The 70,562-nt window shown below is 52.5% G+C and overlaps 2 long non-coding RNA genes across 4 annotated transcripts; one reads left to right on the top strand and one right to left on the bottom strand.

The window, feature by feature from the left end:
- Nucleotides 1-28,411: 28,411 nt before the first annotated feature.
- LOC122227877 lies at nucleotides 28,412-29,486 on the top strand. Its single transcript, XR_006206248.1, has 3 exons — nucleotides 28,412-28,499; nucleotides 28,873-29,073; nucleotides 29,247-29,486. It is a non-coding gene; the product is annotated as an uncharacterized LOC122227877 (long non-coding RNA).
- A 24,970-nt stretch (nucleotides 29,487-54,456) lies between these two features.
- On the bottom strand, nucleotides 54,457-61,774 carry LOC122228115. 3 transcript variants are annotated; one of them, XR_006206430.1, is made up of 3 exons: nucleotides 61,691-61,767; nucleotides 60,354-60,532; nucleotides 54,457-55,391 (listed from the first exon to the last, which is right to left on the bottom strand). It is a non-coding gene; the product is annotated as an uncharacterized LOC122228115 (long non-coding RNA). The 3 variants fall into 3 exon arrangements; XR_006206429.1 differs by lacking the exon at nucleotides 54,457-55,391 and adding an exon at nucleotides 58,230-58,972 and having other exon boundaries at nucleotides 60,354-60,529; nucleotides 61,691-61,774; XR_006206428.1 differs by lacking the exon at nucleotides 54,457-55,391 and adding an exon at nucleotides 58,230-58,972.
- Nucleotides 61,775-70,562: the final 8,788 nt, after the last annotated feature.

Raw genomic sequence — 70,562 nt, 5'->3', positions numbered from 1 at the left:
GGAACACCGGGGTGGGGGTGGGGGTGGGGGCTACAAATAATCTGTTCGTGATACAGCTTTCAGTTCTTCTGGGCATGTGCACAGTAGTGGAATTGGTGGGTCACGTGGTCATCCTATGATTACATTCTATGATTCTATGATTACTTGTTTGGGGAGCTGCCATAGTTTTCAGTAAAACCAGGGGAAACCTCCAGGGGTCAACAGGCAGCGAGCTGTGGCTCCCCTCTGCTTGCTGAACTTTATAACCCAGGCGTTCCCATGGTTGCGGGAATAAGGGTGCAGGCGGGGTCTTCCAGGGGCCACGGGCTCTCTGAAGGGTGGACTTTAACCCATCTGCCAGCAAAGGTAGGTGAGGAGGCTCGTCTGTCATCTGGATGCAAGGAGGGGGGAAAAAAAAGCTCCTCTGGAAATGGGCGTTCACAGGCTTGCCCCCATGTGAGTTTGGGGCTTGAATTTGCACCGCCTTGTGATCCAGAGAGAACCAAATGGGAAAATTGTGCTTGCCTTTGCTTTCCTCCAAAGCACGGATGGGATGGTGATCCCAGGCATTGGAGTGAGATGAGGGAAGGAGGAAGGGGGTGAAGGGGGTGCCAATGAGCTGTTAGCACTGGGGGCACAGGGGGCCAAATCCTCCTGGGACCCCAGGGAGGCTGGGTGGGACCTCAGAATGTCCCCCTGAGGGACCTGGAGGCTGGGTGTCTACCAACAACACCTCTTTCTCAGGGGCCCAAGGTTGCTCCCATGGGGCTGACTCCTGGATCCCTCAGACTGCCGGCGACTGGCCTCCGGAAGATTCAGGAAGCCACAGGGGCCTGCCTAGGTAGTGTCTGCCCTGACTTTTGGGGCTGGCCGGGGACACAGGTGGGTCCCTGACAATGTTTGATCCATTAAGCTAATAGCCCCGGGGGGCGGGGGGGGGCAGTGCTGGAAGGTCTGACGCAAGCCCCACACCTCCCACAGTGGTTTTACAGGGTTCCCATCCTTCAGCGCTCAGCTGAATGTGAGCTCAAACCCACCATTTCAAAACACAATCTGCCTCTGGCAATATTTCCAGATTCTTCTGTCACGGGACACTCCTGCATGCCTCGTGCCTTCGTACACGCTGTGCCCTCTGTCTGCACCCCTCCCCTTTCCCTGCTGGTCCATCTACCTCAAATGTCACCCCCCCCCCCCTCCATGGGGCCCTCTGCTGTTCTGCCCCAGCTTTGGCTAAGCATTCCTCCCCCCCGGGGGTCTCTGGGTACCTCTGCTGGAAGTCCCAACCCGGGAGCTTTTGTTTACATTTGTCTTTTCTGCTTTAGTTTTTACTGCATGGCCTGTGCCTCGGAAAATATATGGAAATGACCAGACAACAGAGTTGTCTGGTACCTTCTTCAGGCGAGCCTTGCTACACAGAAGCTGGCCAACTTAGTTTCGATAACCCCGTGTCCTCGAAACTCATAGCACTTAATTCTTTTTTTTTTTTTATACATTTTTGAATTTTTATTTTATTATTTTTACATTTATTTATTTTTGAGAGACAGAGCACAAGCAGGGGAGGGGCAGAGAGAGAAGGAGACACAGGATCCGAAGCGGGCTCCAGGCTCCGAGCTGTCAGCACAGAGCCCGACGCGGGGCTGGAACCCACAAACCGCAAGATCATGACCTGAGCTGAAGTCGGACGCTCAACCGACTGAGCCACCCAGGCGCCCCAGCACTTAATTCTTTAAAACAGTCTGGGGATTTTAGATCACAAAGTGTGGGTATCAATGTTTTTGTTTCTTTCTTTTTTTTTTTAACGCTTATTTATTTTGAGAGAGAGAGGTAGAGAGCAAGCAGGGGAGGGGCAGAGAGAGGGGGAGGCAATCCCAAACACGTGCCAGGCTGTCAGCACGGAGCCCAATGCAGGGCTCAAACTCACCAACCATGAGATCAAGACCTGAGCCAAGCTCAGGAGTCAATGCTTAACTGACTGAGCCACCAGGGAGCCCCTTGTTTTTGTCTTAAATGAGCTCCCCCTGCTACTCAGTGGGGTTTTAAAAACAGGCAACTCTGGGCTCAGGACTCAGGGCTCCCGGGGCCCATCCCTGGGACACTGGCTCCTCCTGGCAGTGGCCCAGGAACTCGCTGTTCTGTGACAACAGCGTGGAGAAGCTTCTTCCCCAAGGGCTTTCCCCTCGGGGAGGGCAGGGGCTCAGCTAAAACTCTAGGACAAGCCTGGGGTTGCCAGCACTCCTCGGAGCAACCTCGGGGACAAGCCAATCTTTCCACGGAGAGGCACGGCTGGCACTTCAACCCTGGTTGTTAAGGACACCGGGCAGGGACTTGGCCCCTGTCTGTGCCCTCACTCGCAGCCCTGACAGTCACAGATCACGTTGCGATCCTGAGGCCTTTAGGAGTTCCTGAATGGCAGATTCGGTCACAAAAGTCTTCAGTGAGGAGTGAACTGGGAAAGGGAGTTGGAGTGGGTGTTTTTTTCCTTTCAAATGTTTGTTTTTGAGGCCGGGGGTGGGGGCAGGGGCAGAGAGAAGGGGACAGAGGATCTGAAGCAGGGTTTGCATTGACAACATTGAGCCCGACGACGACATGGGGCTTGAACTCACGAACTGAAGTCAGACACTTAACCGAGCCACCCTGAGTGGGTGTTTTACCCCAAGTCCCCGGGTGGAGAGTGGAGGCGGGGACTCCAATCCCACAGAGACCGCCCAGCTGATCTTTATGTTTTATAGCTCAGATTTGACATCAGGAATCATATCCATCAACAAGGACTGAAACAAACAAAACCCTGATGAATTAGTTAGACTTAGGGTCATTTCATTATACATCTGGCTTGATTATTATTCTGTTTTTTAATTAGAGTGTCCTCAAACTATAGCTGCAAAACCTGCTTTTGTACCACCTGGGCTTTAAAAATGGCTTTTACATTTGTAAATGGTTGGTCGGGGGAAACACTAGAAGAATATTTCACGACAGGTGAAAAGTATAGAAATTCAAATTTCCCCATCCTTAAAAAAATTTGTTTGAGGATTTTACTTTTTTTAAATTATTTTTTAAACATTTTATTTTTATTTTTTTATTTATTTAAAAAAAATTTTTTTTTAACGTTTTATTTATTTTTGAGACAGGGAGAGACAGAGCATGAATGGGGGAGGGTCAGAGAGAGGGAGACACAGAATCCGAAACAGGCTCCAGGCTCTGAGCTGTCAGCACAGAGCCCGGCGCGGGGCTTGAACTCACGGACCGTGAGATCATGACCTGAGCTGAAGTCGGCCGCTTAACCGACTGAGCCACCCAGGCGCCCCATTTTTTAAACATTTTAATGTTTATTTATTTTTGAGAGAAAGAGACAGAGTGTGAGCAGGAGAGGGGCAGAGAGAGAGGGAGACACAGAACCCGCAGCAGGCTCCAGGCTCTGAGCTGTCGGCACAGAGCCCGACGTGGGGCTCGAACTCATGGACCGAGAGATCATGACCTGAGCCGAAGTCAGATGGTTCACCGACTGAGCCACCCAGGCACCCCGAAGGATTTTATTTTTAAGTAATCTCTACCTATGCTCAACGTGGGGCTTGAACTCACAACTCCCGACATCAAGACGGCAGATGTTCTCCTGACTAAACCGGCCAGGCGCCCATCGAATTTCCCCATCCTTAAATAAAGTTTTACGGGGACACCACCATGTCCATCCAATTACATAGTATCTGTGGCTGCTTTCCCTACAGAGGCAGAGGGCTGTGTAGTTGAGACATAGATCGGATGGCTATAAAGCTGAAAATAGATACTGATTGGTACTTTACAGAAAGTTCACTGAGGCTTGGGTTAGAATATTGGTGCTAAAAGACTTAATGCTACCCATCCGTAGCACCTGGTAAAATGCTGGGCGACCCTGAGCATTCGGTACACGTGTGGTGAAAAAGAAAGAAAGAGAGAGAGAAAGAAACAAAGAAAGCAAGGAAGGAAGGAAGGAAGGAAGGAAGGAAGGAAAGAAGGAAGGAAGGAAGGAAGGAAGGAAGGAAGGGAAGGAAGGAAGGAAGGAAAGAAGGAAGGAAGGAAGGAAGGGAAGGAAGGAAGGAAGGGAAGGAAGGAAGGAAAGAAGGAAGGAAGGAAGGAAGGAAGGGAAGGAAGGAAGGAAGGGAAGGAAAGAAGGAAGGAAGGAAGGAAGGATGAAGGGAAGGAAGGAAGGAAGGAAAGAAGGGAAGGAAGGAAGGAAGGGAAGGAAAGAAGGAAGGAAGGAAGGATGAAGGGAAGGAAGGAAGGAAGGAAAGAAGGAAGGAAGGAAGGATGAAGGGAAGGAAGGAAGGAAGGAAGGAAAGAAGGGAAGGAAGGAAGGAAGGGAAGGAAGGAAGGAAGGAAGGAAGGAAGGAAAGGAAGGAAGGAAGGAAAGAAGGAAGGAAGGAAAGAAGGAAGGAAGGAAGGAAGGAAGGAAGGAAGGGAAGGAAGGAAGGAAGGAAGGGAAGGAAGGAAGAAAGAAAGAAAAACAAGGTAACTTGGTCTCACACAGAGGTTTAAATACGGTTGTCCCCAGATCCAGGCTGCACCCATGCTGGGGCTCAATACAGGAGTGCTGGTCATGGAGGGCAGGGTTGAGCCAGTGTGCTGGGCCTCCGGGCCTCAGGAGACTGCCCTCTGGAGAGTCACCAAGTCAGCTCTGCTGGGGACCACACCTGTGCCAGTGTAAACGCCACTCCCTGACTCTCAGAGCTAGGAATGTCCGGCTACGCTGACATTTGCCCCGCCTGCCCTAACAAGTCCCGGATGCAGGTACCACCAGGTTTGGCTTTCATGGGAGGCCTCTCTGCTTGGCTTGCGGTGGCTCTCTTCTCCCTGTACGCTCCATGAGTGGACACCCCTGATGCCTCTCTCTCCTTGTGAGGACACCGGTCAGTCCTATTGGATGAGGGCACACCTCTGTGGCCGCATTCAACCTTGATCACTTCCTTACGGGTCCTGTCTGCAAATACAGTCACGTTCCGAGGTACCAGGAGTTAGGATTCAACATGAATTTGGGGGAGGGGGGGAGACACAGTCCATTACACTTAATTTTCTTTAAATCAAAGTGTAGCAGGCACTGCAGCCCCCCCCCCCCCCGCCCCTCCCCGCTGCAGACGCCCTAAGGGTGTTCTGAGGCCCAGACCCTGGGGCCAGGACCTGAGGAACTTGGGTCTTGCTGGCAGCTGCCGATCAGCGGCCCTGCCTCCCAGCCACCTTCTTCTGGGGGAAGCCGGAACCCCACGCCCACCTCCTCCAGGCAGTGGTTCCTCGACGGCCCTCGTCGGCCCTCCTCTGCTTCCCTCAGCCCCTAGCCTCAGACAGTTCAACGTTTTTTGGAAACAGAAAAAAAAACTCTGAGCTTTGTCCCAGAGCAGAGAAGCCCTGAGTTTCCAGTCTCAGAGCCTGTGTTAAGGTGGGGAGAGAGAGGAAGGGAAAAAGAATGGCAATCGTTCTTCCGAGAGTAGGAAAACAAAATGCTCATTGTTCTGCAGCTCCCTAGGTGATGCCCCGTCCTCCTCTGGGTGCTCCCCTCCGCCCCGCAGTGGCCTCTGTAAATGTCCTTTTTGCTCAAGACCCCACCAACTCTTTCTGCCTCCAGTGAACACTAGCTTGGCTTCAAAGAGAAAACAGATGTTGGGGCTGCTGGCCTCCAATTCCTGGGGCTTCCCGCCAGGGATCCACTCAGCGTCAACCCCTCTCCTTCCTTCCATGCAGTGGGAGGGGGTCCTCCCTGTCTCTGGCCGATCGCTCCCCTCAACCCCCTCCAGCTCCACCGATGATCTCTTCTGCATTTAAGCTTTTTTTTTTTTTTAATTAAAAAACATTTTTTTAATTAAAAAAAGTTTTTTTTAACATTTATTTATTTTTGAGACAGAGAGAGACAGAGCATGAACAGGGGAGGGTCAGAGAGAGAGGGAGACGCAGAATCCGATACAGGCTCCAGGCTCTGAGCTGTCAGCACAGAGCCCGACGCGGGGCTCGAACCCACAGACTGCGAGATCATGACCTGAGCCGAAGTCGGACGCTCAACCGACTGAGCCACCCAGGCGCCCCTAAAAAACATTTTTAATGTTTATTTATTTTGAGAGAGAAAGACAGGGAGTGTGTGCACGATTGTGTGTGCTCGAGTGGGGGAGGGGCAGAGAGCAATGGGGGCGGTGGAGAGAATCTCAAGCAGGCTTCGCACCGTCAGTGCAGAGCCCGACTTGGGGCTCGATCCCATGACCGTGAGGTTGTGACATGAGCCGAAATCAAGAGTTGGTCACTTAACTGACGGAGCCACCCACCCAGGCACCCCTAAGTGTTGTTTTATTTTTTTAATTCAAAAAAAATTTTTTTTAATATTTATTTATTTTTGAGACAGAGAGAGACGGAGCATGAACAGGGGAGGGTCAGAGAGAGAGGGAGACACAGAATCGGAAACAGGCTCCAGGCTCCGAGCCGTCAGCACAGAGCCCGACGCGGGGCTCGAACCCACAGGCCGCGAGATCGTGACCTGAGCCGAAGTCGGACGCTCCACCGACTGAGCCACCCAGGCGCCCCGGTGTTGTTTTTTAATAAAACCTTTAATTTTAGAATCGTTTTAAATTTACAGAGAAGCTGCAAACATAGTACATCGAGTCCCCCCCCCACCGCCGTTCCCCCACCGCCAATATCTTACATGACTATAGTCTGTTTGCTACGACTAATGAACAAGCATTGATACATTATTCATAACTTAGGTCCAACCTTTATTCACATTTCCTCAGCTTTTACCTAATATCCTCTTTCTGCTCCAGGATCCCCTCCAGGACACATGACATTCATCGTGATGTTCTCCTTAGGCTCCTCTTGGTTATGACAATCGCTCAGACTTCTGTGTCTGATGACCTTGACAGTTCTGAGGAGGACTGACTGATGAGGTGTTTTGCCGACCGTCCCTCCATCGGGGATTATCTGATGTTTGGCTCACGATCAGACTGGGCTTGTGAGTTTTTTGGGAGGAAGACCACAGAGGAGCAATGCCCTTCTCATTACATCATATCAAGGGTAACTGCTATCAGCACGACTCACCACGGTTGGTGTTGATCTTGGCCGCCCGGCCAAGGTAGTGTTTACCAGCCGTCACCACTGCGAAGTTCCTCTTTTCCCCCCTTCTGTGGTGTCCTTGTTCGCAAAGATCACTGTGCATAGCCCACACTTAAAGGGTGAGGGTTATGCTTCACCTTCTTGAGGGCTCAGTGTCCACACCCATTATTTAGAACTCCTCTGTACGTGTTTGTCTCTCCAATGTAGGTAATTATTCAGTCGCTTATTTGTACCAGTATGGACTCACTGAGCTTGGTTTTATACTTCGAGTTGTTATCAATACTACACTATTTACTTTGTTGTTCAAATTGTTCTAGAGCTAGCCACCAGGAGCCTCCAGCTGGCACCTGTCTCTTTGACCCGGCCCCACGGTTTTGCTTTTCAAGCACCTCCTTACTTTCTGAATCTACAAGACGCTTTAACTTGCTCTTACCTATTCCCCCCTGCCTCATCCTAGCACCAGCCACCTCTCCAAGGAGCCTTGGTCCCTGCCGTCGAGGAGACTGGGATCAGAAATCCAGGTCCGGGAGCGCCCGCGTGGTTCAGTTGGTTAAGTGTCCAACTTCAGCTCAGGTCATGATCTCACGGTTTGTGGGTTCGAGCCCCGGGTGGGGCTCTGTGCTGTCTGCACGGAGCCCACTTCGGATCTCCTGTCCCCCTCTCTTTCTGCCCCTCCCCTCACTCGTGCGCATACTCTTTCTCTCTGTCTCTCAAAAATAAATAAACGTTGAAAAAATGAAAAAAGAAAAGAAAAGAAAGAAACCCTGATCCGGGAGCTACGCGTGCTCGTGGCCAATGGGTGCCATTCCCTCGAGCCCTCCTCCGGGACAAAACTGAAGATGTACCCAGAAACACAGTAACCTGTGCATGTATGCGTAACTACGATTTGCGTGTTCATCCATCTGTACTTACACGAGGCTGAACTTGAGTCCCTACTGATGTCTCCAATGCCAAACCCACACCGATCGCCTGGTTTGTTCCACGTTTTCCCCGGGCTTGTCTGTCACTGCCGGTCCATCAGGGAGAACCTGGCTCCCACCGTCCACCAGGCACTGTCTTGTTCCTTGAATCCCGGCACACGCGTGTGATGCTGGAGAACAGTTGGCCCGCACACCGTGAGCAGCGACTTCAGCGACCAGAGGGCAAGGGCTTTTCCCCTGTCTTTAGTCCTGTGTTCTCTGGTGTGTTAGGTGACTCCAGGCGGGCACCGCCCTCAGCGAGCTCGCGTCACAGGTTGTAACACGGTCAGGTTCTTTCCTCACTGTCTACCTTCCATTCTGGGATCCCCCAACCTCCCCATTGAGCTTTGAAAATTTTGCCTCCATTAAGGGTGTCCCCTCGTGCCAGTGATCTTGAAATACAGTGCCACACGGAACAGGTTTGCTGCCCCCGCCCCCCCAAGTCCCCTGTGCGTCACCTACTCAGCCTTCCTTCCAACCCTGGCAACCACTGATCTGTTTTCGATCTCCCTCCTCTGTGTTTTAACTGAACTTGACTTTCCCTGTGGCTTCCTGTCCTCTGGCATTTAGTGTCTTTGAAAAACCTTCTCCCCCAGCACCTTGGGTTCCTCCCACCGTGGCACCACATGTGTCCCCCCCCCCCCGCCCTTTAAAAACATTTTTTTTAATGTTTGTTTATTTTTGAGAGAGGGAGAGACTGAGTGCGGGTGGGGGAGGGGCAGAGAGAGAGGGAGACACAGAATCCCAAGGAGGCTCCAGGCTCTGCGCAGAGCCAGAAGCGGGGCACGAACTCACGAACCACGAGGTCACGACCTGAGCCGAAGTTGGACGGTCAACCGACTGAGCCACCCAGCTGCCCCTTGTATCCCCCTTTTATAGCCAAACTCTGCATGTGGCCTCAGCCTGACTTCTCGCCGCTGAAACTGCTCCTGCCACGGTCACCAATAGCTTCCTTGTCGCTAAACCCAGAGGGCCCTCCGTCCGCCCCGTGGCCACCTCCCGGTGCAGGAAGCCAGCCCCCCCTTCTCGCGCTGCACTGTCTCTCCCTGTGACTCATTTCCTCTTGGGTAATACGCACCCACGTGCTGGGGCTCCCACGTGGACACCTCCGCCCAGACTTGTTTTCACTGAGCTCCTCCTACTCTCCTTGCAGGTGCCTGTGACACCACGGGACCCGCAACAGCCTCAGTCCCTTGTTGCCCGTCCCGATACTAGAAGTCACCACAAGGTGGGCGACAGGGAAAAATTGTGTTTAAATCCAGAATTAAAAAGTCACTTAAAAGTTAATCCGCGGGGGCCGGGGTGGGGGTGGGGGGTGGCGCCTGGGTGGCTCAGTCAGTTAAGCCTTTGACTCTTGGTTTCAGCTCAGCTCCTGATCTCCTGGTTCATGAGTTCGAGCCCCACGTTGGGCTCTGCACTGACAGGGAGGAGCCTGCTTGGGATTCTTTCTCTCTCTCTCTCTCCCTCTCTGCCCCTGCTGTGCACTCTCTCTCTCTCAAAATAAATGAATAAACTTAAAAAAAAAAAAATACAAGTGAATCAGCTGGCCAGCAGCCTGCTGCATTCTTCTCCCTGCATCTGGCTGCACGGTCTTGACCTTGCCAACCGCTGTCACCGTGTGGGGTGAACTGCTGCGAGCGGTGGAAGGATTTCTAGAAGCCTTTTCTGCCGTCATTTAACATACACAGACTTGGCTACGGACCATATAGACAAACTCCATGAAACCCAACCCGGCGACCTCCCCTCACCAGACCCTGGAATATGGCCTGCAGTCATTGTAATAAACCCTGAGAGACGGGGCGGTGTGGGGGGGGAAGGGCGTTGAGTTGGGGGGGGGGTCTCAATAGGAAGAAGCAATATTTTTTAAAAAAAAAATTTTTTTTAATGTTTATTTATTTTTGAGACAGAGAGAGACAGAGCATGAGTGGGGGAGGGTCAGAGAGAGGGAGACACAGAATCCGAAACGGGCTCCAGGCTGTCAGCACAGAGCCCAATGCGGGGCTCGAACTCACAAACCGCGAGATCATGACCTGAGCCGAAGTCGGATGCTTAACCAAATGAGCCCGCTAGGCGTCCCTGCCCATGGTTCTCTTAAGGACATTTGCACATTTTCTGCTTGTGGTCCCAAAAGAAATGCAATATTTTACAGACTTATTTACACGAATACTCACAGCAACATTATTCATTAGCCAAATAGCATAAAAACCCAAATGTCCATTATCCGATGAACAGATAAACAAAACGTGCTCTATCCACACGATGGAATATTACTCAGCATAAAAAGGAATCGAGTACCGATGCCCGCTACAATATGGATGAACCTTGAAGACATTACACCACGTGAAAGAAGCTGGACACAAAAGGCCACATATTATATGATTCCATTTGTATGAAATGCCCAGCCATGGGCAAATCCATGGAGATGGGAAGGAAGTAGATTAGTGATTGCCAGGAACTGAGGGGAGACAGGGATGCCTGGGTGGCTCAGTCGGTTGAGAGTCCGACTTCAGCTCAAGTCATGATCTCATGGTTCATGAGTTCAAACCCCGCGTCGGGCTCTGTACTGACAGCTCGGACCTTGGAGCCTGCTTGGGATTCTGTGTCTCCCTCTATCTGCCCTTCCCCCACTCATGCTCTGTCTCTCTTTCTCTAAGATAAATAAACCTTAAAAAAAAAAAAAAGAAACTGAGGGGAGACAGAATTAGGGAGCAATGCCTAAGGCTTCTCTGTGGGGTAGAGATGTTCTAGAATTGATTGTGGCTCTGGTTGCACCTATCTGTGAATATACCAAAAGCAAACGCTACGCTTTAAGTGGGTGAAACGGACGGTATGTGAATTACAGCTCCATAGAGCTGTCGCTCAAAACCAAAACAAAATAAAACGCTCACTGCTTTAAGACAGTCTTCATTTAGAGGAGTAACACTTCTACTCACAACCGGGAGGTTGTCACTGGGTAACTTCTCAGGCTGACTCAGTGACAGTCGTTTTCCTGACAACCCCCTCCTTGGGTGGAGCCGCTTTCGATCAATCTATGACCAGCGGGTGGAGGCCTATTCAAGGGTGTGTAAAACCGCCTGGCCCGGGGCGGGGGTCGGGGAGGAGGGACTGGTGGTATAAACCTGTGAGGTCCTGGAAACTGAGTGGGAATAAAAAGGGAACAGGTTGTGCACAAACCAGAAACAGTCACCCGGTTCAGCTTCCGATTGTCACGTCTCTCCCCTCTAAGGCACGAATTTGGGATTGCAGCCTGGGACAGTTTTGCAAGCTACGGAATTTTCACCCCCTCGGCAGAACCCTTGACCTGCCTTGGAGGGAGGCCACTTTCCTTTCTTCTTTAAAAAAAAAAAAAATTTTTTTTTTTTTTACATTTATTTATTTTTGAGAGACAGAGAGAGACAAGAGTGTGAGTGGGGGAGGAGCAGAGAGAGAAGAGACACAGAATCGGAAGCAGGTTCCAGGCTCTGAGCTGCCAGCACAGAGTCCGATGCGGAGCTCGAACCCAGGAACCGTGAGATCATGACCTGAGCTGAAGTCAGCTGCTTAGCCGACTGAGCCACCCAGGTGCCCCTCTTTTCTTTTAACTGAAAAAAAAATTTTTTTAATTTTAGGGAGAGAGAGAGGGAGCACAAGCAAGGGAGGGGGGCAGAGCGAGAGAGAGAGAGAGAGAGAGAGAGAATTTTAAGTAGGCTCCAAGTGTGGAGCCAGACACAGGGCTCGATCCCACAACCCTGGTATCATGACCTGAGCCGAAATCAAGAGTCGGAAGCTCAGTGGACTGAGCCACCCGGTCGCCCCGGGAGGCCACTTTCTGCCGCCAGAGCAAACACAGACATGGTCACAGCAGCTGAATTTAGGAAATAGCCACAAAGCAGCCAAAGGATTGGACTGCAGAGGCTAATCTGAGAGGGAATGTCTCTCACACACAGCGTCAGACGCATCCATTCTCATTGAGAGTGACCCATCACAGGGGGGTTGAGGAGAGAGGTCTGGGGGTGGGGGGGAGCTCTCCCTGCAGACCTTTCCGCTTCGTTTGTGACCTCTCAGCACGTTCGCGGTGAATCCGGGCACCGTGTGGATTCCTGGTGCCCCGTTCTCCACGTTCACACCCATCGGACACTGAAGAGGCTGGTTTTAGCGTCTCTTTCCCCATTAACTCACCTGGGCATTAGGCCTTGCGCTGGGTTGAATGGTGACCCCCAAAACGTGTGCATTCAGAACCTGTGAATGTGACCTTATCTGGGAAAAGGATCTTTCCAGATGCCACTAAGGATCTCTAGATGAGACCGCCCTGGATTATCTGGGTGGCCTTAAGTCCAATGACTGGTGTCTTTATTCAAGAAAACAAGACACACACAGAGGAGAAGGCCATGAGTAGGGGAGGCAGAGGTTGGGGACCGTACTGTCACAGGCAAGGATGGCTGGGAGCCACTGAAAGCCAGAGGAAGTAAGGAAGGATCTTCCCCCCGGAGCCTCTGGAGGGAGCGAGGTCCTGTGGACGCTTGATTTCTGACTTCCAGGCTCTGTGGCTGTGAGAGAGTCCATTTCTGTTGTTTGAAGCAGCTCAGTTAGTGGTGATTTGTCACAGAAGTACGGGAAATCAATACGGCCCTTCCGAGCCTCTGTACCTCATTTATAACAAATTTATCTTAACATAAAGCTGCATTCACCACATGCCAGGAACGATGTGGGTTAAGCATTAACCTACTTACGCCATCTAATCCTCGGGATAACCTGCACGGTGGATATGTTTCTCTACTCCTGCTTGGCCGTCGTGGGAGGCAGGTGCACACAGGTTGAGTGGCCTGGCCGTGGCTGGATCAGGACTCGAGGTACCATCAGCTCCCCCAGGCCTCCTGCCTTTGACTGCGTAATCCTCAAGCCCTGGGAAGCAAACACAGACACCCTCTGTCTTTGCCTGTCCCTGAGATCTGAGATGCTTTGTACCCGCTAGTGCTGCAGGGACCCGAGGGGCCAGGGTGGTTCGAGGGCTCAATCCAGGCCTTCAGTGCACGGCCTGGAGATGATCCCGGGGGGTCTCCTGCCGCCTTGCCCAGCAGCTCTTCCCGCCCCTGCCACCCCCCTGACGTGCCCTAATCAGAGGAGAAATGCTGAGTCAGGTGGGAAACGAGAGGAAGTGACCCTGGGCCCCACCCTCGCCTCGTACACGTGGGAGTCTGGCCCGGAAGGCGAGACGCTTGTTGGCCCCTTGCTGTGTTTCGCTGTGCGTGGGCAAGAGTGATGGCAAGATGTTGCAGGCTTGGCGGGCACAGACGGGGCCCGGTCACAGGGACAGGGGCCATGCACAGTGCACAGGGAGGGGGCGGGCTCATGCCACCCCTGCCTTGGGAACGGAGACTCCTTGTCCCTGCACAGAGACCCCGCTTCTAAAGGTGGATGGCTCTTAGAAGGCGTCCAGATGTATCCCTCATTGCTCATCCTTGCATCCGGGAAGAAAGCAGCATCGGCTGTTAACAAAACACTTAATAATAAAGTAAACAAGTGCGGGTCCCGGGTCCCAGGGCTCTGACGGACACCCATTCAAGGCAAGTAACTTTAGCCGCGTGACCTTTCCCACGCCGGCCAGGAGCACAAGTGCATCCACGAAAGTCATCGGAGCCTTCCCCCCCCTCCTCCCCTCGCGCTCGCAGCAGCCCATGGACGCCAAAGGGGAAAGCTGGGCCTTCGGGACAGACTGTGAGCACCAGCTTCTGCGGGGCCAGGCCCAGAGCCGGTATTTATAAACCCTGGCTGCCGCCCACGCTCCTGGATCAGACGGGTTTGTTTGAGTCTCCGGCGCCAAGTTTTTTCTCTTCTTGTTTCCTTTTCCAACGAGAATCTGAACCTGAACAGAGTCAGGTGAACCCAGAATCGAATCGCTAGATCGATACTTGCTCGCCACTCACCGCCAAGGCCTCCGAGGTTCAAAAGCATCTTTGCCTTCCATACCCTCCCCCGGGCACAAATCCCTTTATGGCGGGCAGGAAGCAGAGGGGCTGTGGGCGAAGGGCCGTGGGCTCCCAACGGCATCTGCTTAGGACCGGTCCTGGGTGGCGTCCTTCTCAGGGAGGGACATAGTAGAGCTTCGTTGTTGTTTACGAAGTAGACGGAGGTTCCCAGAGAAAGGCCCTCCGAGCAGGTGCGCGGTGGGGCTCGAGGATGGGCCAGGACTTCCAAGGTCTCTGGGCGCTTTTGCTTCCGTGGGTCTTTTGTTCTCCATAAAGAAATCATTAAAGGTTATATTTTATAACCGCATCAGTACAAAGACAGACATAATTCAGGCTGGATTTGCTATCACGTATTTATTAGTAACGTATTCACTTTTTCTGATTTCATAAAGTTACTGAAACCTCTTTGTGAGCTCCCAAAAGTAGCAGGGCCTTGTGTCTCCTGCGCTCTGCCCGGAGCTGCGGGGGCCCCTCGCCCACCGCTGTTTTATTCTTTAATGGAGGTTTCCTGTGCTCGGCCGTCTACACGCAAACTCATATTTCTTCGCCACGACAGGCCCCTGGGGTGGGTACCCTTGCTATCCCACCATCCACGGATGTGGAAGCTGAGAGGTTAGCTGACTTGTCCGAGGTCACACACAGCTAGGGCTGACCCCGTGGCTTGCACACTCCACGAACCCCGCTCGTCCTTAACCTCTATGCTGGATGCCTCTCTACCCACATTTGACTTTGAAAAGTTCACGGGCCCGCAGCTCATTGTAAAAGCCTCACGCAGGTGCCTAGAGGCCTCCGTTAATCAGTAGCCACCTGCACCTGGCCCAGCGGCCACCGCCAGGGCGGAAGGCACAGCTCGAGGAGAACCGTGGCGCCGTGTCTTCCTGCCCACCCCCTTCTCTCGTCTTTGCTGGACCCAGCGTCCTCAGTGTGGACCAAGGTGGCTTGTTCCCCCCAGCCTCGGCTACCTCAGGGCCAGGGCCATTGCCCCGAGAGAATCGGCAAACGGCAGCCCTTCCTCAAGCCCCTCGACTGTCAGGAAATCAGTGCAATAAACATACAGCACGGCCAGCCCGCGCATGCTGCGAACAACACCTTCTTTTAACGTGTGCTGTGCACATCCTGCCCATCCATACAGGGTGACCCTGCTCAGGCCTCCAAAGTGCCTCAGCGCCATTGCCTGCTTCCAGGAGTCCCGGATGTCAGTGATGATAGGCCAGTCCTGGGAGGAGGCTGGCGACTGAAGCGTTTGCTGCAGGAAGAAGGGGGAGACTGGGAAAGTGACGTGGTGGCCACATAGGGACACTGGCCAGCACTCTACTATCCCAGGGAGTTGTACTTGGCATCAGGACCGTCCAGGATAGTGTGCACTGGAGGTGGGGCTTGAAGCCTGTGCCAAGTGCTATAAAAACAAAGATGAAGAGGAAATTAATTCTGCTCGGGCAGAAGGGACAACCAAGAAAGTTTTGGTGGAAGAGGGAACATTTGAGCTGGGCTTTGCAGGATGAATAAAAGTTTGCAGTGTTAAGAATCCAGGATGAACATTTTATTTTATTTATTTTTGAGAGAGAGACTGAGAGAGAGTACAAGGTGGGGGGGCGGGCACCGAGAGAGAGGGAGACACAGAATCAGAAGCAGGCTCCAGGCTCTGAGCTGACAGAACAGAGCTGGACGCGGGGCTTGAACTCACAAACCGCGAGATCATGACCTGAACCAAAGTCAGATGCTTAACTGACTGAGCCACCCAGGCACCTCCAGAAAGAACCTTGTAAAAGGAGTGTAGAGGAGAAGGAATGGAGAAGCTGGGGACTGCAGAGCCACCCCTGTTGTGGCACTGACCCCCCCTGTGTTACTGGTTTGTTTACTCAAATCTCCCTCCCACTGCACTGTCAGCTCCCGAGGGCAGGGACTGGGTCTGTTGGCCTTGTATCTCAGAACCGGACTTAGGGTCTGGCACAAAGGGGCTCTCAGTACATATTTGCAGGGTGAATGAGCCACCTGTTAATTTGTTGTAGCCAGATTTTAAGGGGCTGGGGGTTTCAGGGAGGACGTAAGAGGAAGCAAGGCTAAAAAGGCAGCTCGAGACATCGTGTGGGTCTGGGGGCTCTACCATTGAGCCTGGGTCTCACCATGTAGGGGATGTAGAGTCAACAGAAGGGTGATCCAGACTTGCCCTTCCTCTGTCGCATGGGTTTGGGTGGTCCCCAGTTCAAGTGGGCAGACCCCGAGCATCAAGTCCGGAGATGCAGAGGAGAGAGGAGGAAAGTGGCGGGACTGTGGGCTTCTGGCCACATTTACCTGCTCTGAAATGGCAGAAAGAGTCCCATCAAGGGGAGAACGGAGTTCTCCAAATTAGAGGCCTGAGTCAGGAAAAGCATCACTTTCTCCTGGGTCAATTTCATTGGAGCAGGTGGGTGTGGCCTAAGGCGTAGGGGACCCATAACCTGTCACAGGGCTAGTGCGTGAATTATTCACTCAGCACCACAATCAAGTAGGATTTATCTCGGGTGTACAAGGCTGATTCGACATTAAAAAATCAGTTGAGGTAGCCTGTGACGTTGATAGGCCAAAGAAGAAAAATCGCATGGTCATATCACCAGATGCAGAAAAAGCATTTGACAAAATCCAACACTTATTCATGATTAAAAATTCTCAGCAAACTGGGAATAGAGGGGGACCTTTTTCAACTTGATAAAAAATGTCCACAGAAAACCTACAGCAGGTATCATATTTAATAGTGAGAAATTTGAAGCTTTCCTGCTAAGATCAGGAACAGGGCAAAAATGTCCCCTACACTATTTCTTTTCATCCTGGTACTGGAAGTCCTGGGTAATGCAATAAGACAAGAAAAGGAAATCAGGGGTATATAGGTGACATGATTGTGTAGAAAATCTGAAAGGGTAGACAAAAAACCCTTCCCGGAACAAAGAATCAATTTTAGCAAGGTTGAAGGATACAAAGTTGATATACATCAGTCAATTGCTTTCTGGTATACCCACCACAAACAAGTGGAATTTGAAATTAAACACCTATTACTATTTACATTAGCACCACCGCAAAAAGAAATACTTAGCTATCGATCAAACCCAGATCTATAGGAGAAAAACTACAAAACTCTGATGAAAGGAATCAAACAGGAACTCAATAAAAGGAGAGAGTTCCATGGCTATGGACTCAACAGCGTCACGATGTCAAGTCTTGTCAAACCCGATCCATCTATAGATTCGATGAGATCCCAGCCAAAATCCCAGCAAGCGAGTTTGTGGATATTGATAAACTGATTCTAAAGTTTACATGGAGAGAAGCAAACGATCCAGAATAGTCAACTCATCCGTGACAAAGGAGCAAAGGCAACACAATGAAGAAAAGATCGTCTCTTATACTCTTCCAAAAACGAACTCAGAATGGATGATAGACCTACATGGAAAATGCAAAGCTGTAAAACTATAAAACAGGAGAACATCTAGAGGACCTTGGGCACAGTGACGAGGTTTTAGATACGATACTGATGACGCTATCCGTAAAAGAAAGAGTTGATAAGCTGGACTTCATTAAAATTAAAAACTCTGTGAAAAATAATGTCGAGAGAATGAGAAGACAAGCCGCAAACTGGGAGAAAACATTTGCAAAAGACATTTCTGATAAAGGATTATTATCCAAAATTCACAAAGAACTTGTACAACTCGACAATAAGAAAATTAACAACTCCTGGGGCACCTGGGAGGCTCAGTCGGTTGAGTGTCTGACTTCAGCTCAGGTCATGATCTCACGGTTCACGGGTTCGAGCCCTGGGCTGACAGCTCAGAGCCCGGGGCCCGCTTCGGATTCTGTGTCCCCCTCTCTCCCTGCCCCTCCCCTGCTCACACTCTGTCTCTGTCTCTCGCTCTCAAAAATAAATAAATAAACGAAACAAAAAACCCCCCACAAAACCCTGCACAGAGATGTTCATGACAGCTCTATTCATAAGTGCCAAAACTTGGAAGCCACTGGGATGGCTTTTCCGTCCATCAGTAGATGAACGGAAAAAACGAACCGTGGAACATTCAGACAATGAGGGTTCACAAGAAATGAGCTATCACACCATGAAAAGACACGAAAGAACCTTAAAGGCATCACTAAGTGAAAGAAGCCAGTCTGAAAAGGCTCACGCAGTCTGATTCCAACTATGTGACATTCTGGAAAAAGCAGAACTATGGAGACAGTGAAAGGATCAGTGGCTGCCCCCTGGGGGTTTGGGGGAGGGAGGGATGAATAGAAGGAGCACAGGGGAATTTTAGGCAGTGAAACTACTCTGTAAGATGTCACAGGGGTAGCATGTCATTATATATTGGTCGAGACCCTCAGAATGTAGGACACCAGCAATGGGCCCCAAAGCGACAGACGGACTTTGGGTGATGGTGTCTGAATGCGGGTTCACTGACTGCAACGAAGGCACCGCTCCAGTTGGGGCTGCGGATCGCAGGGGAGGCTGTGCATGTGTGGGGGCAGGAGAACGTGGGATCTGTCTGTGCCTTCTGCTCAGTTTTGCCGTGAACCTCAAACTGCTCTAAAAACGAAAGCGCATTAAAATAAATTATTCACTCAGCCAAGAACCTCTCAGCGAGTCCCCCTTACCTCCCCCATCAGCACACCCCCCCGCCCCCCCAGCTGGGAGTGGAAGGGAGGATGGGGCTTGAGGGGGACGGTGGGGGGGGGTCGCTGATGGTGACTGTAAACCTGGGAAACTGGGCAAGTCGGCGTCTGTCTGTAAAATGGGTGCAGTTTTTAGGTCTCTCATCCGCGCGGGTGAAGGTCACCGCGGTGACACTGGACCCAGCGCCCTTGGAGGATTTGCCGCCGTTCCCCCGGGCGCCACTTCGCCCCCTGGTGGCCACGTCGGGGAGCGGCCGCTCCCGGCTGCTTGGGGCAGGATCACACTCGCCCTTGCAGCTTCCTCCGCTGAGGCTTTGCCAGAGGTGGGCACTACGATATACCGATCGAGCGTCCCCAAAGATGGCCACGTTGAGTCTCTTCCCGATTCCTCTCTCTCAAGTCTTGGGCCATCATCCTCAGGACAGGGTTGGGGGATGCTTGGGGGTCCGTATGCGGGATGGTGTTCCAGACTCCTTCATCCACGCATAACCAACCTCACCTTGGATGGAGAACTTCCTCTCTCCTACGCCTGCCCTTCCCTGTCCCCCGCCTCCCCCATGCCCCTCAGGCTGTGCCAGGACTCAGCCCCAGAGGTGGAGGGAGTCAACCCTTCTCCCCCTGGAAAGCCTGCACCAGCCCAGGCGGGCCAACCCCACCAAGCCAGTTGCTAGGGCTGGATACACAAAGATGTCCTCTCTTGGGACCCTCCATCAAGGGGTAGGAAAGTCCAGGGAAGGGCGCTGCCATTTGGTTTTTGAGTAAGGACAAGTGCCAAGACTTGGGGTGGGTGATGGGCAAGGAGCGAGAGTAGCAGGGCTTTACCCACACCCCCATCTCCAGCAGCCCCAAATAAGGATGAAAAAAACTGGCGAAGTATGTGTTTCAAATTCCCGAGTTGACGGTACTGTTTAATTCATGAAAGGAAGAAGTTAAGAGAAAGCGATAATCTACTGGTGAAATAATTGATTGGCCATGAGGGGAAAATTCTAGATTCCATTAAAAAAAACCAACCCTATTAGGTAGCCAATTTGTGAGGATAAAGTATTTACGAATAACATCTTTCTGGATTATTTCCTAGTGCTGCCTTCAGATGACTGATGACACATTTCACGTAGCTCGAGCCCGTTGAAATAGCCACCCTGGAGCCCTCCGTGCAAGGACCCCCTCCCCTGCCCCCATCCCCACCCCAACCCGGGTCTTTGATCTTAGTAAAGGTCCTGAGTGTCACTGGATTCTGGAGTAAACTGGAGAACTGACCGTAAACAAATGGAACCAACCCCCCCAGCTGGGAGAGCAGGGTGGGACCGCAGGGCAGGGAAAACTGGAAGGTACTGTGTGCCCGTGTTTGGGTTCGAGTCTAGACCCGAGCAGGTTGTGAAATCAGGGCATTTGAGCCATGTTTGTCTGAATCTCGAAGGGCACAGTTGGCCCACAGTGACACCTAGGTCAGTGACAACATGTAATGTCATCGGTGTTGTCTTAGACGTCATGATGCTACCAGCACGCGGGCCATGTGATGGCGCCATCAGGGATCAAGAATGGAGGGTCGTTCAGGAAGGACAGCAGGGCACCCGAGCTCAGGGAACAGGGGCAGCTGAGAGAGAGAGGGGTCGAGGGCTCCCAGTGTAGACTGTGGCCACACGAGGGGAGTTGAGCGAGGGCCTCACCTGCTCAAACCCAGACTCAGCCTCTTCTGATTCTTCGAACTTCACACCCCTGTGTCTTCATGGACAGAATTATTCTTCACGGGCTCAGAGATCTCAGGACTTTGACAAATTTTGGGTTCACGTCATTTGAGAGAGGTCCGTTGGGCCGTGCTTTTCAGTTTTTTTCTCTGGCAGTGTCTCAGGCGCATTTTCTGTTTTTACAGATTTGTTTTTCTATGATAAAAGACCTAGAACCATAGAGTCACGGGAGCTGGGGGACCTGGGAGAGAAAGGGCCAGTAAAACCTCGGGAGCTGCAACCGTAAAACTCAGCTGGACTGTGGCTCAGTTCCCTCTGTTCATTAACGTGGCTGCGATCCCAGGCCACTTGCAAATTTAAATCATGTGTTAAGGGGCGCCTGGGGGGCTCAGTAGGTTGAGTGACCGACTTCAGCTCAGGTCACGATCTCGCAGTTTATGAGTTCGAGCCCTGCATGGGGCTCTGTGCTGTCAGCTTGGAGCCTAGAGCCTGCTTCAGATCCTTCGTCCCCTTCTCTCTCTACCCCTCCCCTGCTCATGTGTGCTCGTGTTCTCTCTCTCTCTCTCTTTCTCCCTGTCTCTCTCTCACAAATAAATAAACATTAAAAAGGATTATGTATTCAAATAGAAAGACACTAAAAGAACAGATCTTCAGTGTTCTCAACACACACACACACACGCACACACAGAGGCAACTCTGTAAAGTGATGGGTATGTTAATCAGCCTGATTTTGGTCATCATTCCACAATGTATACACACATCAAATCTTCTTCACCTTAAATATAGACATTTTTTTTAAATTTGCTGATTATATCGCAATAAAGCTGGAAAACATAGGAAAGCAAGTTTCTTCAACAAGTTGCAGGATGAACAGAGAGGCTGTAGATAAAGAGACATTTGAATGGCACATCAACTAATCTCAGTGGATCCGGAAGCAGATTGTTTGAAAAAAAGAAAAAGAAAAAGAAAGAAAGAAACATGTTTGGCATTGACGCAACTGTTGATAACATGACACTGTAAGTGTGATAGTGTTGAAGAAAATTATTTTACGTGTGATAATAGTATTGTGGTGATGTCAGAAAGAGTCCTTATCTCTTACGCAAATATTTACGCATAAATATTTACAGATACGTAATGTGCTCTCTGGGATTTGCTTTAAAATAATACAGATGGAGGGAACTGTACTGACCTCCATCCATTCCCTTCATCTGTATTATTTGGGGTCAAGATGAAATGAGAATGAGATTGGCCACCAGGTGGTCAATCATCCAAGGGGAGGTTCATGGTGGCGGTTGGTTTATTAGACCATTTCTGTATTTAAAAAAATATTTTTGAGATTCTCCATATAAATGTCTCATAATAATAAAAGTGGGTTTACAAATTAAAAAGGGGGCATCTTTTGGTGCAAGGGGGCCCAGTCCCCCGAGGTATCCTTGCGGGCTGGGAGGGAGCCCTGGCTGGTCCCTCCAGATGCCCCTTTCTGTGGCTCAGTCCCCAGTGACCGCCAGGGGGCGGCCAAGACCATGTTAACCCACCCAGGCGCCGCCCCGTCCTTCCCGCCCTCCTTTCTGTCTTCCTTTCCCCCACCCTCTCTGAGATCTGCGGAGGTTTCCGACTCCTCCAGGGGGGGAAAGTTGAGGCACAAACCTAAGAGATGTGCATGAGGTCAAGGCCAAGGCCAAGACTGCAGGCACACACTGCAAACCTGGACTTGAAAACCGGGCTTTCCTACTGTTTTCTTAGCCCGGGGTCCCTCCGGAGAACTTTATTTCTTCGGCTTCTGCCCCAGAGTTTTTCCAGTCTCCCTTGTGTGTGGGTTTTATTTTATTTTGTTTTTTTTTGAACGATTATTTTGGGGCTATAATTCACAGGTCATACAAATCACCCATTTAAAGTGTGCGCTTCGATTGTTTTTAGTGTATGCAAATACATGAAACTATCACCTCCGTCAACGTGAGAAGTTTTTATCACCTAAAAAGGAAGCCGTGTCGCCTTTAGATCCCCCTGTCTATCCCCCTATGCCCTGCCGCCAGTCCTGCGTAACCACTGATCTACTTTGTGTCTCTAGATTTCTCTATTCTGGACATTCCCTTGTGGTTTTGATGAGCAAGCAGGCTTTTTTTTTTTTCCCACCCTGGAAATGAGAGCATTATGGGGGCTCCTGGGGCCTCCTGCCCCTTCTCTCAGTGAACTTGATCCAGATCATGGAGCTTGCAGGCGGCCATGATAATCCGTAGCCTGCTCAATGAGACTGGCTTCTCCCAAGTTCGAGTCTAAAGAGTTAGGGTTTGTTGAAGTGGATCCCCCCCAACCCCCACACACGCGTGCACGCAAAAGGGATTAGATCAGGGCAGTGAGCAGGTACAGTTCAGAAAGTCCCGACCACCCTCACACCCGGCTGGGGGATTGTAAAATGGTGCGGCCACTGTGGGAAACAGCCTGCCGGTTCCTCAAGAAGTTAAACATAGAGTCTCCATATGACCCAGCGATTGTACTTCTAGGTATACACGCAAGAAAACTGAAACCAAATGTCAGTGCTAAAGCTTGCACACAAATATTCGTAGAAGCGTTATTCGTGATAGGCAAAGAGTGGAAAAAACCCAATGTCCATCAACAAAGGAATAGATAAAATGTGGCACAACCATACAATGGACTATTTATTATTCAGTCATAAAAAGGAATGAGGTCCCGATACATGAATGAACCTTGAAAACACTACGTAATGTGAGAAAGCTAGGCACAAAAGGCCCCGTGTTGTACGATTCCACTGATATGAAATGTGCTGGTCATGCGAGTCCATGGGGACAGAGAATAGATCAGCGGCGGCAGGGGTCAGGAAAGGCCGAAGGGCCTGGTTCTTGGACCCCTTCCCCTCTGGTCACCCCCACGTGCCACCCAGCCATCAGTCCAGCCTGAACCATCCACTGACTCCAGACCCCCACGTCCACCGGTCCCGCAGCCTTGCTGGGATGCCCAGTCGGGAGCTCAACCTTAATTTCTGCAAAACCACTGTCGCCTTCCCGTCTGAGCCTGCTCCTCCCGTAGCACTTCCTGACCGCTGTCAACAGCAATGCTGTCCTTCCAGTTGGAGGCAGCTGTGGGTGGAATATAATTCCCTTGTTACCAGAAGGACCGGGCCCCTTGGGTCCTGTGACGATCAGCTGCGAGCATCGAGAAATTGCGGCTTCCGGGGAAAAGGTGAAGGTCTTGGGTTCAAATCCCAGCCCTACTTCCTGACTGTACGGCTGTGTTTGGTTACCTACACCAGCCCAAACCTTCTCTTCCCTGTGATGGTGGTCGCGAATCTTCTAGGATGGTTGTTTCAGAAGAAATAACATGGCAGAGCCCTCTGGTGGGACCTGGCGTGTGGAGGATGCTCCGTTGACTCTCGCGGGGGTCCTGGGCTGCCGGAATGACCAGTGGGGTGGTGGGGACGGGCCCAGGGCTCCAGGGGACCCCCTGAGACCCACACTTTGCTCTTCAGGTTGCCGGCGCTTGAGGCAGAAACAGAGAGATGGTGACACGAGGCAGCTTCCTCGTGGAGCTTGAGGAAAGCATCCCGGGGGCCACAGACACGTTCCCTGGGCTTGACTTTTTACAAGATCAAAGTCATAGGAAGTGGTCTGCGGGGAGCGGCCACCACCTGCCCGCCGTCCGCGAGCTCCCCCTCCCTGCCTCTCTCCCGGGTTTGTCGGGAAACGCCGAGGTGGGTTTGCAGCCTGGCTCCTGGGGCTGCGGGTGGGCTCAGAGGAGAGCTTTGGACAGCCGGGCAGTGGGTGGGGTAGGCCGAGGGAGCCAAGGGCGGATGAGGCTGCCCGATGGCGGGAGGGGGTGCTCCCTGCATACTGGGTACCAACCAGTGGGCTTCCGGCCTTTGGTCCGAGCGGAGCAGACACTTGCTGGTTCTTTTTGGGCCGGTGTCCTTGACTTCTCTGGACCCGGCCCGTGGGGTCACGAAGTCTCATCGTTTCCATGCCTGTTGCTGCCTCGGTCTACCCGGTGCCACTCGTTGGAGCAGAAACATTTCTGGATCACCTTCTCTGGTCCCCTTATTTGCTCGTGAGGAAAGTGAGGCCCTTCCGGGGCAGCCAGCGCCCTGGGACGGGGCGTGTGGGACACCAGGCCCTGGTGGGATGACCCCGTCCGTGCCTGTGACGCGTGCCGGGGCAGCGCTGCGGGGGGCCGGGATGTGCCAGGAGCCGCCGGGTACGGTGCAGACTTTAACGGGGCCTGAGACGCCACCTTTCCCACGGGCCTCGAGGTGATCCAACGTGGCAGGTCGGTGAGTGGCGAGGGGTTGGGCCCTGCGCCTTCCATTCCTGGGAAGACAGGACTGACGCAGTGTCAAAGCCAAACGGCGCCAGGCCTCCTCTGCCCCCCTCCTGGTGGCTACCTGCGCGGCCCGGCACGCAAGACTGGAAGGACCGAAACAGAGGCAACTCCTTTTATCTCCTGGATGTCCCCCCCCCCCCCCCCCAGCCGGGATGGTGGGTCTTCAGCCAGCTCTTCTGGACCCTTTCTGTGCATCCAAATCCCAGGGTGGGGTGGGAGGCAGAGATTTGCAAAAACCCAAGGATGCTCGGGCGGGCTCCACTCCCTACAGATTCTGTTTCAATTGGTCCGGGGTGGGGTCCAGGCCCCCTTGTTTTCCGAAGCTCTCCGGGGACTCGGCACAGCCAGGGCGAGAACCACGGCTCTTGGCGGTAGGGTTGATACTTAACCATTCATGCAATTGCTCGCTTGTTCCTCCCTCCCTTCATTTATACAGGTAGTGAGCATTTTCCAAGATCCAAGTCCTGGGATCTGTCCTGTTGGGAGTGACCACCCCTTCCCCAGTGTTTACTGAGCCCCCCCTTACTCCGGGCCAAGCACTGGCCTAGGCCCTGCGGACACACGGGCCCCTGAGCGGGAGGTAAGAGGACCCTTGAGAAAGAAAAAGCCGGGACCTACGCGCCAGGGTGGTTCTCTGGAAAGGTGACCTCTGAACTGAGACAGAGAAAGTGAGGGAGGGGGTGTGCACAGCCGGGAGGAGCACTCTCTAGCCGGGGGACAGTTTGCAAAGGGCCTGGGGTACAGTGTGTGTTTGATGTGTTTGAGAAGCAAGGAGGGGGGCAAAAATCCAGGAATACGCTCAGCAAAGCAAAATGTGCGTTCTAAGCTTGCTATAGCTGTGTATTTACTCGTCTATTTTGTTTTATTTATTTTATTATTTTTTAAAAATGTTTATTTAGTTTTTGAGAGAGAGAGAAAGAGAGAGAGAGAGAGACAGAGCATAAGTTGGGGAGGGACAGAGAGAGAGGGAGACACAGAATCCGAAGCGGGCTCCAGGCTCTGAGCTGTCAGCACGGAACTCGATGTGGGGCTCGAATTCACAAACTGTGAGATCATGACTTGAGCCGGAGTCGGACCCTTAACTGACTGACCAGCCGAGGTGCCCCTTATTTTATTAAAAAAAATTTTTTTAATGTTTATTTATTTATTTTGAAAGAGAGCAGGGGAGGAGCAATGAGAGAGGGAGAGAGAGAATCCTAAGCAGGCTCCGTGCTGTGAGCACAGAGCCCGACGTGGGGCTCAATCTCATGTGACATCCTGACCTGAGCAGAAACCGAGAGTCGGATGCTGGACTGACTAGGCCACCCAGGCCCCCTGCCTATTTTAAAATGAGCTCTAGAAGTCTGCCTCGGGGAGGAGTGAGTGGCTGAGGACAGGGGTTGGAGAGAGGCTTACCGTATTTCCCTTGTGTACATCTTAAATCCTGGGCCGATGCCTGCATTGCGTACTCAAAACTAAATCAAATTTAAAAGAAAGAAAGGAACAAGGAGGGGACTAGTGTGGCTGGGGCTAAGGGAGGAGCGGATACCAGGGAGGGAGGGGTGTGATCAAGAAGGCCATCTTAAGGAATGGAGTTTTATCACTGCTGTGTGACCCCGGGAAAGCTTCCTAACCTCTCTGTGCCTTTGTTTCTCGGGTCCCACCTGAGGACTGTGGTGAGGGGTAATGAGCAGCAATAGTGCCTGGCACACACTCGGAGCAGCCCCATGAGATGGGAACCACCAGAGGGTTGGAGCTTCTGTGGCAACAGGGCCCCCTGGCCACCGTGTGAAGAGAGGTGGGGGACAAGCAGGGCCCCGGAGGTAGGGGGCCATTAGAGGCCTCTGCACTTATCCAGGCGGCAGGCTGGCGGCTGGGACCAGTGGGGGCATGAAGGTGCTGTCTGTATTTGAGATAGAGCCGGCTGGGGTTTCTGATGGTCCGACCGGGGCTGTGAGGGGAAGAGAGGACTCGGGGGCAGGGGGTGGTTTCGGCCTCAGCACCCGGAGAATTGGTGCTGCCATTGACCGAGATGGGGAAGCGTAAGAGGGACAGGTGTGCGGTGTGGAATACTCAGGATGGCCACCCCACAGCCACGCAGACATGAATGGGGAGCAGGATGTCTGGGTCTGGGGTCCATGGGAAAAAGTCAGGAGTGATACACGTTTGGGACTTGTCACCGCGTAGGTGGCCCTATTGTAGGGTGAGGTCACATAAGATGAGAGGGCCAGTGGAGAAAAGGAGACTTTCTGAGCCTGAGCCCTCAGGGCCACCAACCTTAGAGGCTGGGAGAGGAGGAGGAGGGGGAAAGGGAAGGAGGAGGGGAGGGAGAGGAGGGGGGAGAAGTGGGGGGGGAGGAGAAGGAGGGGAGGAGGAGGGGAAGAAGGGAAGGGGGAGGAGGGGGAAAGGGAAGGAGGAGGGGAGGGAGGGGAGGGGAAGAAGGGAAGGGAGAAGAAGGAGGGGAAGAAGGGAGGGGGAGGAGGAGGGGGAAGGGGGACAGAGGAGGGGAAGGAGAGGAGGGGGGAGGAGGGGGAAGGGAGAGGAGGGGGAGGGAGGTCGGGGGATGGGGGATAAATCAGTCCAACAAGCATTTACTGAGCCTGGAACATTCTGTTCCATGTGTCCCAGAGGTGCCGGGACAGGGGACGAAAGGCCCAGACCCTGTGCTGGGGACCTTATAGGCTGATGACGGAGACCAAGGAACAAGCTCACTAAGGGCCTAGTTTTGAGGCCTGATCTGCAAAGAGAAGAGTACCCTAACCTGACTTGATATCAGGAGAGGGTCCCCAGAAGTGGAACCCCTGAAGTGAGACTTAACAAGTGTTGGAGGGGCACCCAGGTGGCTCGGTCGGTTAAGGGTCTGCCTCTTGCCTTTGGCTCGGGTCGTGATCTCGTGGTTCGGGAGTTCGAGACCCGCGCTGGGCTCTGTGCTGACAGCATAGAGCCAGCTTGGGATTCTCTCTCTCCCTCTGTCTCTGCCCCTCCCCGACTCATGCTTTCTCTTTCAAAATAAATAAACTTAAACAATAAAAACAACAAAGCAAAAGAACAATCAAGTTTTGGAAAGGGAGGAAGAATGTTCCAGAAGAAGCCACAAGAGCAGCGCGAATGGAGAAGTACAGACGTTAGATGGGGTCCGTGAGGGGGCCAGGGGACCCTGATCGGCGGTGTCAGGAGCCCCGTGTTTGCGTCTGATCCCAGGGGTCGTGGTCCCCAGGTCAGCCGATCGCAGCCAGTGAGGCCAGATCCCGACCGCCGTCTGTTTTGCAACACCTACAGCTTAGGTATGGTTTCCACGTTTTTAAATGGTTGGGGAAGGACAATCAACGGCGGAATAATGTTTTGTGACATCTGAAAATGACAGGAAATTCAAAGTTCAGAGTCCATAAATAAAGCCTGTTGTTCAGACACGGCCGTGGCCATTCTTTCCACAGTGAACAAGGCTGCCGTGGCTGTGCCGTGGCAGAGTGGAGCGGTGGCCACAGATGCCGCGTGGCCTGCAAACTTTACGGGGAAATTGCGGGGCTTTGTGATCTGGCGTTTCAGAGAGACATAGCAGAGAACAAGACAGAAATCAGGATTCCAGCCTGCTGGGGCTGTCCGGCTCCAGAGGTGGCCTCTGAGGGCAGGGGCCCTTTGGAAGGTGATCCTCTCCCGCTTCTAGAATTTCTCCAGTTCCTCTTCCCTGGAGCAGAGTCAGCTGTCACGAGGGAGCCAGTGACCTCCGAGACCAGGCCCTGCCCTGTGAGGCTCCCTCACAAATCCTCTGGGAGAGGTGATGCAGGCCATGGGGGGCCACTTGGAACATTCTCTCTGGTCTGGTGTTTATGACGTCACCGGGGCTCCAGGCCGGGAAGGAACCACACCTTCAGCGTGCCCTTCTCGGGAGCACATTCTCCCTCACCGGTGGAGCGAAATCTCCCTTTACCTGGAATCAGGTTTCGTTGTTTCGTTTTTCCCTTTAGGAGCAAACTGTTCACTTAAGGGCAGGTGTAAAATCTTGTTTTCTTTTCTTTCTTTTCTTTCTTTCTTTCTTTCTTTCTTTCTTTCTTTCTTTCTTTCTTTCATTCTCTTTGTTTTTAAGTTTATTTACTTATGTTGAGAGAGACAGAGAGAGTGGGGAAGGAATAGAGAGGGAGAGGGGGAGAGAGCGAGAATCCCAACCAGAGTCTGCACTGTCAGCACGGGGCCCGACGCGGGACTCCAACTCAGGAAACCGTGAGATGGTGACCTGAGCCCAAACTGAGCGTCGGATGCCTAACTGACTGAGCCACCCAGGCGCCCCTTTCTAACTTAGTGTTATGGCTCCAGGGTGGAAACGGCCTCCGTATTTGTGCCCTACACATCACCTAGCACAGAGCCTGGCTCACGGAAGGCTCTGGATGAATGCTGGCGGATAAACGAACGAATGAAACGCCACCCTTCCCCCCAAAGTCACAGACTATTCCCAAAAAAAGGAATCCCTGAGAAGCAATCTTCCACGGTAACCCTGACACCAAAAAACTTCCAGAGGTGGTCCTGGCACTCTTCTGCGGGGTGGGGGCGGCGGGGTGGGGGAGTCTGGCTGGGCACTTGCGGGGTCTCTGAGTGGTGCCAGCGGCAGCACGTGGCAGGACGGGAAGTGCAGGTGCCGGAGGCATGCAGGCAGGACGTGTCCAGAGAGACAACTTCTGCTCCCTCACAAGGAAATGGAAGGACTGGCAGAGGAAGGGGGTTGTCCCCGGAGCCATAACTCATCTCGCCTACAACTCGGGTCGAGGCATCGATGAATCTTCACCCTCTGGCTCCTGCGCTCCCTGGCTAGCCGCTTCCCAGGCAGCCCTGAGGCATCCAGCTCGGGCCCACGCCGCTGTTCACACCTTCAATGGCATCCAGGGGGGACGGTCCCTTCTGGGAGCCTCAGAAATAAAGAAGAATGAGCCGAGGAGGCTTCTGGTCCTATCTCTGCCAACGTCACCTTCTGAGCTCCTCTCTGCTCACGGAGGCCCAGACACTGAATCAAAGCTCATGGGGCCAGCTGGCAAGAGGCAGGCAGAGGCCTGACCCCACTGCCTCGGCTTCTCTGCAAATCAGAACCACCCGGTGAGGAAGGGGGGACGACGGACGGATGGCCTCCTCCGACAGTGCGTCCCAAGACATTTGGTTCATTCATTTATTCAGCAGACATGCACTGAGGCCTTGCTGTGGCCCAAGCATTGAGCTGGTCAGCAGTGAGCCGGGCACAGATGTGGCTTGAAAGGACCCCCGTTTGACCGTGTTGGGCGGAGAGGAGGCACGGACGGGTCATTAAAAACACCGCACAGGCCGATGCTGGGACTGAGCCATACACAGGGCTGCGGGGAGCCCCGGATGTGGCTTCCAGCTGGAGGAGAGGTGGGGCAATTAGTCAGGGGAGGCTTTCTGGAGGAGGTGATGCCTGAACCGTGTGATAAAGGATGAGTAAGCATTTGGGGGGGGTCAGGCTGGGGGTGATGAGAGCATTCTGGGCAAAGAAGGCAGGAAGGTGTGTGCCCAAAGGCTGGAGAAAGTATCATGGGTGTGCACGTGTGTGTGTGTGTGTGTGTGTGTGTGTGTGTGTGTGTGTGAGTTGTGTGGCTGGCATATTAAAGGAGAGCTGGGCCGTACAAAGGATAAAGGAGGGCAGCCAGGGGCTGATCAGGATGGCCTCAGGCTCCTCGCTAAGGAGTTGTGTTTATTCCATAAGGGATGGGGAGGTGCAAAGACAGGAGAGTGAAACAGAGTCACGTCTGCCACGGGGACTGTGTGGGTTCCATGTCACGGAAACCGAGTTTCAACTACCTTGAGCACAAAAGGCAGTTATCAGCTTTCAAAACTGCGGCGTCTGGGGACAGCCCCGCCTTCAGGAAGAGCTGAATCCAGGTGCTCAGCCCGTGTCGGCAAGAACTCCGCCTTTGTCTCCACCTCCCTCCGTGTGGGCTCCATTCTCAGGTGGGCACTCCCCGCAGAGCAGCAACAGTGGGCCCCGGCCATTCCTGTCACCCGGCCCGGACGCCCGCTCCAGGGTAAGTCCTGCGGCTGCTCTCATTGGCTGGGAGTGAGTCACGAGCCCGTCCCTGAGCCAATCGTGGCGCCCGATCACGTGCCAGCGGCGAGCGGTGGGTGGGGCAGCCACGCGGATTGAGGGGCGTGGGGTGGGATGCCGTCCGCAAAGTGAAATACCCGCGCTCCGATCAGGAACAGGGAATTGAGGGGCCGGCCGGTGGAAATAACAGACGTCCAGTCACATAGTGTATGGTTCCACTTATAGGAAGTGTCCGGAAGAGGTGAGTCCGTAGAGACGGAATGAAGATTGGTGGATGCCAGGGGCTGGGAAGGAGGGAGGTGGGGAGGGACGTTTAATGGTAAGGGGTTTCCTTTTGGGGGGACGAGTGGGAAGTAAGTAGAGGTGATCGTTGCACGACAGGGTGAATAAACACTCTGCGAAATGCCACTGAATTCTTCCCTTGACAATGGTTCATTTTATGTTATGTGAATCTCACCTTAATACGAAATAAAAACACAGCGGATGTCCATCCGCAGGGATCCTAGGATGCGCCGTCATTCCACAGGGCCTGCTCGCTGGTGAGACTCCTTTTCTTCCCTTTACTCCTGCTTGTTCCCTTAAAAAAATTTTTTTTAATGTGTATTTATTTTTGAGAGAGAGAGAGAGAGCGCACTAGCAGGGGAGGGGCAGAGAGCGAGGGAGACACAGAATCCCAAGCAGGCTCCAGGCTCTGAGCTGTTGGCACAGAGCCCGATGGGGGGGCTCGAACTCAGGAACTGTGAGATCACGATGTGAGCCAAAGTCATACATTTAACCGACTCAGCCACCCAGGTGCCCCCTGCTTTCTCCCTTCTTAAACCTCAGAGAGTTTGGGGCCTGCAAGCAGATTGTAAGTCAGAGGTAATTCTAGGCACGGTCGCCCGCAGGGCCCCCGCGGAAACCTGGGCCACTGGTCCAGAAGCTGAGCTCATGTATTTTCGTGGGACCTGGAAAAGGAGGCCCGGGTGAGATGCCAAGGACGTCTTGTTCACCAGCTGTACCTGTTTTGCTCGGGGCTCTGGGCCGTGGGACGGAGCTGTGCTGCATGGGGCGCGTGGCCGGGACCCCCGCTGGCAGGGAGAGCGAGCGCTGGGTCTCCACGGTCGCTTGGCACCGAGGAGGCGCAGGTGACGCCAGCACGGGAACGGGCTGGGCCTGGGGAAAAGCTCTTTGCGCTGGAATGGTAAAGGGGAAAGAGGGTTTTGGCTCCCTCTCTGGGCCTTTCCGCATCCCCCATGCTGGGGTTTGGGCAGAGCCCAGAGCTGCCTTGGGGCTCTCCCAGAACGAGCCTGCCTTGGCTCCTTCAGGAACGGGAGTTTGAATCCAAAGCTGGCCTTGGGTTGCTCAGCGCAAGCTGCCTGCCGCGGGCCGAGGGCTCCTGGTCCCCGCGGGGCCCCAGCGGGGCTCGCCTGGCGTGGACGGGGGACGAGTCTCCCCGGCTGAGCTGTGCTCTCTGCTCCTACCTTGAGCCGGAGACGGGCTGATCTCCAGTCCGGGGTCTGGTCTCAATGGATGCGTCTGGGATTCTCAGGACGCGGTGTCGGACCCCGTTGGTACCTGCCTGTGCCGAGTCACATGCGGTTTGGGGCCTTGTTTACGGTGTGGCTCTCCCCTCCCCGCCAGCCAACTGGGTCAGAACCCGCGAACGATTTTACAAGCTCCTTTCGGGGATTCGCCCGCAACTGAAGCTGGAGAACGACTGGCGGGTGGGACCGTGCTTTGCTCCCGGGAGCTGAGATTTCCCACGTGGCTCCCCTCCTGCTTGGATGTGTCCGGGCGTCAGTGGACACAGCGGGGTGGGTCGTGGCACCACGTGGAATGGGACGGACTGAAGAACAAGCACTTTGCCGGTTCCGTTTCCTCATCGGTAAAAAAGGGGATCTGCAAATTCGCCTCCACCCCTGGGACCTCACTGGGAAGTCGGGCCTTTGCAGATGTAATCGGTTAAGGATCTCCTGCTGACATCACCCTGGCCTGAGGGTGGACCCTGAATCTGCCTACTGGTGTCCTTGTAAGAAGACGAGAGGCCACACGGAGAGACGTGAGCAGAGGGGAGAAGGCCACCCGAAAGCAAAGCGGAGAGTGGAGTCATGTGGCCAAAAGCCACGGGATACCTGGAGCTTCCAGGAGCTGGAGGCGGCCAGGAAGAATTCTCCCCCGGAGCCTTTGGAGGGACCGTGGGCCTGCCGGCACCTTGACTTCCGACTTGTGGCCTCCTGAACCCGGAGAACTGATGTATGTTGTTTTCCTCGCCCGGGTTGTGGCACTTTGTCATGGGCCGTCCCGGGAGACAAACACGCCCCCTCAAGGGACAGCTGTCACCGCAAGCATTGGACACACACACAGCACATAGGAGGTGTCCCGTGAACGACCGCGAGCATCACTGTGCTGCCTGTGGCCCTGCAGGGGCCCAGCGGGTCAAAAGGAGCATCGCCAGCGTCCGCGGGGACACCCGGCCCCCGTGGTGCCCTGTGTCACCCCACGCCCTCCTGGCTGCCTGCGGCTGGAGCCTTAGGAGGACCGAGCCGGAGGGAGAGAAAACAAAGAGGCAGCTGGGAAGGGCAGCCGTGGGCTGAGGGTTGAGGTCTGCGGGAGGAATGTTCACCGCCATGAATCACGGCTTCCAGGCCCCTCTCAGCCTGCTGACACATCACGCCCCAGGGGGAGGGCGGCGATGACCTCATGCCGGTGGTCACACACGCCGTACCGCCCAGGGCTCAGCGTTTGCCCAGAGGGAGCTGTCCCCACCCCACCCCTGCCCAAGTCTGTGTGCTCTCTCCTCCCTCGCACACACAGCAGGACGAGCTGACCTTCGGAGCCAAGACTTCGGTGGAGGTTTATTATCTGGATGCTTTTGGAACGGGCCAGGCGAGCGCGCTGAACATCTGCGTGGGGAGGGCCTGCTGGGAGGAGCTTCGAAGGGACTCGTTCCCAGGGCCGGAGTCCCACTCTCTCGATGGCTTACAGACGGGGACACCGAGGCCCGGAGGAGTCAAGGGCTTGCCATCCGCCTCCAAATCCGAGGTCTTTTTGGTTGCAAAGAGCGAGGATTGGAATTCAGAATTTATCTTGGGCAAGACTCTGTTCTGCCTCCTGGACCAGCGGCCTCATCTGCTCGGCCGCCGCCGTGCATCTCACTTCCCCGGCTCCCGGTCCCTGGACGTACCCTCTAGAAACGACTCAATTTCCTTTGCCCTGGCCTTCCGAAAAGCAAGCAGGGCTGCTGATAGCAGTGATCTTAGCTCTACGAGCTGCCCCTGTGCGCGCCCCGCCTTCAGAGACGGAGAAAGTTTTTCCCCAGGCCCCCGATTCGGGTTCCTGGCCACTAGATCGCCAGACCACCGTGAGCAAGAATCTTAGGAGAGTCTATTGAGACAGGACATCTAGCGTGGAGAATGGGTCCCTGAGCATCTGGGGCACGTGCAGCCCCTAACCTATCTTCTGTCCTAGCTGGAGAGACCTAGAGACTTCGGTGAGCTGAGCCACCGCGGTGCATGGGCTTTGACCAGGGATCTGGGACAACAGGCTGGGCCGCTTTGAGCTCCCCAAGGCTCCTGCTTATTTATTTTACCATTATAACTCCAAGCCAATATTTAAGCATTACCAAAGCAACAGCCCAAATTCTCCAGCCCTTGGCCCCCGTCCAGCCCCACACGGTGGGGACGGAGCAGGAGGGAGGAGCAAGGAGAATGAGTCAACCATGCCCCCCACCTCCCAACCACCTGGGAAAACAGTGACCCAAAAAGCAGATCTCAGCTTCTCTTGCGGGGCGGTTGTTCTTTTCCGTGGTCCTACGACTCCGCGCTTTGCACCCAAGCAGAACCAAGTCAAGCGAGACCTCGGTCTCCCGGGGTTTTATTTTACTTTTGTTGTACGGTTGGAGCCAGTAGGTTTTTCAAACTTCATATTGGCATTTCACGTGACGAAGAACGTGGACAAGCCATAAGGGTTCAATTTTCTTGTCACCGGCTGGATGCATCTTTCACCAGGACCCAGACTAAGCAACGGCACACGGGCGGCACCCTCTCCCCAGGCCCCCTGGTCCCCGCTCCTCGTTGGGGGTAACCGTTGTGCTCGCCACTCACGGCCTCGCTTAGTTTTGCCTGGTTTTGGACTTTGTATACATGGAATCGTAGCCTATGTTCTCTCCTGGACTGGAGCCAATGGCATTTTCGGTTCTCGAGAGACCTGAGTGGCCCTTCTCGCCAGCAGCTCTGGGGAGGAGCGAACACAGAGAAGGCACCTTCCCTGTCCCACAAGCCAGTAGGTGTCAAGACAGGAACTGGAAAGCATATATAGAAGGGGGGGGGGGCAGGCAGTGATCTTGATTTAAAAAGAAAGGCACACCGTCCTTTTGTGCCCTGTGTAACTGGCGTTTCTATCTGGTGTTCGGGGAAGGAGACAGGAGGGGAAGAGTAGAGTCATAATGAGCCCGATGGCTGGGGTCTCCGGAACCTGGCCCCCCCCCCGCCCCCCCCACATCCTCAGTTTTTCTGGCGGATGCCGGGCTGGCTCCAATAGCCCCTGGGTTTATGCCTGGGCGGCTCAGGGCACAGATTTACCAGCTGCGGCCCCCGTGTGTCCCTGTGGTGGCTCCCCGTGTCGTCCCGTGAGGCTCCTGGGCTCCTGGCCGCCTGATCAGTGGCCCCGTGCGCCCCCCCCAGGGCTGCCTTGGATTTCAGTGTTTTTTGGTCCCAGTACTGGGGAGTGGGGGAGGGGTAGTCCTTGGTGCTTCATAGCGCGGGGGCCACAGGGAGTCTCAAACTATCTGCAGAGAAGGCCCAGCTTAAGAAATGTCCCGTGCGTCACAGACGGCTGCCTTTGTGAAATATGATAACCGTGGCATGCTCAGGAAAATGAAAGGGAAGAAATAAAGGCCATACAGGCCCCCCCATTTCTTTTTTGTTACTGGAGTCAATGGTCACAAAATTGGTCTCACAAGATAGAATGGGACCAACCTAAAAAGGGGAAAAGGGCATTTGGGGATTCTCAGCTTTTACTTTTTTTTTTTTTTTAAGTTTATTTATTTATTTTGAGAGAGAAAGAGCAAGCAGGGGAGGGGCAGAGAGAGAGACAGAGAGAGAGAGAGAGAGAGAGAGAGAGAATCCCAAGCAGGCTCCAGGCTCCCAGCTGTCTGCACAGAGCCTGACATGGGGCTCGAACCCACGATCCATGAGATCATGACCTGAGCTGAAGTCAGACACTTAACCGACTCAGCCACCCAGGCGCCCTTCTTGGTATTTATTCTTGATCGCTACCCCTGTTTTGATGTCCTTGTGACAAGCTGTTAGCTGACCAACACAGGCCAGTGGGTCACCTTTGTAACAGCACCACCCTGAACACCCTCTGCCCTGCCCTCAGCTGACCTTGTCGGGTCTCCATGGTTTGTATCTGTCTGTGACCCCTCCTCGTCTCCTCGGCGGCCCCATCTTCTTCCTATTTCTTTATATGTTGCTTTAGCGGAAGTGAAAGAGATGTGAGCCTCTGCCCACCCGTTTTGGGATCCTTGTATAAGACCCTAAGCACACAGGCCACGCTCTCTTCGGTTTCTAGCAGATTCTAAGGAGTTACGCTTCACTTCTTTCTGCCTTTTGTGGCTTCTCTCTCTCAGATGTGGGACAAGGTCCCTCCAGAGCTGGGTTGGAGGATTATACGGTTGACAAGAAGACGGTGCCACACTCCGATCCTCTCTCCTCCCTTTGTGCCCACCCACGTGCTATACTGAATCCTGGCCCCCCAGTGTGACACAGGCACCCCTAGAGCGGGAGGAGGGATCATTTACCCCCACAGTCCAGTCCTGAGCCCACACGTCCTGGGCTTTTCCTCTCTGGAAGGCTCTAGGACCCCAGTGGGCTGGCAGCTTTATTCCAGCCGAGGTGACCACCAAGCCCCCTGTCCCCAGTGCGCCCTCTGCCTTCGCAGGATATCGGTGATCTCAGCGCCTCTCACTGCAGGGAGCTGTCTGAGGTCGCTCAGCCCCTTCCTCCTTACCGTCTGGTCATCTCTCCCACGGCCATCTACTGTGCGACCAGCCTCCCCCAAGGATTCTGCCTCATCTGACCCCAATGTCAGGAGTACGTGTGGGACAACACACGGGAAGGGGGATGGCGAGGAGGGCGGAGTGCGTTTTCTCCAAGAGATTGGTCTAACCGGGGCTTCTTTCGGGCTCGGTGAGGACGGCGTCGCCCCGGCCAGAGACCCAGGCAGAAACAGGCGGCGCTGGGATTTACGAGCTGTCACCGTCCCTGCGTGTACAAGCCGGCTTGCTTTCCCTTTCCTCTCCTCATTATTCAGCTTTGGTTCTGTTTAATAACCCTGGCCGCATACTTCTCTAAACCAAACCAGCTGCTTACTAGCTTTTTATAAGCAGCAATAAAGACGGCGAAGACCCAAGGGCCCTTTGGTCTCCAGGAGGCCGAGGAAGAGGTTGAGGGCCCCGGAGGGGGCCTGCAGGGGACGCGTGGGCGGGGCTCTGTCCTTCTGCCGGCGGCTGCCTGTTCAGAGCCCGGTGTCCCTGCAGAGGATCTGTGGCCGGCGCTCCACTGCTCCCCTTCCTGCGGCCACATCAGAGGACTTGGGGATCACCTGCCTCCTGCGGGATAAGGAGCTGGTGCAGAGGCGCTGGGAGATGATCCGGGCTTGCGAGGTGCCAGGAGGTCACTCTGAGGGAATGTTCTGAGCCGTGAGCGAGCCCAGGAAAAACAATTCGACAACAATGCCGAGTGCCTAGGTGACAGAGAAAAAAAGAGGAGCCTGTTTGGGAACAGATTTCGGTCTCCGCTTCCAATTTACTTGGGAAACTATGAAAAGTCTCTAACAATGTTCTTCTCGAAGCTTTCATCATGGGTTTGCTGGGTTCCGAGTGCAGCCAGCACCCTAATCACAAACAGAGGTGCTCGCCGCCATCTGGCAGAAAGGGATCAGCGCGCTGCGTCCGCGGGGAACCGAGGCCCTCCGCGTGCCAGGTTCCTCCACGCGGGCCCCAGGAGGCCCAGGACGACGGGTCCCACCCAGCCACTGCCCCAGGGACTGCGCACCGCTTGGAGAAAGAGCAGGGGCAGGGCTGCTGACGATGACGGTGTCTGGCCCAGTGCTTTAAACATTTTTCAACTTATTTTATTTTTCGGTGGGGGAAAAGGGCGGGAAGCAAGAGGGAGGTGGCCAAAGATCCCGGTTTGCCTGGAACTGAGAGGGTTTCTGGGCTAAAGAACTTTATGTTCTACAACCAGAGAATTCCCAAGCAAACCGGAATGAGCTGGTCACCCTGGTGGGAGGGGATGTCCACGGGGTAGGAAAAAGCACAGAACTTCGATCAGCATGTACGGTTCCCCCCTGACTCGAGGTTTGTCCCCTCTGGGAAGTCAGGTCACCTGCCAGCGCTTGCCTGTAAAAGAGGTCAGACCAGTGTGAGGAGATGCGAATTCACAGGTCTACAGTCAGGGCAGGTAACCCGTGAAGGGTGCCCTGTTGGGGGGTGGGGGGGCGGGTCCTTGGAGACCTGGGAGGAGGGCAAGGGGGAAGCTCCGCCCCTCGCCCAGCCACGCCCCCACCCCAGCGAAATGCGGGCCCTGGTCTACCAGACGTCTGTGTTTTTAAAGAATTTTTTTTGCGAGCGCTCCCAAATTCGGAAATGTTGGCTCACATATTAATGACATCCTGTATCGGCCACACAAACACGTCCGATCGCCAAGTTGGCTTCTGGGCAACTGGTTTGCAACCTCTTGACTACGCATTTTCTGTTTCCTGTCAGTTCGAAAGTTCAGTGATTTTATAAACTCCGGCCAGCCATCCCCTCAGTTAACTGGAAATGAGTCACGTGGTTTACTTTGAGAAAGAATAAACACATATATATGTTTCAAAAGCTGATTTCAGGGATTTAATCCTAGAAAATGCTGTCCGCGGTGTCCCAGCCTGGCATTTCTCTCCATTTAGGTAGGGGTGCTGTGGGCTCGGTGTTGTTAAGACGTGCCACAACCTGGGTGAACCTTGAAAACATGGCTGGGAACAGAAGAAGCCAGACACAAAAGGTCACGTGTTGTCGGATTCCATTTACATGAACTGTCCAGAACAGGCAACTTCATTGAGACAGAAAATACATGAGTGGCTGCCAGTGGCTGAGGGCTATGGGGGTTGAAATAACTGTTCATGGGGATGGAGTTTCTTTCTGGGTTGACGAAAATGTGCTGGAATTTGATGGTGGCGATGGTTATACGACCTTGTGAATATACTAGAAACCACTGAACAGTGCACGTTAAAATGGTGAATGTATGGGCTGCCTGGGCGCCTCGGTTGGTTGAAAGCGGCGTCTGACCCTTGGTTTTGGCTCAGGTCATGATCCCAGGGTTGTGGGATCGAGCCCCACCTTGGGTTCCACGCCGAGCTGGGAGCCTGCCTGGGATTCTCCCTTTCTCCCTCTGTCCCTCCCCCGACTTGCACACGCGCGCGCTCTCTCTCTGAAATAAAGATTAAAAATAATAAAATGGTGAAGGCTGTGGCATGTGCATTATATCCCAGTTAAAGAATATATTGTTCAAGTGTTGATTCTCCTCACACTGATCTGTAGGTTCTGCGCAATCCCAGTCAAACTCTCAGCGGGCTTTTTGGGCAGAAATTTGGCAAACCGATCCCAAAATTCAAATGGAAATGGGATGGACGTAGAATCGCCCAAACAACTTTGCAAAGGAAGAGTGAAAGAGGAGGTCTCATAGCATCTGGTTTCAAGGCTTATAAAGCAACAGTAATCCAGGTAATGTGGAACGTAATTGTTTGTAACGACAAACAAATAGATCGATGGCACAGAACGGAGAGCCCAGAAATAGACCCACACAAATACGGACAACGGATTTTCAATGCAAGTTCAAAGGCAATTCCGTGGAAAAGGGGTATTCATTTTTTTTTAAGTTTATTTATTTATTTTGAGAGAGAAAGAATCCCAAGCAGACTCCGTGCTGCCAGCATGAGCCTGACTCGGGGCTCGCGCTCACGACCCTGGGATCAGGACCTGAGCCGAAATCAAGTTGGATGCTCAACCGACTGAACCGCCCAGGTGCCCCGGAAAAGAGGTACTCGTTTCAATAAATGTTCCGAAATAACTGAATATCCCTATGCAAAAAAAAAAAAAAAGAACATCAATCCATACTTTGTGTCATATAAACATATGAATCCAAAACAGATTTAAATGTAAAACTTAAAACAACTTCTAGATGACAAGACAGAAGAAAATCTTGTCACCTTGGGTTAGGCAAGGATTTCTGAGGTACGGCACCAAAAGCATATCCATAAAAGAACAAGTTGATAAATCGGACTTAATCCAAATTGAAAAAAAAAACAACAACCAACTTCTGTTATTTTGAAAGATACTTTTACAAGACTGAAGAAGAAAAGCCACAGGCCAGTAGAAAACATTTACAAATCATGCATCTGATAAAGGACTTGTATTCAAATACTGTATATAAAGAACTCTGAAAAGTTATTAGGACAACAACCCACTTAAAAATGGGTAAAATATTTGCACCAAAAAATGCCTATTTTGTTTAATAAACATGTTTTTCCTTATTGGATGGCCAATAAACACATGAGCCACAATGCTAAACTCACTAGTCACTAGGGGAATGCAAATGAAAACCACAATGTGATATTACTATACATCTGTTTGAGTGGCTAAAATTAAAAAGAGACCGACCATGCCAGGTGCTGGTAAAGATGTGGAACTCAAACACTGCTGGCCGGAATGTTAAAATAGTACAACCACTTTGGGAAAACAGTTTGGTACTTTTTTTTTTTTTTTTTTTTTAGTTTATTTATTTATTTTGAGAGAGACAGAGACAGCCAACACGGGGCTTGAACTCACGAAACCATGAGATCATGCCCGGAGCCAAAACCAAGAGTCAGACGCTTAACCGACTGAACCACCCAGGCGCCCCAATAGTTTGGCACTTTTAAAAAAAGTTCCACACAGGGGGCGCCTGGGTGGCTCAGTCGGTTAAGTGTCTGATTCTTGATTTTGTCTTTGGTCATGATCTCGCGGTTCGTGGGTTCGAGCCCCGCATTGGGCTCTGTGCTGACGGCACGGAGCCTGCTTGGGATTCTGTCTCCTCTCTCTGCCCCTCCCGTGCTTGCTCTCTCTCTCTCTCTCTCTCTCTCTCTGTTTCTAAATAAATATTTTTTAAAAAAGTTCCACATACAACTGCTATATGGCCCAGCCATTCTATGCCTGAATATTTACCCAGAAGAAAAGGAAACATACGTCACACAAACATTTGTAAACCAATGTCCGTAGCAGCATTATTTATAAAGAGCAGAAAACTGAAGATACCCTGAATGCGCCTAGCAGATGAATGGCTAAATACGTTGTGGTATATCCATATAATGGGATATTATTCAACACTAAAAATAAACAAGCATATGCAAAAGCATAGATGAATTTCAAAAGAAATATGTTGGACAAAAGAAGACATAAAAAAGGACGTACTAGTCCGCTGGACATGCCATAACCAAGGACCCCACACCTGGTGGCTTCAACCAAAGAAATTTATTCTCTCCCAGTTCTGGAGGCTGGGAAGCTGAGCTCGAGTCATTGGCAGATCTTGTCTCTTGTGAGGTTTCCATCCTTGGCTTGTGGATGGGTCTTCTGGTGTCTTCACCTGGTCCTCCCTCTGTGTGTGTCCTAATTTCCTCTTCTAAATTTTTTTTTTCTAATGTTTATTTACTTCAGAGAGAGACAGAGACAGAGTGTGAGCAGGGGAGGGGCAGAGGGAGAGATACACACAGAATCGGAAGCAGGCTCCGGGCTCCGGGCTGTCAGCACCGAGCCCAGTGTGGGGCTTGAACTCACGACCCGCGAGATCATGACCTGAGCCGAAATCTGACGCTTCACCGAATGAGCCATCCAGGCGCCCCGTAACCTCCTCTTCTTTTTTTTTTTTTTCCAACGTTTTTTTTTTTTTTTTTTTTTTTTTTTTTTTATTTTTGGGACAGAGAGAGACAGAGCATGAACGGGGGAGGGGCAGAGAGAGAGGGAGACACAGAATCGGAAACAGGCTCCAGGCTCCGAGCCATCAGCCCAGAGCCTGACGCGGGGCTCGAACTCACGGACCGCGAGATCGTGACCTGGCTGAAGTCGGACGCTTAACCGACTGCGCCACCCAGGCGCCCCTAACCTCCTCTTCTTGTAAGGACACCAGTCCTGTTGGATGAGGGCCCAACCTAATGACCTCATGTTAACTCAGTCACCTCTTTTAGGGCCCAACCTAATGACCTCATGTTAACTCAGTCACCTCTTCAAAGGTCACATCTCCAAATATAGTCCCCTTCTGGGGTGCTGCGGGGAGGGGGTCAGGGCTTCCGAATAGGAATTTTGGGGCGGGGGACACAATTCATCTCATAACAGAACTGCGTGCTTGCATTTGTATAAAAGTCGAGAAAATGCAAGCTAATCTTGAGGGACAGGAAGCAGAGCAGTGGCTGCTGGGGGCTGGGGGAGCTGCAGGGGTGAGGGGACGAGGTGACAAAGCGGCCTGAGGAACCTTTTGGGACGGATGTATCTGTTCATTATCTTGGTCGTGGACACGTTTTCACGGGTGTCCAAAGTTACCGAATTACACACTTTAGACACGTGCTGTTTATTGAATGTGAATTGTACGTCACACCCGGAGGTATTAGAAGTAACAGCAGGGGCGCCTGGGTGGCTCGGTCGGTTAAGTGTCCGACTTCAGCTCAGGTCGTGATCTCACGGTCCGTGAGTTCGAGCCCTGCGTCGGGCTCTGAGCTGACAGCTCAGAGCCTGGAGACTGTTTCCGATTCTGTGTCTCCCTCTCTCTCTGCCCCTCCCCTGTTCATGCTCTGTCTCCCTCTGTCTCAAAAATAAATAAACGTTAAAAAAAAAAATTGAAAAGTAACAGCAAGGGTTTAATTCTAAAAGGCAGCCTCCAAGTGTCTTGGGCCCGGTGCCACGTCCGGCAACATCCCGTTCGCCTCTGTTTACGAGGACCGGATGGTTGAGAGGGTGCCCCCCACCCACTTACCTCCTCCCCTCGGGCCATACTCCGCACCGCCTGCTTTCTTGAAGCCCAGCTGACCTTGCGGTGCCTCCCGAAGACCCAGGGAGGACGCCGTCTCCTCCGTCTGGGACCCTCCCGCCCCTTCCTCACGTTTGAGATCTCAGTGTCCTCTTTGTGGTTGGCCGCAGTCTCGAACACCCCTCCCTCAGCCCCGGAACCTGTGACTCCAGGGGTCATATTCAACTGTGGGACACAGCTCACCTTAAGATGGGAAGACACGCGCCCTCAAAGGCAGAGCACTTCTCTGGCTGCTGGCGGGAGGAGAAGTCCCGAGACGCAAGCACGGGCAGGACCGGATGGGCCTCGGCTGCTCTGGAGAGGGAGGGGCTGCATGGACAGGAACGTGGGTGTCCCCCAGTTGCTGAGGGCGACCCTCAGCTGACAGCCAGCGAGGAGACAGGGACCTTGGTCCTGGCTGTACACGCAGTGTCCATATGCTGACAAAACCTCATCCCACTGTGATTAGGAGGTAGGGCCTTGTGGGGGGGTGATTGGGTCAGAAGGGTGGGGCCCTCATGAGTGGGGTTCGTGCCTTCATAAGAGACCCCAGAGAGCAATCCTGCTCCCTCCTGCCATGTGAGGACACACGGCGAGGCTGGCGGTGAACCAGGGAGCGGGCTCTCACCAGGCACTGAATCTGCTGGCACCTTGATCTTGGACTTCCCAGCTTCCAGAACGGCGGGAGAGAACTCTTGAAGCCCTTAGTTGTTCCGTTGTAGCAGCTGGAAGAGACGAAGACGGGCCTATGTGGGCAAGAAACCAGACCCTGAACAATGGACTCCGGCCTGGAAGTAGATTCTTTCTGAGAGCTTCCAGATGAGAGCCCAGCCCTGCCGACGCCTTGGTTTTGGTCACGTAAGACCCTGAGCGCGGAGCCCCCTTGAGCCCACCCAGACTTCTGATCTGTGATAAATGGGTGCTGTTTTAGATGGCTGAGTTGTGGTAGCTTGTTAGGTAAATGAAGTCAGAGAGGAGTTTCCTGACCGTCCTGTCCCAAGCAGCCCCGCCCTTAACACCTTCGTTATTTTCTCTCAGGTCCTCTGGTACCTGCAGAGTAGTAATGTCAGTTTCATGGGACCCTCTCTCATGCCAGAACTTAGCCCATAAGGGCAGAGCCAGTGTCTGTCTTGTTCATCTGTGGATCCCGAGTACCCAGGACTAGCCTGACTTGCAATTGGTTCTTTTTTTCCTTTTTTCTTTTTACAGTTGATTTATTTATTTCAAGAGCGCGCGCCCGTGCGAGAGAGAGAGAGCAAGGGAAAGCGAGTGGGGGAGGGACAGAGAGAGAGGGAGAGAGAGAATCCCAAGCAGGCTCCGCACTGTCCTCGCAGAGCCCGATTCGGGGCTCGATCCCACGAACGGTGAGATCACGATCTGAGCAGAAACCAAGAGTTGGACGTTTCACCGCCTGAGCCCCCCCAGGCTCCCTGCAACCGGTTCTTGATCAGTGTTCATGAAAGGATGCATGATCCCTAAAGATCGTGCACGCTGATCAAGGGGTCTTCGTCTTCCCTGCTCTCTTCTTTCTAAAGGGCACAACTCGAAGTGCTAATTTGCATTGGAAGGCTTCTCATCAGATGTTGAAACAAAACGGGCTTTTAAAATTCCTGGTATTAATTTCGTCTAACCAAGGCGGTAGGCTGGCCAACTTTTCTCAGCTAACATTGAAATGTAGCCCCAGGACTTTTGAAAGACTCTCTCCGGAAAGATCCAGTGATACTGTTGTTTTGTAAAACATGACTGACCAATTCTTGGGACTCCTGAAAAGTGAAGAGGGGTGGAAAATGGCCTGGCGGTTCCTGGAAAGGTTGGATGTGGAGTTTCCACATAATCTGGCATTTCCACTTCTTGGTATCTACCCAAGCGAAATGAAAACATGTATAAACAAAATCGTGTTCATGAGTGTTCACAGCAGCATTATTCATCATCGCCCCAAAGTGGAAACCCAACTGGCCATAAATTGGTGAATGGATTAATAAAATGTGGTATATCCGTGCAGTGAGACGTTATTCGGGCGCGAAAAGAAATCTGGAACCGATGTGTGCTATGCATGGGTGAACCTTGGAGACGTTACGCGAGGTGAAGGAAGCCAGACACAATTTGTGTGTCCATTTATGTGAGATTCCATTTATGTGAGATGCCCAGAACAGGCAAATTCCTAGAGAAAGTAGATTAGTGATTGTGCGGGGCGGGAGGCAATAGGGATGTTGACTAGAGCGTGGGTTTTTTTTTGGGGGGGGGGATGAAAATGTTCTGAAATGGACTGTGGTGATGGATGGACAGCTCTGCGAAAATTCTGAAAATATTCTCAACGTATAACTCGCCTACAATGGCATGTGAATTAGCTCTCAATGAAAAAAATTACACCTCGTCCAGGTGTGAGGGTGCATGGAAGGCCCTCTTGCCTAATTCCTACCGAGTCTGTGGCTGGGCTGTCCAGGGAATTTCAGAATGCTTGGAAGGAACCCCCTGCCTCGATAACACTTACGGCAGAGGGAGGACTTCTTCCTGGATCCCCATTACTCTGGGTTCACTCACGCCCACGGTGCTCCCTGTCAGTGTTACACAGAGACAAATGGTCATTTATTTGTTTATTTATTTATGTTTATTATTATTTTTAATGTTTATTTATTTTTGACAGAGGGCGAGCGGGACAGGGGCAGAGAGAGAGGGACACAGAATCTGAAACAGGCTCCAGGCTCCGTGCTGTCAGCACCCAGCCTGACACGGGGCTCGATCCCGTGAACCTCAAGATCGTGACCTGAGCCGAAGTCGGATGCTTAACCAGCTGAGCCACCCAGGCGCCCCTATTTATTTATTTTTAATTTGCATCCAAGTTAGTTGGCATATAGTGCAATAATGATTTCAGGAGTAGATTCGAGTGATTCATCGCCTACGTATAACACTCAGTGCCCTCTTTAATGCCCCTTGCCCATTTAGCCCCCCCACCCCACCCCCACAGCCCTCTGACAACCCTCAGTTTGTTCTCTGTATTTAAGAGTCTCTTATGTTTTGTCCTCCTCCCTGTTTTTATATGACTTTTGCTTCCCTTCCCTCATGTTCGTCTGTTTTGTGTCTTAAATTCCACATGAGTGAAGTCATATGATATTTGTCTTTCTCTGACTGATTTCACTTAGCATAATACCCTCCAGTTCCATCCACATTGTTGCAAATGGCAAGATTTCATTCTTTTTGATTGCTGAGTAGTACCCCATTGTATATATATACTGCATCTTCTTTATCCATTCATCCATCGATGGACATTTGGGTTCCATACCTTGGCTGTTGTCGATAATGCCACTGTAAATATTGGGGTGCATGTGCCCCTTCGAAACAGCACACGTGTATCCCTTGGATATATACCTAACAGTGCAATTGCTGGGTCGTAGGGTAGTTCTATTTTTAATTTTTTGAGGAACCTCCATACTGTTTTCCAGAGTGGCCGCACCAGTTTGCATTCCCACCAACAATGCAAAAGAGATCCTCTTTCTCCGCATCCTCGCCAACATCTGTTGTTGCCTGAGTTGTTAACGTTAGCCCTTCTGACAGGGGTGAGGTGGTATCTCACTGTGGTTTTGATTTGTCTTTCCCTGATGATGAGTGAAGTTGAGCATTTTTTCATGCGTCGGTTGGCCATCTGGATGTCTTCTTTGGAGAAGTGTCTATTCACGTCTGTTGCCCATTTCTTCACTGGATGATTTGGTTTTCGGGTGTTGAGTTTGATGAGTTCTTTATAGATTTTGGATACTAACCCTTTACCCGATATGTCATTTGTAAGTATCTTCTCCCATTCCGTCGGTTGCCTTTTAGTCTTGTTGATTGTTTCCTTCACTGTTCAGAAGCTTTTTATCTTGATGAGGTCCCAGCAGTTCATTTTCAGGTGTTCTTTATGAGAATCAAATCATTCCTGGATGGAATCTCAGTTTGGGACCTGGAAACGTCAGGCATGAAAATCTGAGCCTGGAGAGTTTCTTGCAGCAGTAGGGGCCCATCCAGATCTCACTCCCTATAACTTCCCCTCGACTTCAAGTCCGGGCCTGGAAAGAACAGAATCCATTTCTGGCCTTTCATAGACTTTTCCACCGGACCCAGGAGGTGAGTCCTAGTGTTGGGTTATTCCGAGACCATGTCCCTTTACAGGCACGTGGCATTTGCTTTTAATCTTCCCTGGGACTTTCTATAATCATACCTGACAAGTACTTTTATCCCAGATGGACCGAGATGCTTGGTTCAGCTTGAAGGTTCATCAGGCAGACCTGATGTCTGCCCAGTCCTCAGCCTGAAGGAAAACTCTGGGCTGCAGCAGGGGTGGCTGGCTAGGATAGAGTCATGGGTCCTGTGGAGAGCATCTGAGACCACAAGACCTGAGCCCCCTCGACTGTCTGCCTATCCATGATCTCAGCCCTTCGCTGGTCTGTGCATCTCCCATTGGGATAAACTCATCCCTCCCCATTTGGCCACGATCTAAATGAGGTCTTCCAAGATTGAGCCACATCAGCTTCGAGTTTCCCGAAGGTGCAGACTCCGAAGGGCTTTGTGCAAAGGTCTTGATCTTGGGGTTTGCACACAGGTGGAGGATGTTAGAGCCTGAGTCCTCTGTAGGTGGAGGCCGGTGCTGGGTGCTATGATCCTCTCTCGCCAGGGGGCGCCACACTCCTCCTCTATCTCTATCCCTGTCTTGCTTCCAGATTTCGAAGGCTTGGGAAAGGGGGTGACGCACCTTCCAGACTCTCGGTCACTGCACTTTGTAAACTGCTTATGGGCCTCCAAGTTTCCTAGTGAACAGGCTGACGATTTTCTGAGAGAAAGCACAGCTGACCTACCTGACAAGGGCTCTTTGATAAGATAACAACAGCGGACTGCAAACCCCGTTTCCTTCTTGGTTTCCATTCTGGTTTCTGTTCCATTCGACGACTCCAAAGTACTTTCCCCCTTCTCCAAGTACGGCATCAAACCCTTCTGGAATCTTTAGTGGCGAAGAGGGCCCGAGACAGCGGACCTGGCAAAAAAGGACGCTCTCTCTCAGAAGAGTCTAAACACACCCTCGTTAGTCCTGGGTGCAGCCAGTATGCCAAGAAACTACATCGAGACTTCTTCCTCAGTGGCTCTTGGTTGTTACAAGGAGACCACGCTGGAAAGTCTCGGCCACACGGGAGGTTGGGCCCCGCTTCTCTACCACGTGTACCTGGAGACGTCGGTCTGACGGGACATGTTCTCCATTGTCACAGTTCTCATTGTCCACGGGACTGCAGGAGGGGAAGCTGCTCAGGAGATTTGGGGGGGCCCAGTCAGGGGTCCCGAGAGGGTGAGAGGTGAAGCCACCCCCTCGGAGAGGGGTCTCCTACCAGGTGACCAAGAGGCGGGGCCCAAAATGGCGTGTGAGAGCGTTGCGTGTGTAAAAGTCACAAGAATGAAAACCTTGGGGTCCTGTTCCCCCGGCTCTCCCAGTAGATACAGGAGTTCACACCCACCCCGGGAGCCGGGCCTGAGAGCAGGCAATGGTCGTAGCCCGTGGGTACGTATTGTTTCCGAGATTCCCCGAGGCGGCCCGTCTTGCCCCTTCTCTTCCACCATGGATGTTTGCACCAGTGACAGGTTCCTGGCCTCGCCAGACTCCACGTGGTTTTCCCGCCTAGCCCCGCACCCACATTCTCCCGGGAGCCTGGGACCTCGGGGTGGACGCCCCCGGAGGCTCCACCAACTAGATATTTTATTTTTTATATATTTCTTTACAGTTTATTTTTACTTATTTTGAGAGAGAGAGATAGCGAGCGAGTGGGGGAGGGGAGGAGAGAGAGGGAGACAGAATCCCAGGCACGTGCTGTCAGCGCAGAGTCTGACTTGGGCCTCGAACCCATGAACTGTGAACTCATGACCCAAGCCTTGGGGTTTTTTTTTTTTTTTTTTTTTTTTTTTTCCTCATTTCACTGCTTGCTCATGGACCTGGGACCTCTCTCACCCACCTGCCTTCCTCCTCCTTGGGAACTGGGTCGGCCTCTGGTGGGATTGATGTTGCTTTCCCACACTTGCATGGTGGCCTTCTGGATGCCTCTGCACGCTCGTCTTAACGCACCTCCCTGGGTGCCACCAACTGGTGTCGGCGCCCTTTGAGTGGTGGCGGGTGGGGGTGCTCCTGGGAGTGGCTGGGCCCAGCGGCATCCAACTCTCTCATTTCCCGGCTCCTTCCACTAACCCCTGACCGCGCCGAACAGATACGGGACAGAAATACTCAAGTGAGGCGGGGAGGGAGTCTGGATTACATGGAAAATCCTTGCCGCTTTCCAAGAAGAAATCAAGAGTTTGTATCAAACACCTGAGGGTCAGGACAGGGCTTTTCAGCAAGTTCCCAATCTCTGTAGAAAGTCAAGGTCTGTGGAAAATTCGACACCCACGCGAGCCAGCGGACTGAGATGGCTGCCGGTGGAAATGAGCTCTGCTGGGGACAGCCCATGCCTGCCAGCCCCAAGACTCCTCCACTGCCCTGGCCTGGGCACTGCCGGGCTCTTTGCATTCCTAGCCCAGAAAACAATCCCGACCTGGGTCGGGGGCCCTCTTGGCTTCCCCCTCAAAACGTACAAAGCTCACATTTTCTCCTTCTCCCTCTTTGCACCTTTCTCATTGTGTCATTGTGTTCCCCGATCCCTGATCACCTCCGGGGCTTAGCCAGTAAGCCTCTCCGTGGCGTCCAGCTCCAACCCAAGAGGCTTAACTTTTCCCATCTGAGGTCATCTGGGAGACCTTTTTTCCTGTCCTGTCTGCTCCCAGCCCACGTAGACCTGTTCCGTCTCCGTCTTTCTGCATATGTATAGTGGGGCCGGCCATGGAGCCAGAGACTAAATACCAAATTGCCTTGCTCTGCGTGAAGTCTTCTCCTGTTAAAGAGCAAATTATTCAAAGACACTTGTTCGAGACAGTAAGACAGACTTTAATCCAGGGGTGGGGGGCGTGGCAATAGGCGTGAGGACCCTGTGATGGAGATTGGACTCCATTCTGAATACAGAGGGGGCAAGTAGGAGATTAGAGCCAAGGAGTAGGGTGGGGACAGAGGATGGTAAATCACTAGGAGGAAACAACAGGGGTGAAGGGGGTCCTCGCCAAACCCACCCAATGGGGTTCTTGCTGAAGGCAGGCCAGGGTGGTCAGACATCACCTGGGGGGCAGTGGGGGTGAGGAGCCCCATCAGGCATCGAGGGTGGGGGTTCTTGGCGATCTGACTCAGCAGGAGTCATGTGGGAACGAGGAAGGGCGCCACTTGGGGTGCGAGACGTTTCAAGAGCCTGGAAAAGTTTGTTCCAGCAAAGAACCTTGGTCTCCAACATTTGTCCCAAGGATAGCGGTGAGGGATATAAATGATACCACGCAGGGCCCCTCCATGCCGTGGTTTCGGGAAGATGAGTTTCTCACCTCCTGGAGCGCGCATCCTCGTCAGGGAGCAAAAAGTCTTTGTTTAGGAAAATACCCCTCTAAGGGGTGAAAGGTGAGGCCTTCAGAGTTAAGAGAAATGGGGACCAGGAAACAAAAGCCCCCCCCCCCCCCCAAGGCTTGAGCTGCTCTGCATAATACAAGAATGGGCATCTGGGGAGAAGGAGGAAGGGGGTGTGAAGAGGCCGGAGGCAGGGGAAGCAGGGCTGGAGGCCAGAACTAGGTCGGCAGAGACGGCGTCAGGGGGTTTCAGGACAAGGAAGAGGCTAATAAGCCGTTTTCCTCGCATTTGTAAACTTGCTCCGTCTCCCCAAGCCTTCAGCAAGAATACGCAGAGAAGTCTTTCCGCTGATAGTGTTATTACTGTTACTTGGGCTCATCCGGGGGGATCGCAGCGGGCAGAGTCAGAGCCGGGGACAGACCCGGGGCTGGGCGGTGGGAAGAAACTTGGGGACGGTGCCTACAGCTGCCACCTGCTTGTAACAAATCTGCCTGGGCTCATCTCAGGGATGCTCCGCACGCCGCCTGGAGACAGGGATGCCACCGCGCGAACCTGCTCCTTCAACAAGCATTTATGGAGCACCGACTGCGTGCCGGGGTGCTGCCGCAGGACGCCGAGGACGCGGGAGGAACCTGCGCACAGATCCATGGTTTCTGTCGCTCCCCAGGCGATGACAGCTCCCTTCCCTAAAAGCTTTGCCGGCTCCCCCTGCCTGAAGGTGACGTCTGAACAACTCCAGACGATGGGTGATGACCCTTCACAGCCCAGACCCAGCTCACCTGTTCGGCCCCTCCTCTGAAATCCCTCAGGAAGCCCCACTACCCTGAGATCACGTCTGATTCCTGGATGTTCCTGGAATGCGTCAGGCGGGCTGCAAAGCCTCCACACCCCGAATTCCATTCCCACAGCCTCCACACCTTCTCCCCTGCACCTTTCCTGCCGATCCTTCCAAGCCAGGCTAGGGGGCACTGGCCTCGTGGCTGTCCCTGACTACGCCTATTCTCCCCACCCAGCCCCCCTCGCTCCCCCCGACCCAGCAGCCACCATCATGCTGGCCTCCGGGCTCCGGTGGTGCTCCCGGCTGGCAGGGATGGACCGGATCATCGTGAGTTGCTTCCATGGTCTCTCTCCTCCTGAACTGTACCAGGGAGAAGACCTCTGTCTTGTTCGTCTCAGTGCCCACCCAGCACCTGGCACTCAACGAGCCTCTACCGAGTTGAGCTGTCTGGGCAGCGAGGGTGAGAAATCCTTTTACCTAAGGATCTACAGAACTTTCCCCAGTGTTGGGAAGACAGGAATATCAACTATGGCTGCAGCCTCCTCTCCGGTGAATTTTCATTCAACTCCCAGTATAAATAGCTCCCTTTCCCCCTATCAGAAAACATCTGCTCCCACTGAGCTGCCCAGGCCTGTACCAGCACTATAAATATCCTGGCCGCGTCTAGCCTGCTCTGGCACAGGGGCCAGGAGAACTTGGAAAGAGTTGAACACCAAGCGAAGTGAGGGCAGCCGGAGTGAAGGAGCAGAATCGCCCCATCTCCCCCCTCTTGCGCCCCCAGCCACAGGCCAACAACACTTCCCGCGTGGGCTTGGAAACCCTCACGGTATTCCTGGGAATTCGGCAGAGACAGTCAGCTACCCCTGCTCTCCTGGGTTTTGACACAGCGTGTGATGCAAGGACCCCGTTCACGTCTCAGCAGCTGAGATGCGGCTTGAAACTCAATTTGAGCCAGCTCTCCTCATTCCGGCGGGGATCTTGCAGGATGGGAGGTGATAGGGCTTTGAAAGCATTGCCTTTCATGCACATCTATATGGAATCGTGTGATGCTATGCTCCTCGAAGCTACTCCTTAAATTCAATAAACCGAAGGGCTGAAGTCCACATGGTGGCGTGGTCTAGAATCTGCACACATTTCCGAGGTTGAAAAAGGGAGGCTAGTGTTGGGGAGAAGGGACCTGGGAAACAGGCTCCATCTAAAAACACCAGCTGCAGGGGCGCCTGGGTGGCTCAGTCGGTTGAACGTCCGACTTCGGCTCAGGTCATGATCTCACGATCTGTGGGTTCGAGCCCCGCGTCGGGCTCTGTGCTGACAGCTCGGAGCCTGGAGCCTGCTTTTGGATTCTGTGTCTCCCTCTTTCTCTGTCCCTCCCCTGCTTGCACACTGTCTCTCTCTCTCTCAAAAAATAAACATTAAAAAAAGTTTTGTGAGACACCAGCTGCTGACATCACACACCATGTTTGTAAAACCAAGCTGTGGCGTAGAGAGGGCTTCCGGGTACCCTGGAATTGAAAGCCTCTTCCTCACTCTCCAGGGCCTGTTCAACACTCCCTGGGGGGGCTGATTTCTCTTCAACCCCCCCACCCCCGACCCGGGTGAAATGTCTGGCAGCCCGGTGACCTTCCGGCAGCTGCTGGAGAACAAACAGTTCGCTGATCACTTCGAGTCTACAGGGTCTCTGTGCAACAGAGAGAGTCACTGAAGTGAAATTTCTTCCCTCCCAGCTCGGCTGCTCCCAGTCAGAAGAGGCTGTGTTTGGCAATGGTGGGGGGCTGGGGGGTGGGGGGCTCACCCCGTGTGTAAGGAGCCCGACTCCTCCAGGGAAACAGAACCCACAGGTGTATTTACGCTAAGGGATCGGCCTCCGAGGGTTATGGGGGCTGAGAAGTCCCAGGTTTGCGTTTGGGGAGTGGGAGACTCTGGAGGGGCCGATGGTTCTGCTCTGAGTCAAGTCCGAAGGCAGAAGACCAACGTTCCGGCCGGAGGGACGGTCAGACAGAGCGAGAAGTCTTTCTTATTCAGGCTTCCAGGGGATTGGCTGGGGCCCGTTCACACCCGGGAGGGTTCCCTGCTTTACTGTCCACCGACTGACTCACGTGCTAACCTTGCCCAGAAACACCCTCACAGACACGCCCAGAAATAACGTTTGACCAAATATTTAGACACCTTGTGGCACGTCAAGTGGACATACACAGTTAAGCCTCACACTTGATTTCCCCACAGTCTTAAAAAAAATTTTAAGAGTTTATTTATTTATTTATTTTGAGAGAGAGAGAGCCCGCAGGAGAGGGGCAGAGAGAGAGGGGCACGGGGGATCCAAAGCTGATCTCTGCTCTCAGCACAGAGCTGGACGCGGGGCCGGAACTCATGAGCCGTGAGATCACGACCCGAGCCGAGGTCCGACACTTAACCGACTGAGCCACCCAGGCTCCCTCCCCACATTTTCTGTCCATGCCCTTCCCTGCCACTCGCTGGGCCGCTTCAGCCCCTCCAAGGCCAAGTGGGGTGGGGGGCACCCCTGTAATCGGCCGCTGCTTCCTTTGGCCACGGCAGGTGTTTAAAGCGGAAGGGGCTTTTGGGCTCCTTGGTGAGTCCCCGTAGGCTGGGGGATTGCTCAGCTGTGGCTCCCGAGGGGACAAGGACATCCTCGCTAGTGCCTTAGCATCTTCTCGCAGCCCTTCTCCTGGCAGCCCTTGGGGCCAGCCCTGTCTCACGGGCTGCATCCGGTCTGTGGGAAAACCGGGGCCAGGGGCTCTGCACCCGATCGAGCAGCCACCTCTCCTTGTTCTGGTTTGAGCCTTCTTGTCATCAAGATTTCTCGGGCGTGCAGCAGACATCACTGTCCCGTCCCCCGCGCTGCTGGGCATGTGTGTCGGCCCCCTCGAGGCCCTTCTCACCAGGTTCCCCGCCCCCCCTCTCTCGTGGGGCTCGGGGGAAGGGGAGGGAAGGTGCCAAGCACCCAACAGCTCCTCCGAAAACATCGTCTCTCTGATTTCTCGCCACCCTCCCACCTGTGGGTGGTCAGAGGTTCTCAGCTCTTTGCAGGCCCCGCTGAGAGGCCTGACTTTGGAACGTGGGGGTATTGGCACCTGTCAGTTCTCTGTGTTAGGACCTTCCCCACAATTGAAACAATGATTACATAGATATAGATATAGATATATAGATATAGATATATATACTTAAATAGATATATACTTAAATAGATATATATAAATATATATAGATATAAATAGATATATAGATATATAATATAAATATAATAGATATAAATATATATCTATTTAAGTATATATCTATTTAAATCTATATCTATATCTATATCTACATCTATATTTAAAGGTCATCTATTTATTTTGAGAGACACAGAGAGAGCACCAGCGGGGAGGTGCAGGGAGTAGGGGGGAGGAGAATCCCAAGCAGGCTCTGCACTGTCAGCATGGAGCCTGATGAGGGTGGGGCTTGAACTCATGAACCCTGAGATCATGACCTGAGTTGAGATCAAGAGTTGGATGCTTGACCGGCTGAGCCACCCAGGCGCCCCTAAAATGTTTTTTAAAATTTTATTTATTTTGAGAGAGACAGAGACAGAGAGAGAATCCCAAGCAGGCTCCATGCTGCCAGCGCAGAGCCCAATATGGTGCTCGAACTCTCGAATTGGGAGCCCACGACCTGAGCCGAAATCAAGAGTTGGACGCTTAACCGACTGAGCCACCCAGGCGCTCCAGAGACAGAATCATTTCTTAACATCCTGTTCCCTTTGGAGTAGCTGAGGGTAGTGGGCCAGCAGTTAGTTGTAATAATACAGTCTGTCTTCTTTGGCTTAATTATGTTCCAAGGGTTTCCAGTGTTCTTCGATTGCCACTGTTACCCCCGGGGGAGAGAAGGCTGGCAGCGAGAGAGCCTTTGTGTGCTAGGGTACTGGGGCTTTACGGAGGTGGTTGTTCACCTCACAGAATCAGGTGGAGGAAGGAAAAAGGCGACGGGCATTGCCAGTCTTTTTCAGAAGAAAAGCAAAGCCTTTCCAGACGGCCTCCGGAAGACACCCCCCGATGCGTGCATCGGTAGGACTGGGCCAAGGCAGAATCAGTGGAGATGGGCAAGGCGGGGGGGTGGAGGGGGCTGGAAAAGCCAACGCGTCAGTCAGGGTGACAGTCTGCATCTGTCTCCCTGAGCAGCTCACCCCACCTGAGGTGGTGACTGTGCTCAGGGGAACCTTCCGCATCCTCCCCCCCACTCCTCCTCATTATCAGATATTAATGGGTTCTCACGAATGATGCCACGTAGATAAGGCATTGGACGTGGGCAAATTAGATTCTGTCCTGATTCCTGTACGGTCCCAGTGGAGTCAGACACATGGACGTTACACTTTTGACTCTCGCCATCCGTAGTAGTAAGTTGTGGTGTTTCACCCTTGGCTCCGGAAAATTCAGATGTTGCACAGTGACCTGGATGTAGCAGGAACGGACTTCGAGGTGTGAAAATGTGTATCAAGCCATTAAGAGAGAAGAGCGAGGTTCTTTGGAACACCTGACAAAAAATGGGAGATAGCCTTACTCTTTGTTTTTATTATTTTATTTTTACTTTATTATAGAAATATTTTCTTAATACTTGTTTTAGTCTGAAGTTGGTTCTATGTATCTGTGTATGCCTTTCTAAATTTTTTAAAATTGTTTTTAAATTTTTAATGTTTATTTACTTTTGAGAGAGACAGAATGCAAGCAGGGGAGGGTCAGCGAGAGAGGGAGCCACAGAATGCGAAGCAGGCTCCAGGTTCTGAGCCATCAGTACAGAGCCCGAGGCGGGGCTCCAACTCACCGACCTGAGCCGAAGTCTGACGCTTAACCGAATGAGCCACCCGGGCGCCCTTCTGAGCAGACCTTTCTAGATAGAATTGTTGGACAGGCTGCAAGTAGAATTTCTGGTCTAAAATTCGTTTTTTCGGTCCGATTTCTCTGGGGGATCATGGGATTCCCTGGAAGCCGGCTGGCTACACGCTCCAGCTGGTGCTTTCAACATTAAGTTACTACTTCGGTTTACTCAATATTATCTTTCAGGCCTACAATAGCCTCAAAGTTACCGGACTCCATGATGGTAGAGACACTTTGCTGCCGGAAAGGATCTGGATGATAACGTGATGAGAGCCTTTTAAAATCTATCCGTGATGACATTATTACGTTTTTTTTTGGGGGGGGGGCATCCTCCCCACTGAAATCAGGATCAGCAATGAGGTGCAGGCGTCGGAGAAAATGGAGATGTGGATGCCGGTGTCATGAGGTCTGTGGGCAAGTGGCCTTGCTAACGTCGCACTCCTGACGCAGACGTGCCGATGCCTCCTGTCCCGCAGTGCCACTGCCTGGCACTTTCTCTGCAGCCAGGAGATCCCGGGGAGGAGCGAGGGGGATACTGGGCGCATGTGCCGTTCCTCCCCATCCGCCCGAGTGGGAACGTAGCTCCGCCTCCCTTGGGAGAGGAACAGGGGGGAGGAGGGGTGTATGGGGTTGGGGGGAGGGAGAGAAGCAAGGAGCACACCCCTACAGATCCCCTTTGCATGTCAGCCTGAGGAGCTGGGAACAGGTGTCCACCCCCCCCTCCCCCCCCCCACCATATAAACTTAAAACATAAACACAACCCAGTACAATATGCTCTGATCTGTCATAGAGCAAATGGCTGGGATTCTAGACTCTTCGGTCCCTTTATAGGTCTCTCCCCTCACTGACCTATCTGCCACGTGTAAGACAGCTTCTCTCCGGGTCTCCGTTTACTTACTTCAACCAGAAAGATAATAATAACAGCCTTCCTATTAATAGGGCTGATACAGAGGTGGTTCTATTTAAGCTAAGTCTTGCTTTCGTCATATTGTAGATTTTATTATAATGCCAGTTATTAATAAATAATATCGCCCCCATTAGACAGCCTGGTATTAAATACATATGAACATGGCTACATCCAGATGATGGGATGTTATTTAGTACTCAAAGCTGATGAGCTATCAAGCCCTGCAAAGACATGGGGGAAACTCAGATGCATAATACTAAGTGAAATAAGCCGACCTCAAAAGGCAACACACGACGTGATCTCAATTACAGAACATTCTGGAAAAGGCAAAATTACGGAGGTAGTAAAAGGATTGGTGGTTGTCAGAGGCTGGGGCATGTGAAAATGGTGACTAGAGAGCCCCGGGTATATTTATTCTTAGAAGTCCGGCCCGTTTTATTCCCGAGATCTGCCAACAGGTTCTTCCTCCATATTTGAAATGGATGTCGCGTCAGGCAGAGGGAGAACAGCCCCAATATTCGTCTAAGTAAAGACATTTACTCAGGCAACTTCACTTTCCTCTGCCTCTCCCCGCGCACAGAGAACATTGCCAGGTCAGCAGTATCCACCGTCCCTTAGACACAAGGAGTATTATTTAGTCTAGAAACTCTCAAAGGAAATATCTGCTTGCACGTGAAAAATCTCTGGAATTTCTCTGTTCCTCGCTGTCCAACATCCCTGTATCTGCGAAACCGCCTTGAAAAGCCTCTGTACACAGTGCTGTCTTGTTCATGGGCACGGCGGGTCTGCCCCAGCACGCTTCTGTCCCCGCCGCCGTCACCCTGGGCTGCTCCTGCCCTCAACGCTGGCGGTGCCCAAGAGGAGAGGAGAGGAGGAGGAGGAGGGAACAGGGAGGAGGGCCCTCCGAAGACCCGAAGTGAGAAGTTTTACACAATTCGGGAAATACACAGAGGAACAAAATCCACAGTCCCTGGAGTGTCTGGGCTTCACTGCTTCTCAGTCCATAATTAGGACTAGGAGGACTTTGGATCTAGACAATCTAGACCATAAGAAAGACTGAGGGCTGGTCTGATTTCCCGGCCCCAAGCCAGTGTTGACAGATCTGGAGTTTATTTAGATTAGGCACCCTGGGACCCAAGGGGGCATCCAAGGGCCTTGCTAGAGTAGTCTGCTAAGGTGTAACCGTGTTGGGCAATGTCTTGCCTTCTCTTTAACAGAAAGGCAGGGACACACTCTTTCCTCCCCATCTCCCAGGCCCTCTCCACCCCTCACTGCTGGAGGACTGTCTGGTCTCCACCTAAGTCTGGTTGCAGCAGCAAAGGTGAAAGACCACACAACGCCCCAGCTCCTCTTACAGAAGACTTTTTTTTATATATAGAATTTTAAAATATCGACTTACTTTTGAGGGACAGAGTGCAAGCAGGGGAGGGGCAGAGAGAGGGGGAGGCAGAATCCAAAGCAGGCTCCAGGATCTGAGCCGTCAGCACAGAGCCCAACACGGGGCTTGAACTCACGGACCGTGAGAGATCATAACCTGAGCCAAAGTCGGGTGCTTAACTGATTGAGCCACCCAGGCGCCCCTATAGATGATGTTGATAAATATCTTTCCCTTCGTGCCAGCAGGTGGGATTAAACCAAACTAACATGGAAAAGGGAAGGTGGGAAAGAATCCAAGAGGTATAGAGGGTACCCTTCGGAAAACAAGAAATATTCAAGTAGCAGGTGTGAAAGTTTTAAATAGAAACCTGCTTACACTGCACTCAGAGTAACAACAACATTCGGAGGTCCCGGTTGTTTTCAGAAGACTAACATTTAATTTCCAGATGGTTCCAGGACAACAGACTTAACATCCCATGGATTCGTTGTAGCAGATGCCCAGCTCGATGGCCCGTTGTGTCTGTGCCTTTCAAACTCTGGGTTTAGGAATTCATTTTCTGAGTTGTATGCTAAACCTCTTACGTTCCAACACACACACACACACACACACACACACACACACACACACACACACAATGACTCTGTTTTTTAAAATGTAATCATACATGGGAATTTTATGACATCAAACCCTTAAAAATGTGGAAATCTGGGTTTCAAAATCCTTACTGGGAGAAAATAATAAACCTCTTGATTCACAAAATTTTTTTTTTCTCCGCTTATGGTTCATTCTGGAACTGTGGCTGGCACACGCTTAGGAGACTGGGGTAGGAGGCATAATCCGGTATTCATGGACGCCTGGCCCGGGCCCTGCAGACCGCGCCTCCGATCTGGAAATACTCTCTCCTCAGACAGGAATAGAGAGGCGACTTTTGGGTCACTCCCAACCTCACAAAAGGCTTTTCAAACAAGATGAAAAAAAAAAAGAAAAGAAAAGAAAAGAAAAAGGGAAAAGAAAAAAAAAAAAAGCTCTGATGTGTTGGGAGAACCCAGTGAGCTTTCGAACGGCAAAGATGGGGTGAGCCTCCGGGAAGGCGGATGGGCGGGGCGGCAGAGTGAGGAAGAAAGGGTTACGGGCCGGCGGGCGGAGGAGGTGATAGAGCCCCCCACTTCCTCCAGGTGTCCTTTACGCGGACTTTCCAGTCAGGCTCTTGGCTGCAAGAGGTCATTCTTTTTCCTGTGGCTCGGGTATCTGCTTTCCAGCTCTTTCTGGAAAGCCTGCGTAAGGGCCGCCTGCCCGCATGGGCTGCCTCGCCCACAGCCCTGTTCCCCACCAGGGAGGGTGAGCACATTTCAGATGAATTTCCTCCTAGGAGCTCCTAGAGACAAACACCTGTGTTCCTAAATCGGGGAAGGCTCCGTCTCCCTCTAGAAGGACCCCACTTTCCTGTGTCTGTCGGGAAAGCAGAATATACAGCCTCAAAAGGGCGGTGAGGAGGAGGAGGGAGGGAGGGAGGCCTTGGCCCAACTCCTCCGATCTCTCTGAGGGCCCAGGAGGCACGGAGCGGCCTTCAGCTTGAGGAACATAGAATTCCTCAGTCGCAGGCGAGCCGCGAATGCCCAGTAACCCTCGCGGCCTGGATACGCTGAGCGCCGCTGTGGGCACCGGGCTGTGACAGAGGACAGAGAGAGTCAGAAGTCCCTGCCCGCGTGAAGTTGGCATTCCAGTGGGCGAGGCAGATAAGGAAGGAGACAAGGGGGCTGTGCCGTTTGGGATAAGCTTGTGGGAAACCACGCGTGGGCGGGAGCTCGGCAGAGAGTGGTGGGGGACAGCTCGCTGATGAGTGGGCGTGTGGGTAAAGACCCCGAGGAAGGGAGTGAGGGAGCCATGTGGGTGACACAGAGCGCTCGTGGTGGGGGGAACAGCACGCGCCAAGGCCCTGAGGCGGACGTGCGCCTGGTGCGTTCAGCCAGCGTGGCTGCAGCCGAGGAGCACAGACCACGGGCCGGGAGAGAGGGAAGGCGTGAACTTCGTTTAGGGCCCCATCTTCCAAACCGGCCAGAAGGAGATTCAAGGGAAAAGTCGTGCAGGTGGTAAGGTGACAACTGTGACAGCGAGGGATGAAACAAGTTGAAGGCAAGCCCCAGAAGGTGGGGGTGGGGGGGGGGATTGGGTAGGTGACGGGAGCATCTCGGGTCTGGGACAGGTTGTGCGCTTGAGGAGAGCGTGTAAGAGAAGCGACCTGAACTGCACTCGGGCGGGCTCTCTGGACCCCGTGGGGATGTCCACCCCTGCGTGGGGAGAGAGGTTTCGAAATCTCTCGTGGCAGCCGGACTCACCCTTTAGATAAGAGAGAGTGGAGTCTTCCTCCTCGGACTTCTGTCGAGGTCAGAGGAAGAGAGAGTTCACCCCTTTACATCTGGGACGGTATCTCCCCCGAGTTTCTCTTCTGTCTGCGTCAGCAGCCGTCGGCCCCGCCGTTAGGAGATGCGAAGGTGCCCGTGTGACACATCCCCTGCTTTGTCAACGTCGAGAAAGAGGAAGCGTCTTTATCGAATCTGCCTTTGTATCTATCCAGTTCCCAAACCATCTCTTGGTGCGCCCGCCCACACCCCCCGCCCTCCCCGATCTTGCTAGGCAAAACTGTTCTGGTATATGATGCCCACGATTATGTGGGGATCCAATCCAAATCACCATCTCTAAGCTTCCTAGGACCTTACGCTCTAAGATCAAGAAATCGCTGCCAGGCTGCGAAGGAGCCTCTCGAGACGTCGAGCACACGCTTCTTCTCTGCCCCACGCAACAGCGCAGAACTCTCTTTCCTTTCTGCCCTCAGGGGCCTTCCCGGCAGCTTGCGGGCACTTGGAGATCACCACTCCATAAGCGTGTGTTCTTCAAGCGGGTGTTTGGAGCCCTCGTGAGCTTTTGTTTTTGTTTTTACCAGGGTGGGGAGTTGGCGCAGAGGACGCGCCGGCCTGTGGGACATAGTTCCCTTTGGAGGTGGCTCGCAAGGCACTCTGAGTCACTCTCGCACCCCACAAATGGAGCCATCCTCGAATAAATACTTAAAAAAACCCCCAAAAAAACAGAAAACAACAAACAAAACCCCCAAACAAACAAACAAAACCCTACCCCGTTTCCTGGCAGGTCTGAAGCTCGGAAGGGTCCAGATGTTGCAATACTCGGGGGGCAAGTCAGAGCGAATTGCTGGGCTGTGGGAAACTTGGACGTGATCTCATCATGCCCAGGCCGCAGCCCGGGCTCTGACTGATTCCCCGGGAACCACTAGCGGAGCAGGGAGAAGAGCCAGGCCCCAGAAATGCCAGAGAGCGCGGCTCACCCAGGTTATCCTGGAAGCCCAGACAACGATGGTCAGATTCTAGTGGGAACGCTGTCTGCTGACGAGCAGCTCTGGTTCCTTGGCTAAAACCCCAGCTGTGCCGGGGACTGACCTCATTCACGAAGTAAACATTGAATCAGATACCGGCAGGCCTAGCCCCGGTTGAGTGGAAATAACATGGATGTTTCCATAATTATGAAGCTGCCAATTGGATTTGGCAAGAGGGTCCCTAAATATGTCGATCGGAATGAGTTCATTACCTTTCCTCGCCAATTTAATCAGGGGCCAATTGCCTCGTTGCGGTTGAAATGATCTGTATTAAAATGCTTTACTTACATTTTAGTTTTTATATTCCGAATAATGTACTGGAAAGCGGCGTCGTCTAGCAACCGGAAGACAATACTGGGAGCTGGGGGGGGGGGGGGGTTGGCCGGGGCTGCGGCAGCACGCGTGCGCCAGCGGTTACCGCACTGGGTCTCGTAATCCCGTTACTGGAGGACCGGATGGGGGCTGCGGAGGTCCGGCTTCATGAAGTGGGCGTGGCTACAGTCTCGGTCCGGTGTCGGCACGTGCCACTTCGGGGTCGCAGGCACTCACTGTGGCGACAGTCTGTGCGCCCAGGCTACAGGCTCTCCATGCCCTTGACCATGCCCCCGACCCCCTTTCCGCCTTGCGCCTTCCTTTTCCCGCCGTTGAAAGCGGGGGGGTTTGCGACCCCCATGGTCGTTGAGACCACCGTTTGCAAAGCAGTTTTAGTTCATGATCTGGGGGAGAAATGACTCCGGACGGCGGTTCCTTCCTTTTCCTCATTTCCTTGCAGAGGCAGCGGAGGCGGATGGGGGAGGAGCCAGGCTGTCTGAGTTCCCCGCCTTGGCTCTGCCCCTGACAAGGTGGGTGACCTTGGGCAGGTCACTTCAACTCGCTTCTGCGCCTCCATCTCACCATCTGTGAAAAACGGAGTGAAAACAGCACCTCCCTCCAGGGGAGCTGTGGGGATGGAAGGGTTAGTTCATGCAAAGCACTTACAACAGCGCCTGGTTCCCAGAAGAGGTTAAGTATCCTCTCTGCCCTTGTTACCACTGTTCACTGTTTATTACTAGCCTGAATGAGCCAGCACAGAAAACACCGGATGGCCATAGTTGTAGGTAATTTAGGGGTACATTTACGAGGGGTAAGTCAATTAACTGCATCCCAGGTCCAGTGGCAATCAGAAGCCAAGTGACCAGAATTATGACTGATTCACTTTGTCCCTTATGTTGGTTACACGGGGTTAATGTTTAGCGTTTCTTTCTCGGAATAGTCTTGTCTGATTTTTGATTTTGAAGTAAGTCAAACAAAGGGGTGTCATCATTTCGTTCGTAGACAGTTCTGCTGATGCTTATTTTCTGCATTCGGCCCCGAGCTGGATAGCCGGAGGTCCCTCGCACAGGCCCACGGAGCTGTTTCTTCCCCTAATGATGAGAGTGGTTGGCATTTTTCAGTCTCACGAAGGCCCTCCTCAAACGAAGCCATTCAAACCGTTTCCTCTGAATGCTGTCCCAGCTGTTTATTAACCCTGCTCCCAATACCCTGGGCCCTCTGTCCGAGCTGGGAGGGGAGGAGGCAGTCCCAGGGACTCGCTCCTTCGCGATATGAAAGAAAACTGGACCAGGGTGACAGATCTGACAAGCTGGGGCAGCGAGCGCTTCTGCTTTCCCAGGGTATTTTTTTAAAAAAGTTTATTTACTTATTTTGAAAGAGAGCACGAGGAGGGTAGGGGCAGAGAGAGAGGGAGGGGAGGGAGGATCTCAAGCAGGCTCCACGCTGTTAGCACAGAGCCCGACTCGGGTTTCAAACTCATGAACTGTGAGATCATGACCTGAGCCGAGATCAAGAGTTGGACACTCAACCGACTAGGCCACCCAGGCGCCCCTGCTGTCTCAGGGTACTTTGAGAAATCATGGAGGGAGGGGGAAAAAAACTGGATAAACTGAAGGCCTGTGAGCTTAGTTTTGATGATGGGCAAAATACAAAATTTTAGAGCAGATAATCAAAGGAATGTTTGCCCAGCATTTAGAAAGGGTGATCATAAGGGTCAATATTGACTATTGAGGGAATGTTTCTCACTAGGTTGGTGAATCGGGTGAACACTTTGCCACAGTGCAATGACTTCTGACAATCGTTTCACAGTGTCTCGAGAAACTTATGGAGGAGCACCTGGGTGGCTCAGTCAGTTAAGCGTCCGACTTTGGCTCAGGTCATGATCTCACGTTCGTGAATTCAAGCCCCGCATCGGGCTCTCTGCCGTCAGCACGGAGCCCGCTTCAGATCCTCTGTCCCCTCTCTCTCTGCCCTGCTCACTCTCTCTCTCTCTCAAAAATAATCATTAAAAAAAACCCTCTTGTGGACAAAATAGTGACAAAAAGGCTGCTAGAGCTTGAAGGGCCATTAGATAATCATGTGGCACCTTGATGACACCAGTCTTTAAAATTTATTTTTTTAAGTTTATTTAGTTTGCGAGAGCAGGCGCGTGCACAAGCAGCGGAGGGGCAGAGAGAGAGAGAAGGGAGAGAGGATCCCAAGCAGGCTTTGCACTGTCAGTGCAGAGCCCGATGTGGGGCTCGATCCTACAAACCATGAGATCATGACCCGAGCCGAAATCAAGAGTCAGACGCTTAATCAAGTGAGCCCCCAGGGTGCCCCTTAGGTGACGCCACTTGCTTCAGGCCACACAGCTAATTAGCGTCCAGGCTTGGAATCTGTTCCTGGCCTTGTGTCCCAGGTGAGGGGTCCATCCACTGCCGGTGGCTCCTGGGCATGGGAGGTGGCATCTTACCAGCCGATGGGACGGTGTCCTCCCAGGGCTCTCTCTAGCGGCTTGCCAAACAGTTCTGTCCTTGGCCCTAAACCCCTCAACATTCTATCAACAACTTGGATGAAGCCAAAGATAACTGCTTATCAACTGTGCAAATAGCACAAGACTGGGAGGGAAGGCCAACATGTTGGAATTACAGAATCAGGATCCAAATTATCTCACCAGGAAAGAATGATTGGTGGAATCCAACAAGATAAAATTTAACTGGAATACTTGTAAGGGCCTGCATTTAGCTCCAAAACTAGATTGCAAAAGTATAGGATGTGGTTGGAAAACATGTCCAACCTCACCCATAACCAAAGAGATGCAAATTGAAGCAACCATGAGATAATCATTTTCTTTTTATCAGATTGGCAGTGATTAAAAGAATTAAAATTCCCCAATTTGGTGGCTAGGGTGTGGGGAAAGAGGTTCTCTCTCGTAAACCACTTGTGGGCGTGTAGACAAAAGCACCCTTGCTGGAAACTGATCTGGAAATCTACAGCAAAAGCTACAGAATGTACCATTTGGCCCAACAGCTTGGTTGGCAGAAATGTAACCAAAGACAGGTATGCAAAGGTTTATGGACAGGAATATTCATAAGAGCACCGTTGGGAACAATTTTGGAGGGGTGTGATCCGTTTGGGAGCAGAAGTCTTGGTGCCTCCGAAGGGTGCCACACAGGTATTGTCAAACCCTTGGTGCCGAAGGAGGAAGAATGGGGGTCCTTGTGGCTCCCGAAGGCCAGGCCAGGACTTACGAGAGACAGATGTGGCTTCATAGTATACAGCGGATCCTAACAATTAATTCTGTTAAAAATTAGGATGGGCCGGCTGCCTTGTACATTCCCCATCACTGGCAGATGGCCCTCTGTCCAGGGCGTCGAAGAGGGTAGTCATTGCTTTTTAGCCATTGGGATGAAATGCTTGCCTTGGTTCCTTCCAGTGCAAAGAGGCAGGGGGGGTCTTTGCTGCATTAAATCATCAAAGGGTGGAGTCACTACTCAGCTTGAAGGTGGGTGGGTGGTCACACTAGCTTCTGCTTCCTGACACCGAATTCTAGAAATAAAGTGAGAAACCCTCTTGCCATCCCTCTAATGCCACTCTTACCGAGAGCCTGACCATCCCCTTCACCCCAAATCTTTTTTTTTTAATTTTTTTTTAACGTTTATTTATTTTTGAGACAGAGACAGAGCATGAACGGGGGAGGGTCAGAGAGAGGGAGACACAGAATCTGAAACAGGCTCCAGGCTCTGAGCGGTCAGCACAGAGCCCGACGCGGGGCTCGAACTCACGGACCGCGAGATCATGACCTGAGCCGAAGTCAGCTGCTTAACCGACTGAGCCACCCAGGCGCCCCTCATCTGAAACTTTCAATGTGAGGGGCACTCAGTAGGGCATGTGACTCTTGATCCTGGGGTCATGGGTTCGAGCCCCATGTTGAGTGTAGAGATTACTTAAAACTAAATAAACTTTAGGGACACCTGAGTGGCTCCATTAAGCACCTGACTCTTGTTTTCAGCTCAGGTCATGATCTTATGGTTTGTGAGTTTGAGCCCCACCTCGGGCTCTCTGCTGTCAGCATGGAGCCCACTTCAGATCCTCTCTCTCCCTCTCCCTCTGCCCCTCCCTCATCCTGTTCATGCTCTCTCTTTCAAAATAAATAAAAAAAAAAAATGTATTTTGAGGGAGAGAGCAAGAGAGGGGGAGGAATAGAGAGAGAGGGAGAGAGGATCCCACGCAGGCTCTGTGCTGTCAATGCAGAGCCCAATATGGGGCTCGAACTCACAAACCTCAAGCCCACGACTGAGCTGAAATCAAGAGCCACCGACTGAGCCGCCGAGGCACCCCCCAAAATACTCCTCGTTAACTCTTTACTGAGCCGTAAGTGCCAGATGCTCACCGGAAGTCGGAGATGCTCACCGGAAGTCACAAAGCTCTGGAGCTGGGAGTCGCCTTCCTCCAACACACTGGTGGTCAGAGTGATCCTTTCATAAGACAACTCATCACGTCACCAGTAACAGACCTCGTGGCCTTCAGCGCCCTGCACATTCTGCTCGCGCCCAGTGTGTCTCCTACCAAGACCCCTCACTCTGAGCTCAAGCCACACGGGGCCCGCCATTTCTTCCAACTTGTCACACTCCTTCCAGCCATAGAGTTTCTACACAGATTCTTTCCTCTGCCTGGAAGTTTCCCGTTGTCCCCTCTCTCCTTCCTGTGCATCCTTTGGGTCTTAATCAATGCCCTGAGATGAATTGTGCTTCCCCTCCCCCCAATTCATGTGCCCCCCACCCCCCCCAGCACCTCAGAATGTGACTATATTTGGAGACCGGACCTTTAGTGAGGTGACTGTGTTTAAATGAGGCCATTAGGGTGGGCCCTAATCCAATCTGACTTGCCGACACCTTGATCTTGGACTTCTACCTCCCAGGACTCGGGATATAGTTGGTTAAGCCCTCTAGCCCGTGGTGTTTTGTTATAGCAGCCTGAGCTGACTAATACAATTAAGAAGTCATTCCCTCGGGGGTGCTCTTCCCCACCCCTCCCCTGCTTCAGCACTAGATGGCTTTCCACCTTCACACTTGTCACACTTTGTGAATAATCATTATTTGGATGATTATATGGCTACTGTCTGTACACCTTCCTCAGGATCCGGACTCCAGGGGAGCAAGGACACCTGTGCAATCAGGTTCTCCAGCATGTTTCAGCCACGAGCACAGTGCTCGCTGCTCATGTAGGAGGGGTTCCACATTGTTGGGTGAAACCGAAGTATTGTTTTGCCAACATTAAAAAGGAGGATATTGAGGCTCAGAAAGGTTAATTTTCCTAAAGGTCACAACCCCAACCCCCTATAGCTCTGGCTCTTAACCACTACGTGACATTCTGATTTAAAAAACATTTTTTTTTTTTTGAATCTTAATCACCTGGCTGAGGTAGGGTTTGTCAGTTTCCTCCACTACATTCCTCTTTTCCTCAGTCCCTAACTGTCCAATTTTGAAATGTATCTATTCACTCAATAGACACTTACTGAGCACCTCTCACATGCCAGCTTCTGTCTAGGAAGTGAGAACCCAGCAATGACAAGAAAGACAAGATCGCTGCCTTCCCATGGAGCAGGACATCAAATGAGATAACTAAATTATATGGTATATTGGAAGGCAATAAATGCAACGGAGCCCGGTGAGAATGAGGGACTGGGGAGTCAGACCAGTCGTTTAAAATCAGGAGGTTAGAGAAGGGCTTTCTGAGTAAGGAATGTTTGAGCCAAGCCTTGAAGGAGGTGAGAGAGGGAGCCCTGGGGATATCTGAGGACAAGTTCCTTGCAGAGGTAGAAGCAAGTTCAGTGTCCCAGAAACAAATAAGCCTGGAAAATGACCCATGTGGCTGGAGTAAAGAGAGCAATGGAGTCACAATCAGGAGAGGGGCTCAGCCAGGTTCCAGGAACCTGGTGGTACAGGACATTTCTGGCCATGGTTAAACTTTGCCTTTCCCTCAGCGAGAAGGGAGTCTTTGGAAGGTCTTCACAGAGGAGCCCCATGATGTGACTTTTAACAGAATTACTCAGGCTGTCATGGGAACCCAGGCTGAGGAGGAGAGGGCGGAAGGCTGAATCTAGGAGGTCAGTGAGGAGGCCATTACAATAACATGATGATGGGGGCTTGGTCCAAGATGGTGTCAGTCTTTTTGAAGAAAAAGCCAATAGGATTTACCAATAGGACAGGTTGAATGTGGGGTGAAGGAGTACTCAAGGTTTGGAGCCTGAGAAGCTGTGTTACAAAGAACACAGGTAGAGCAGCTTTGGGTGGGAAAGCTCAGGAATTTCGCTCTAAATATGAGTTTGAGCTTGCCTACTAGGCATTCAAGTTTTGATGCTAACTAGGTAGTTGTATATCCAAGTATGGAGGTTCAGGGGAGAGGACCAGGCTCTCATCAGCCAAAAGGGATGGTCTTTAAAGTCATGAAACTAAATGAAATCACTTCAGATACTAAGTGAAAAGAGAGAGAAGGCCAAGGAGCCAGTCCCAGGGGGGCACTGCTACATTTAGAGGTCCGGGCAAAGAGGAGGAACCAGCAAATGAGGTGGGGAACTAGGAGCCAGGGATGCCGCAAAAAAATCGAGGGTACGGTCCCACCAGCTAAGTGAATAAAGTGTCTGATGCAGGAGAGCGTGATAACTGTTTCAAATGTTGCTGATAGAGCAGATAAGAAGAAACAGCGTGCCCGGAGAGGGTACAGTGGGAAGAGAGCTAGAGACGCGAATATCGACATTCTTTTCAGGAGCTTCGATATTCGGAAAAAAAGGAGACAGGTGAGCTGGGAGCTACAGGGTCATCAAAAGGTTTTCTTGGGAAGAAATGATATATGTTATATGCTTATGGGAAAGATCTCGTTGAGGAGAAACCGAGGCTAAAAAGGTTAGGCCACTCTTGGCGCTAAGTCTCCTGGGTCAGATTCTGCTGCTCACCCGACGCGGCTTCAGTGATAAATTTAAGCCTCATGGGGCCTCCAGCCCTGCACGGGATCCAGTCTAGGGCAGTTTGAATTTCTACATTATACGGGCCAGAGGCACATCCGATGTTTACTACCTTAGGTGAAAAAAGTCTCTCAAATTGCACTCTGGGCTCTGACTCTCGCTTTGGGGGTTCCCGGGAATCGCCCGCCCCCAGGGCGCTTGACAGCGTCCGGGTTGCCATAGGAACCCGCGCCGCGAGCGCCGCACGGGGCCTCCGCGCCAAAGCAGCTGACCTGTCTTCCTCCAATCCCGTCTCGGGGGCGGGGCCCGACGCACCGTCTCCACAGCAACGCCGTTGCCAGTCCGCGCTCAGGGCTTCGGCCCCGCGGGAGGCGCGCTCGGATGACGTCACGCCCCCGCGCCGCTTGAGTGACGTCACCCCGGCTCGGAGGAGGGCCCCGCCGACCTGCAGATGTGAAAGCGGCTGGGCGTCGTCTCAGGTTGGGGCGTCTGTCGCTCCAAAACACCTAGTCGTGAGCGAGTGCGGTCGGGGGCGGCTCGCTGCTGCGCCCTCAGTCTTTCCCGGGAACCCATCGGAGGTGCTGCTGTCCCATCTGGCTCTCTCGGAGCTGTCTGGAGGGCACAGATCTGAGAATCAGACCAATTCAGTCCCTTCTCGTCGGCCTCTCACTCCTGCTGGTGCATTCCTCGTAGAATCCATAATGCCTCCTACCAGTCCGAAAATGCTAGTTGAATTCCCAGATTGCTTTTGCCAGCGAGTTTCCGTAGCAGGCCATCTCCTTTTCCAGACCGGTGCTTGTAAGATGAGCAAGCAAAGTTTTAGGCTCTGGTTGTAAAGGAAGGGTAACCAGACTCCCTCCGACTGAGGGCCTCAGAAGTTCTCCGAGTCAGGATTTGAACTTTCAAGGGCTTGGGACTTCTCTTGACTGCTCGTGGTTCTTTCAGAGTTTTAGCTAGGATGCAAAGGGTCGACCTGGCCAAGTAAATGAGCTGCAGGTAAATGAAGTGTCACTGTTGTGAAACTTACGAAGCAGCCGCTTCCGTCTCGCGCAGTGCTGACCCCGGGCATGCAGTGATGATGAGAGTCTCTGCCAGCAATGAGAACTCCCTTCGTTGATTAATTCAAGAAACATTTGTTGGCCATCAGCTGTGTGCGAGGCACAGTTTAGATTGTTACTGTTCGTCGAAAGAATGAAGTTGATTTAGGATCTAGCATGTGGCTAGAGGTCAGATTTGATTTTGAGCCCGGGCTCTGCTGAGTGATCTTGGGTGAGTTCACATCCCCTCTGGATCTTGATTTCATGATTTCTAGAAATGGGTATAATAATGCCTACCTCCTAAAGGTGACTGATAAGAGTTACACCTCATGCTACAGTTGGGGGAGGGGGCTTTATTTCTCTTTTCTTATGTTTCTTCCCTTCTCAGTCGCTGTCTACCTCAGGCTGTCCACAGAGGACACCGCCGCTGGTGGAAAACAGCCCTCTGACCAGCACACAGCCTCAGAGGTCGTCCACAGATTCTCCTCAAATTGTTTTAAAAACAGCTTTCACCCAGACTCTGCTTTCTGTGGGTCTGTATGCTGAGGCAAGGTTATATTTAGGCAGAACCCTCCTACCTCATCCCCAGAAAGTTCCTCTAAAACCACCTAATCCAAAAGGAAAAAAAAAAAATACCTTTCTTCAAGTGCATGGTGTCTTGAAGCTAAACATGTGCCGGTGTGTTGGAGGGTGGCCTGGGAGATTGGGTCAGGTCCTGGGTCACTGTCTGGGGAGGGAGGAGGCACCGTAAGGGTTGGGGAGTGAGTGTCTGGTTCCCCTGTCACCACAAGGCCTGTGGTTTCCAGCCCTGTCTGCATCCACGTCCCACTAAACAACAGTGGGAAAGCAAACAGACTTGTACACC

This window comes from Panthera leo, chromosome C1 (assembly GCF_018350215.1).
Source record: "Panthera leo isolate Ple1 chromosome C1, P.leo_Ple1_pat1.1, whole genome shotgun sequence".
NCBI classification, from domain to species: Eukaryota; Metazoa; Chordata; class Mammalia; order Carnivora; family Felidae; genus Panthera; species Panthera leo.
The sequence above is the reverse complement of the archived record's forward strand: the minus strand, read 5'-3'. Positions and strand labels throughout refer to the sequence as shown.